Source organism: Pecten maximus, chromosome 17, assembly GCF_902652985.1.
Source record: "Pecten maximus chromosome 17, xPecMax1.1, whole genome shotgun sequence".
NCBI classification, from domain to species: Eukaryota; Metazoa; Mollusca; class Bivalvia; order Pectinida; family Pectinidae; genus Pecten; species Pecten maximus.
In genome coordinates this window covers 18,063,259-18,133,038 of record NC_047031.1, presented here as the reverse complement: position 1 = coordinate 18,133,038, position 69,780 = coordinate 18,063,259, and the positions used below count along the sequence as shown (strand labels likewise).

General features: G+C 36.0%; 1 protein-coding gene across 1 annotated transcript; it reads right to left on the bottom strand.

The window, feature by feature from the left end:
* Positions 1-9,250: 9,250 nt before the first annotated feature.
* LOC117315410 lies at positions 9,251-41,558 on the bottom strand. The gene is made up of 11 exons (XM_033869592.1): positions 41,133-41,558; positions 31,406-31,440; positions 29,696-29,741; positions 28,630-28,728; positions 28,026-28,210; positions 22,045-22,170; positions 15,465-15,572; positions 14,650-14,869; positions 13,811-13,906; positions 13,017-13,285; positions 9,251-12,462 (listed from the first exon to the last, which is right to left on the bottom strand). Exons 1-11 carry the CDS (start codon positions 41,233-41,235, stop codon positions 12,433-12,435), a joined length of 1,317 nt encoding a protein of 438 aa, XP_033725483.1. The 5' UTR covers positions 41,236-41,558; the 3' UTR covers positions 9,251-12,432.
* Between the last annotated feature and the right edge of the window lie 28,222 nt (positions 41,559-69,780).

The following is a 69,780-nucleotide window of genomic DNA, read 5'->3' as shown; positions in this document are numbered from 1 at the left end:
TATGTATAACTTGGAAAATGTTGACCTAGGACTTTGACTTCGGTTGGAAATCTGAGGTTAATAAAACAATATATCAACCTTATCAAAAGATTATAACTGTACTTACTTCTTTCTCGCGTACCAAAGTATAAATAGCAAATATTTTCAGTTTTCTAATAGTTTAAACTATTCAGGGGGATGGGACATGAAGCTAACACACCATTTCATCTAGAATGATAACCCTGTCATATCCTTATTATATGTGTAATGTCCATTACTCATTTTTAATGACCTATATCTGACAAGTTTAGTGATCTATAGGGTATTACAGTAACATTATACTGCGTACTAAATTGAAAAAAAAAAAAATACTTCTAGATGTTTTATATTAATATCTATAAGAAAGACTTCCCGTTATCACCATAATTTGATTTACAGCAATGTTATATGACCACTTTATTATACAGGCATGTTTGAGCTGATTTTGCGAACTAACACATTTAATTAGGTTTCAGGAACATTACTAAATTCAAGGATCATCAAATATTATATTTGCGAGGTGCAATATTTGCCAAAATCATAATAATGTGCCGTATGTAATTTCTGCAATTGGAATATTTCAAAAGATTACAAATACACGATACTTTCATATTAACGCAACACTTTTTCCCGAATACCTTTTACAGGTAGTCATAATAAGATATGTATGGTGAACAGCCCTGTTTGAAAATATAAACGCAGTCACGATTCGCAAGTTTTATGATTCTCGCTCGGATCAATTTATTTCAGTCTGATCATCGCACATTTGTAGAATAAAACGCTCCAATCGGTTTAAAAGTTGTCAAATATAGTACAGTAATATACATTTGTGTCATGTTTTATACAACATATATTTGGTATGACCTTGACATACAAAATGTGCATAGAGTGCAGGGGTCGCGGTGGCCGAGAGGTTAAGGTGTCCCGACACTTAAACACTAGCCCTCCACCTCTGGGTTGTGAGTTCGTAACCTACGTGGGGCAGTTGCCAGGTACTGATCGTAGGCCGGGTGGTTTTTCTCCGGGTACTCCGGCTTTCCTCCACCTCCTAAACCTGGCACGTCCTTAAATGACCCTGGCTGTTAATAGGACGTTAAACAAAAACAAACCAAAACTACATAGAGTGCGCTCGTGAATAGTGACATGCTTTCAAAGGTTTTATTTAATCACTTTCGTACGAAAGCTTATTCGTGCCATCTTGTAAGAAGAAAAATAAATGTATGTGCCATTCGTTATCCGAGTAGTGACACTGTACACCTTATTAGGCTTGCAGATATCAGGCGGTCTATCACAATAAGTATACGGTTTCGCTTTACAAAGACCATATAAAACATATAAGTTCAGATTTTCAAAGTCATCGAGATATGGGTACATGTGTATAGCTCTTCGTTTTCATCTAGGTTTAATGAACAAATTGAATTTTCATCTGGTTATACAAAATCATCTCTTACTTGAGTTTCTGCATTAAAATTGTTATCGTTCTGACACAGCATCTTTTATTTTAAACCTTAGTGTATTGTGTGTACGATATTTTCCCATGCTTTTTTCATAATTGTTTTTTTTTTCATTTATTTTTTTATTTTCTAGTGTTCTTAAATTTTATTTTATTTTAGTTGATTTAGTTTTTGATTTCACAACTCAAGACATCTGCATTAAATAAAACCTGGCACATTTCATTTTATCAACATATACTTATATACAGTTATCAGTTATGCTTTATATCATGTTGCCATAGCAACATTTTATTGGCTAAAGGCCAAGATACATATATATATATATATAATTTCAGTCGTCGTGACATTAGTTTAGTTATCATGAATTCCAATAACGCCTTACGTGTACACCTTCCCACACAGAGGCCATCTCTTACCGTCTTCTTGCAAGGTATATACAGAGCTTTGATTTATCGCCCGTCCTCTTCCAGGGCGGCGTTTTGATTATCGGTTTGTCTTTCTATATAAAGACTATGGAGGCGGCACGTGGTTTATAAATCAAGTAGCACGTTTCTTATGTATCACGTTGCATGAAAATTGTCGATATATTTCTAATCGTATTACGTCGGATTTTTTTCCCTTGTCTAGGTCCTGACTTTGTCGGTCAGTTCAATGAATAACATCCTTGTTTCAATAACGTACCGACCTTGCCTTGCTAGGCGACTGCGGCAGTATTCTTCAATGAGGTAGCGCTATAAAATTGGCGTCAGTTCAAGCTACAAGACTGATGAGCACGGACAAACTGCAACCTCTCAAACATTCTCGTTTCCATGACACCACTCGATCAATAGAAACCAACCAACATAACCCTGTCAGAATCAGAACTCTTCAGTTTAGGGTGAAATATTAAAAAGTACAAGTAACAATATGGCCATGCCCATGAAAGCGTGCAGATTCAGTGATAAACATTACAGGTGGCATGAAAACCGACATGTCTGTAGTGTCTTAAACAAGTATAGCCTAGTACAGCATTGCTTTTGACATGTAGAAATAGCCTATGAATATCATAAAAAGTATGCGTCCATAAGGTAAACAGATAGCCGAAATTGTACAATTAGACTTGATGGTGTTAACATAGGCTAAAATGGCGGTGTTAACATAGGCTAAAATGGCGGTGTTAACATAGGCTAAAATGGCGGTATTAACATAGGCTAAAATGGTGGTGTTAACATAGACTAAAATGGCGGTGTTAACATAGGCTAAAATGGCGGTGTTAACATAGGCTAAAATGGTGGTGTTAACATAGACTAAAATGGTGGTGTTAACATAGACTAAAATGGCGGTGTTTACATTGGCTAAAATGGCGGTGTTAACATAGGCTAAAATGATGGTGTTTACATTGGCTAAAATGACGGTGTTTACATTGGCTAAAATGGCGGTGTTAACATAGGCTAAAATGGCGGTGTTTACATTGGCTAAAATGGCGGTGTTTACATTGGCTAAAATGGCGGTGTTAACATAGGCTAAAATGGCGGTGTTAACATAGGCTAAAATGGTGGTGTTAACTTAGGCTAAAATGGTGGTGTTAACATAGGCTAAAATGGTGGTGTTAACATAGACTAAAATGGTGGTGTTAACATAGACTAAAATGGTGGTGTTAACATAGACTAAAATGGCGGTGTTAACATAGGCTAAAATGGTGGTATTAACATAGGCTAAAATGGCGGTGTTAACATAGGCTAAAATGGCGGTGTTTACATAGACTAAAATGGTGGTGTTAACATAGGCTAAAATGATGGTGTTAACATAGGCTAAAATGGTGGTGTTAACATAGACTGAAATGGTGGTGTTAACATAGACGAAAATGGTGGTGTTAACATAGACTAAAATGGCGGTGTTTACATAGGCTAAAATGGTGGTGTTAACATAGGCTAAAATGATGGTGTTAACATAGGCTAAAATGGTGGTGTTAACATAGACTGAAATGGTGGTGTTAACATAGACGAAAATGGTGGTGTTAACATAGACTAAAATGGCGGTGTTAACATAGGCTAAAATGATGGTGTTAACCTAGTCTAAAATGGCGGTATTAACTTAGGCTAAAATGGCGGTATTAACATAGGCTAAAATGGCGGTGTTAACATAGGATAAAATGGCGGTGTTAACATTGACTAAAATGGTGGTGTTAATATAGGCTAAAATGGCGGTGTTAACATAGGCTAAAATAGTGGTATTAACATAGGCTAAAATGGCGGTGTTAACATAGGCTAAAATGGCGGTGTTAACATAGGCTAAAATGGCGGTATTAACATAGACTAAAATGACGGTGTTAACATAGACTAAAATGGCGGTGTTAACATAGACTAAAATGGCAGTGTTAACATAGGCTAAAATGGCGGTGTTAACATAGGCTAAAATGGCGGTATTAACATAGACTAAAATGACGGTGTTAACATAGACTAAAATGGCGGTGTTAACATAGACTAAAATGGCGGTGTTAACATAGGCTAAAATAGTGGTATTAACATAGGCTAAAATGGCGGTGTTAACATAGGCTAAAATGGCGGTGTTAACATAGACTAAAATGGCAGTGTTAACATAGGCTAAAATGGTGGTATTAACATAGGCTAAAATGGCGGTATTAACATAGACTAAAATGGCGGTGTTAATATAGGCTAAAATGGTGGTATTAATATAGACTAAAATGGTGGTATTAACATGGGCTAAAATGGCGGTATTAACATAGACTAAAATGGCGGTGTTAACATAGGCTAAAATGGCGGTGTTAACATAGGCTAAAATGGCGGTGTTAATATAGGCTAAAATGGTGGTATTAACATAGGCTAAAATGGCGGTGTTAACATAGGCTAAAATGGCGGTGTTAATATAGACTAAAATGGTGGTATTAACATAGGCTAAAATGGCGGTGTTAACATAGACTAAAATGGCGGTGTTAATATAGGCTAAAATGGTGGTATTAACATAGGCTAAAATGGCGGTGTTAACATAGGCTAAAATGGTGGTGTTTACATAGGCTAAAATGACGGTGTTAACATAGGCTAAAATGGTGGTGTTTACATAGGCTAAAATGGCGGTGTTATCATAGGCTAAAATGGTGGTGTTAATATAGGCTAAAATGGTGGTGTTAACATAGACTAAAATGGTGGTGTTTACATAGGCTAAAATGGTGGTATTAACATAGGCTAAAATGGTGGTGTTAACATAGGCTAAAATGGTGGTGTTAATATAGGCTAAAATGGTGGTGTTAACATAGACTAAAATGGTGGTGTTTACATAGGCTAAAATGGTGGTATTAACATAGGCTAAAATGGTGGTGTTAACATAGACTAAAATGGTGGTGTTAACATAGGCTAAAATGGTGGTGTTAACATAGACTAAAATGGCGGTGTTAACATAGACTAAAATGGCGGTGTTAACATAGACTAAAATGGCGGTGTTAACATAGGCTAAAATGGTGGTGTTAACATAGACTAAAATGGCGGTGTTTACATAGGCTAAAATGGCGGTGTTAACCTAGGCTAAAATGGCTGTGTTAATATAGGCTAAAATGGTGGTGTTAATATAAGCTAAAATGATGGTGTTAACATAGGCTAAAATGGCGGTATTAACATAGGCTAAAATGGCGGTATTAACATAGGCTAAAATGGTGGTGTTAACATAGACTAAAATGGTGGTGTTAACATAGGCTAAAATGGTGGTGTTAACATAGACTAAAATGGCGGTGTTAACATAGACTAAAATGGCGGTGTTAACCTAGGCTAAAATGGCTGTGTTAATATAGGCTAAAATGGTGGTGTTAATATAAGCTAAAATGATGGTGTTAACATAGGCTAAAATGGCGGTATTAACATAGGCTAAAATGGCGGTGTTAACATAGGCTAAAATGGCGGTGTTTACATAGGCTAAAATGGTGGTGTTAACATAGGCTAAAATGGTGGTATTAACATAGACTAAAATGGCGGTGTTAACATAGGCTAAAATGGTGGTGTTAACATAGGCTAAAATGATGGTGTTAACATAGGCTAAAATGGTGGTATTAACATAGACTAAAATGGCGGTGTTAACATAGGCTAAAATGGCGGTGTTAATATAGGCTAAAATGGCGGTGTTAACATAGACTAAAATGGCGGTGTTAACATAGACTAAAATGACGGTGTTAACATAGGCTAAAATGGCGTGTTAATAGCTAAATGGGGTTAACTTAGGCTAAAATGGCGGTGTTAACATAGACTAAAATGGTGGTGTTATCATAGACTAAAATGGCGGTGTTAACATAGACTAAAATGGCGGTGTTAACATAGGCTAAAATGGTGTATTAACATAGGCTAAAATGATGGTGTTAACATAGGCTAAAATGGTGGTATTAACTTAGGCTAAAATGGCGGTGTTAACATAGGCTAAAATAGTGGTATTAACTTAGGCTAAAATGGCGGTGTTAACATAGGCTAAAATGGCGGTGTTAACATCGGCTAAAATGGTGGTATTAACTTAGGCTAAAATGGCGGTGTTAACATAGGCTAAAATGGTGGTGTTTACATAGACTAAAATGGTGGTGTTAACATAGACTAAAATGGTGGTGTTAACATAGGCTAAAATGGCGGTGTTAACATAGGCTAAAATGGCGGTGTTAACATAGACTAAAATGGCGGTGTTAACATAGACTAAAATGGCGGTGTTAACATAGGCTAAAATGGTGGTATTAACATAGGCTAAAATGGCTGATAACAGGCTTTCCAACCACCTAGGCCTGTTTTAATTGACATATATAACTATAAAGGACATCAATAATATTCTGCTGTAATAGTTTTAACCCTTTAATATCAAATTTCTGAAACACGTCTTCGCGATCACTCGCTGCCACCGCTGTTGATATGCAGCTTCAATAAAGCGTTTCTTACCTTCAGTTTGATTGGCTGAAATTATGAAAGGAGCCAATCAAATCTCGTCTATTGAAAGGAGGATGATTCACTAAGCTGACCCACCGATGATAGGTGTAGCTTAGTGTTGTGCAACCGACCTGGGCATCAGACAATAGAGTACAGTCCTAACCATATTTTTCCCCCCAAACGGTTAACATCACGTACGATATTTTAAACGAAGCCAAAGTAATATTTTGGTCAGAAGACGGAGGTAATCCAGTATATGCTACTTCTATATGACATTCTTATCCACATATACAGAGAAACTGATCAGGTTTACATTAAGAAAAGGCATGCACATTCTGGACAAAATATTTAACATTGATTCACTGTTCGCTCAGGTTTTTCATCATGAATGGAGGGAACTAGTTCTTCCAGTAGTTTCTTGTTTTCAATGGATTGGATTGCTATAACAATGTACTGTACACGTACAAATTTCGCCACAGTAACTGTTTTTACGTGCATTACCAAATTTTAACTGATTAATCAAATGATCAATTAGCTCACCAACATCATTGACCATAATAAGGTATAGAGTATATATATATCAATGTCATGAGATGAATTTATGTTTGTGTATTCATTGTCTTCAAGTAATAAGACTATACTGGAAGCCATTGAGAGAGCTTATATAGGAAACACCTGCTGCTCAATCCTTTTATATCAACACAATTTATTGGAAATCAAATGTACCGTCCCCATACTCAGACATCGTTTATTGATCGTTAGTTTTGGAGAATTACAAATTAATTTCATGTTCTGTTATGTTCTTATATCTATAAGAACAAAATCAACATTTGAATTTTTTTCTTTCAGTATTCTCACGTTGAAAAATTATACCATTTATATGTGGAATATTTCCTTGATTTTTTAAATAAAGTAAAATCTTCTGATTAATTTGGAAGATCATTCCAATGGTCCTTTCTCTTGTTCCTATTATGTCTTGATTTTTTGACTACCAGCACAAAGATCTTTTGCCGTTTTCTCGCAAAGAACACGATACAATACACACACCTCTGTCTAGTCTGTCTAACGTTCTCCTATTTTCTGACCGAATATTTGGTTATAAGACCTTGTCCTTCTATATGAAGACTGTGGGGGAAGATATGAAGTCAGCACGTGGTTTATAAATCACGTGTTACCTTGTTTATAAATCACGTGCCATGAAATTTGTCGATAGATTTCTAATCGTCTTACGTCGGATTTGTTTTCCTGTTTTAGGTCCCGACTTTGTCCTAGTTGACTGTGGCAGAACGCTTCTATGAGGAAGCACTGCAAAGTCGGCTTCAGTTGCGAGCGATTAGAAGGATCAGCACGAACATACTACAGCTCTCCAAAACAGATAGACTCTACGTCAGTATCTCACAAACAGGGGTAGCTGTCTTTAAATGACCCAAGCTGTTAGCTGTTGAAAGTACGTTTACCAATACAAAGAAAACCACTCACCACAGGCATGTATCGTGCACACGTCTTTTCCGTCCCTATTGTTCAATACATTTCAGTCCTTTTGCTACAAGGTGGAGCTAACCCTTTATCTAGTATACTCCATTTTTATCAGACGTTTTTAATTCATGTGTACACAGAAACTTGATTTGTCTTCAAAGCGCACCTATTACTGTCATAACGTATATTTATTTTGGACAAACATGTTTCCCTCTTCTCCTGATCTTAAACATTTTTCTTTGATTCTCTCTTCATGTTTGTCATTATCATGAATAGAGGAAACTCTTTATTCAACCAGTTTCTTTCTTGATGCAGAATGATTGGGTAGCTATGATTTGGTTTGGTTTGTTTTATTTTGTTTAACGTCCTATTAACATCTAAGGTCATTTAAGGACGGCCTCCCGTGCGTGCGACCTGCATGCGTGTGGTGAGTGCGTATGTGTGTTTTGGGAGGCTGCGGTATGTTCGTGTTAAGTCTCCTTGTGATAGGCCGGAACGTTTGCCGATTTATAGTGCTACCTCACTGAAGCATACTGCCGAAGACACCCAGCATCACACCCCACCCGGTCACATTATACTGACAACGGGCGAACCAGTCGTCCCACTCCTTGTATGCTGAGCGCTAAGCAGAAGCAGCAACTACCATTTTTAAAGACTCTGGTATGTCTCGGCTAGGGGACAGAACCCAAAACCTTCCCCACAGCGGCGAACGCTCAACTAAAGGCCAAAAGTGAGGCATTGTCAAGGGAGACATTAGGAAGAAGAAAGTTGTTAAGAAAGAAGAGAAAAGATAAGACCATGTAATGTACACGTACTTATTTTGAAAAACAAACTATGAAAAGTTTTATACAATGTAGTAACGCGTTAATAGAAGATAACCGCTATACCTATGTACGTATAGCTGAGTACGTATGTATAGTATATTATTATTTCATAAAGTTCATACCTTGTATGAACATATATCGAGCATTCCGTGTTTATTTTTATAGTAATTGTAGTTTTTTGTACATTGGATTCTATAGCGAGCGTTCTTGGTGCGCGAATCATCATTCCGTTAAACTTTTTAAATCTGGTTGTACGCTAATATATGAGTGCGCCTAGAAATACGTTTACATCATTGGTTTGGTTTGTTTTTGTTTAACGTCCTATTAACAGCCAGGGTTATTTAAGTACGTGCCAGGTTTTGGAGGAGGAGGAGGAAAGCCGGAGTACCCGGAGAAAAACCACTGGCCTACGGTCAGTACCTGGCAACTGCCCTAAGTAGGTTTCGAACTCGCAACCCAGAGGTGGAGGGCTAGTGATCAAAGTGTCGGTACACCTTACCCACTCGGCTACTGGGGCCCCTATTTACATCATTGTATAATATATTTTGTAATAAAATAAAAAAAGAAAAGAAAAAAGAAATGACACAGAGTAGTATTTTAGAACGTTTTATTTTGAAGAATGATAGATGAGACTGTATTGTCTGAATTTCTCTCTGACTTCAAATACAAGCGGATAATAACTTTGTCGTATTTACATATAAAAATAAGACCATATCTCAAGTTATCTTAATTATGTACATGATCACAGAATCGTCCTTGACAGTATTAGCGACTTTTCGAGCGCATCTGTGCGCCCGAATGCCCTTGAATGTTTGATGTCTTCATCAAACACACTATTTAACAATATAGGGAACATTTAAAATGCAGGATCAATGGTTGACAAAATATCTATTTTCACTGGACAAAATTTGTGGTTAAAAGCCTTGATCTCGAAATAGATTTATGTAACAGAATTTGTCTCTTAATAAAATGACAGATAAGAAGAAAATAGTTGTATTCAAAAGATGATATCCTATCAAATTTAGTCAATGAAAAGGATTCATTTCCCTGTAAAATAACCTTCGTATTCTAAGTACATGTAAATTAATTTGATATATAATGGTATGTCCTTTTTATATACTTAGACAGTCGGCGGTCTAGATCTACAGATACCTTATCATTAACCATATTTCGTTTTATGATAATGATCAGTTTCGCAATAAAATGACATTTTTATTTTGTTTTAATTAATGACAGTGAAAAAATGGACCCAGGACGTTTCTTGGAACTCCAAAAAAAGCCCTACACTGCAGCATACTGATATGCGGTATATACATGATTAATGTTTAAACACTGTTATCGATATCTATCTCGTAGCACCTACCAGGCGACTAAACCTTGGATTCTGTGCCAAAAGTGTGAACTTCAAGTTCATTACAGTCAATTTTAAAGAAATGAAGTGAAAATATACGTACCGTTGTCAATAGAATAGTTCAAAGTAAGATATGGACATTGTATTCAAATACCTGCCCTGATTATAAGTTATACAATACGGATAGGCTATCATAGTGATAGATTTAATAGGTTTTTATGAGTCCTTCATGCGTCCAATTTAATGGGATTTTATGAGTTCTGCATACACTTAAAACTAATTAAGAATATCTTGCAGAAAGGGATATAAGATTATACATTTACATATAACTTTTAAAAGTCGAAGGTTAATCACCTGTACGATCAGCAGCTGATGAAAAATCAAGACTTTTATTAAAAAAAACTATTTAAAACCAAAATAAATTGCGTATCTTATGTACGCTTTAACTCTTTGGTAATATTTGAAATAAATGTTGTGACGAAAAAATTCACTTTATATGAGAATACTCATAACAGCTCATTTCAACGCCACGCAATACTATAGGACGACCATCTTATCATCGGACGCGAGCCAAGTACCAAACATGTAATTCAAAACCGTTATTTTTTTAAAAGACCTTTTTTTTTTCTTTATGTATTTATTATATCATGTATTATTTCGTTTGTATATGTTTTTTTAAAATATATATTGAGCTTGTACTATTTGAGCATATGAATAATTCTGTATAGATAAGTAATACAGCATGGGAACAATAGCGATAAGAAATATACTCTATATTTTGAAATACCCATGTACATAAACTGGTATATATTTTCATTTAGTTGTGTATACTATACTGCCAAGCAAAGTGTCATTACAAAACACACATACATATATAATATATCTTATATTGGAGAATTATAGCTGGCAAAGACGTCGTATAAAAGAATTTAGTTTGCTGTACTGTAAGATAAATATAGTACAATTGACTAGTCGCGTGTGCTTCTTTAACCCCTACTGTGGAATATTTGATATTCTAAAATATTCTTTTCTGGAGTAAATGTTGTCAAGATGTGAAAACAGTATTAAAAAACCCCTGTGAAAATGTGTTACACGAAGTTGACGTCATCTGCAAATCACAGCACAAGTTATCTTTTAACGTTTGCAAATTATTGTGTCCCTAGTAAAATTGTAAGCGTTGAACTACATCACAAAATTGGAATGTCATCAACATTCCAATTTTAAGAATATGAATGCGAGAAATGGTTTGACCAGTACATACAATTTGTAAAATAAAACACCATTTATTTTGGCTATCTGCACAGCTGTGAAGTTGCTACATTATATTTTCAATGATAAACGTTTTGTAAATTAACAAGGCCGGAGCAAAATAGAAAAATCTTTCACTTCGAATGCCGTCATAAATGATGCAACTATGTTTTTGCCAATACAAACGTGGTATTTTGTCTTTAAATACTGCGGCATTGTCATACTAGTATTAGCTTCGGCATGTATGATTACTATTTACAAGTTCGATCTTGATAAAATTCGTAGTTGTGTTGTATTCTAAACCAAAACCCTCTTTATGGTAAAACTAATCTACAGTTATTTTGCGGGGCTTTCTACATTGACCCTACCTATGTATCACAGATTTTTACCGCCTCTTTTAAATAGACGTATTTACCAATAAAAGGTGTACTGATCGTACTACGTGGACTTTTTGGACTACAAATCCAGGCAATTTTGAATAATATCATTGATTTTGTCAATTTTATACATGATTATAACTCCATATTTCGCGACATCTGGTCAACTATATGCCCCGTTGGCTGGTTGTTATATATATTGTGTGAATGACAAAATGTTTACATTTTACATCTGTCTTAGAATATGACTTTTGGATTTAACACAAAGTTCTCAAGATCTTATTTCCGTAGTTGATACAATGATGTAATAACACATAATAAAGAATTGTCCAATCATTTTCCTTCATATATACACACACAATATATATATTGATTTGGTATATTTCATCTCCACATAAATCGGATGTACACAACACATCATACACAACGGTAGGACGTGAAATTCACCAAACAAGTTTTGACCAATCAATGAATTGTTATTAGCGAACATATTATTAGCATACAATGGTTTATTTGGATACATTATTGACTACCTGTATGCGTTACCAGATTTTTAGAAATATTAACTTGTAGATGTGGGATTTTAGCGAATTTGAAGTATATATTAAATGTTCTAAGCAGTAATATACCAGCGCTTAAAATTTAAATTTACAGACGAAAACGGTTGCCTGTCAGTTCTTACAATCAGTATGGTATTAAATGGACACTTTCTGCAGTATGTTTGTTTCTTCGTTCTTGAGTTGCGCTGGATTTTGATGTTGTAGATTTGAATGATCAAAAGAAGAACTATTTACATCTTCAGTTTTTCCATTTCTTCTTTTGGTGGTTCTGTAAACATAAACAAAAAAACCTTATTATGTATAATAGATATATGAAAATGCTATTTTCCCTAGAATACTTCTATAGATATTTCTGTCTTTTTGGAATAGTGAACTGGATAATTATCGACAAACTGCATACAATTTTGGTATCAAAATAGTATAAACGAGGACAAGAGTCCCAGAGGGCCTCACTCGCTCATCGGAGTATTTCAGTAATCATGATATATCCCTTTAAGTTATATTACAATTTCTTTCCTACTTTTTTGCTGCCTCCTCAATGGCCCAAAGGGAGCCATGCTCTCAGTTCATACAATATAAGACCATTATTTCACGATACATATTCATGCGTTCAGGACAAGTAGCAATTTCTATGAAAATGTTGATGGCCGAGGGACGACGCCAAGGCTAAGCTCACCGACCTATCAGGCCAGGTGAGCTTAAAACTTTGAAAATTATTTTGGTTTCGTTTCCGTTATTTAAACAGAAATTTCATATCACATGGGTATTTGAATTTCGTTATTCTTGGTCTGTTATACTAACACGAAGTCCGTCAATCCTTACCTGGCTGTTCTGCAGGCGTTTCTTTGTTTTCCTCGCTGTTTTCTTTTGACACCTGTGGCTCTGTTTCCTCTGTTTCACTGCTCTTCTTTTCTTTTGCTGTTGCATTGCTGTCTCAGGTTCCTCTACGTTCTCGATAATCTCTGGGATATCGTTGACGATTGGTTGAGGAATGGCTGGGAGAAACTGCGTTCCAAGCATCTCTTCATACTCCATGGGTATTTCAGGTCTGGGCTGAAGTCCTTGGAGTACCTCGTCAGCAACAAGATCAGCTGTGGAAATATCAATATTATCGTTACATTTATAATTTGAAATGCAACATACAAGCTTTTAAAGCCAATTATCAAAATACTAATTAAGATGTATTGATTAAGAATATCCAAGGCCTTAAGAGGAACTTGGAGTAGAAAAAAGTGAGAAAAAGGACACAAGTAAAACAAAGGGGAATTAAAGGCAATCATCGATGAAGGGATAAAATATAAGAGTATTGAGAGTAGTATATTGATTGGTAGAAGGTTTAACCGCGGATGACATGTCATTCAAAAGAAGAAATTTAAGCAACCACTTATTGTAAAAGGAGACAATAACTCTAAATAAGACTGAACTAAGGCAGAACATTATAGATTCCTTGAAAATAAAGGGCCAGGGAAGGGGCATGATCAGGAAGAATAATAGGGAGGGAACAAAAGGGAAATGATAAAACTTTTGTAAATTAAGGGACGAGTATCATACGGTTATTTTCGGATTATTTGGGGGTTGATTGTGTGACTGTGCCTGAGTAATACTTATAAACTTACTAAGAATTTGTCGGACTTGTCTGAAATCATCTGGATCCTGGTCTTTTGACACGACAGACATGATGTTATTAAGCATTGCCCCGGCCTTCTGGTCTCCTGAAAATAAAGCAATAATATATCATCAATAACCAAAAAACATAACCGTCAAGTAAATCAATACTGGAATAACTACACCAATATGAAAGAAGGGATCCATAGAATAGGCGATTTTTATTAGCCAGTATTGTCCAGAATATTAGTTTGATATAAGGTAATCGCAATCCTTCATGGTCGAGTTACGATAACCCATCGGCATAATTGCCCTATCATCGCAAAAAACAGTGACTGGTCATAAGGGAAACACGTTCAAAGTGAATCGCGGCAATCCCTCAAGATTCGCGGAATAGTCCCGCTCTGTAGTGCGCGAACTGCAGTATTAGATTATATCATCACAAAAGAAAATCCATATCTTTTTATTTGCTTAAACTGCTGTCAGGTTAATCAAAGTAAATACAACACGACACCTAGCATGTACACACATAAGTAAAAGTACTGACAACATAGGTCTGTACTTTGTTCCCTGACCGAGATATACTGATCACTCTAAAACGGTAACTTAATACGTCGTAGTGTTCAGCATTTCGGGAGTGGGACACTGTTTCGTCAGTTGTCAGTAAAATGTGACCAGGTGGGAGGTCGTGGGTGTCTTCGGCTGTACGCTTCAGTGTGTTAGCACTATAAAGTCGGCATCAGTTCCGCGCTATCACAGGAAGACTAACATGAACATACCACAGCCACCCAGATGTTAGATGACCACGGTTTTTGATAAGTTAAACAATACAAATAAATCAGGTCGTTACCTGTTAGAACTGCCCGAGATAGCCATTCGTCCATTAAATCCTCGATAAGTGTATTCAGAGTTTCTTTCTCGGAAATGACGTCAGGGATGGCAGCCTCGTTTTGAAGTTCAACCATATCAAGGGCTGGAATTCGGCTTTCGTCATTGTACATATTGTAGAAGCTGGCTGGCAGAGTGTCATATGATGAAGGTGTGTCTTCCAATGTTTCCGGAAAAAATGACTGGAACCAGGCAAAGAATATAATTTACTGATAAATTCACATAAAAACGATACCAAATAAAAGCGAAACACGTAATGGCGAACATGAACATCTATTCTGAAGATTGCTTTGTAATTGAAAATTGTAATTGACAATCAAAGACATTTTGGAATAAAAGGACTTGCACAAAAATAAGTAAATGAAATTAATTATTACAAAAAAATCCACAAAAAAGAAAAATAATGTCAATGCGGAAAGTTAAGATATTGTTCATAAGTGTTTTGCATTCAATGAATTAAATCGTAAACTGTATTACGGTTAAACATTTGTCAATATGGAGTGTTTTCGTTTCGTAAATGTGATACAAAGCGGGGACACGTTACACAAATTACCTACAAACGCGCATCGTTTGACAGCAGACGCCATTCATCATATCTAGGTGATGACATTGACATTAGTTAAGTCAGGCTTAATGTTTTTCTTGATTTAATCTACACTCAATGCGAATTGAAACGACTTGTGATAAATGTTTTAAACTCTATTGTGTGTAATGATGAGAAAATGTATTGCGAAAGGACATAAATGGAAATAGAAACGATCCAATCATGTGACTTACCTCTTCAAGGGCTGACTCTGTTTGTGCCTGCACCTCAGCCTCTTCATAAAGTTTGTTGTACGCCTCCCGGACACTGTTCTTGTATTGCTCAGCCTGTTCTTTGGTCATCTGAATCAGAAGAACGCTTAGGTAACAGACAGTATTCGACATCTTCATCAAATGTATGCTTAAAACAAATTTATTCAAAATTGATAAAAAGACAAAACAATAAAAATGTCCATTGCATCATGAACTTCATTTGAATAGAGTTACATTCATTAGTATTAAACGAATTAGTTTATGAAACATATTTGAATTTGTTAAATATAGCATTGTTCTAAATCAAGAAGTTTTATAACCGTAAAACATGCCTATTATTTAGATTGTCACATGGTAGCAGTTAAAAGTTAATGTCTGAATTAAACTTAATTTAATTTGCAAGTTATCGTTGATGTCCTCCCGAAATTTATGTGGTAAATAGAATCTTACACTCGTATCTATTTTGTTTAGACTTCATACACGTAAATTGCTATGCTACAGTTATAAGTCTTGTTATCAAGCAAATCGTTTCACTCGTTTGATAAATTTCATATGTTTGACAAAATGTTAAAATACATTGATGGGGGGCTAAAAATGTTACATGTGAAGTCATTTATTGAATCTTTGAAGCTAACATGGTTAAGGAGACTTTTTACAAGTTCAAGTAAATGGCAGTTAATTCTTAGATCTTTTGCTGATGATCACCTTATGGCTAACTGTGGGATGGAATATATCTCAATATGTCACAATAAATGTAAAAATCTATTCTGGAAAGATGTCTTTAAAGCATGGATAAAACTCTCTAACAAAAACAATTTATATGAATCCCCAGATATGTTGGCTAAAACACCAATTTGGTATAATAAATTAATTAAAGTAGATAATCAGAATATTTTTTATCAAGATTGGTACAATAAAGGAATTATTGTAATTAGTGACTTAATAAACAAAAACAATAATTCATTTTACTCCTTCGAAGAATTTCAACGAGTCTTTGATATTAATACAAACATCCTTAAATATCAAGGACTTATCTCAGCTATTAGAAAACATATTCAGAAACAGGAACTATCATCTTCTATATACCCATTTATACCAATTGATATGGAAATTCTTTTTCGCAGTAAAAAGGGAACAAAAGACTTTTACTATTTACTCAGTAAAAATAACATAATATCCACTGGAAGAAAAAAATGGGATATCTTCAACTTTGATAATGAAACATGGAGGAAAATATACAAATTGCCATTTTATATAACCAAAAATTCAAAACTACAGTGGCTACAATATAGAATTAATCAACACATCTTAACAACAAATTCATTTCTATTTAAGGCAGGAATAGCAGAAAATCCGTATTGCTACTGGTGCAAAACTGATATTGAAACAATAGAACATACACTTTGGGAATGTGATAAGGTGCAAGTTATGTTACAAAATTTTGAGTTTTTATTAGATTCTTTAATGATACCTTTCGCATATAATAAGGAAACTTTTATTTTTGGATTATATAATCAAGATGGAATAAGAACACCAATAGACAGTACAATCATTTTAATTATTAAACAGTATATTTATTCAACAAGGTGTCTACAAAATAATTTATCTTTGACTGGTCTCAAAAAAACTATTAAAGATCATTATGTTACACAAAAATATATTGCAATGGGTAAAGGGGACAAGTATAAGGAAAATTTTCTAAATGAATGGAAAAAGTGGCAAAAATTACTTAATATCTCTTAGAACTTCAATTTGCTGATTATTGTCCTTAGATTCTTATGTACTGCTATACTTTGTAATGTTATATTTAACCAAAGTTAATACATATTATTGTTTCTATAAGATTTCAAAATAAAATTTTATTGCTATAATCATATGTGATGACACTTGCTGACGACAATACATGTTTAAATCCTCTTGTCTTTCCCTTGCCAGTCTTCATTCATATACAGTAAGGCTGGTCTAATTATAAGTCAGACCTAAATTGTCTTACCAGCAATTCGGTCTGTCCTGGGTACATTTGGGTTAGACTACAGTCCATACTGTAAATATTAGATTTTCTGATACCTCTCTCTGTCTCTCTCTCCCTCTCTCTCTCTGTCTCTATGTCTGTCTTTGTTACTATATATATGTCTTTGTCCATGTTTCTTGTTTCGTTCCTATTGCGTTATTGTTATGATTTTTCTGTTTGCTCTACAACTTCTCTTCTGCTTTCTTCCTTTCTTTAAATACAGTGGGAAAGTAACATTAAGAAAGTTCATCAAAAGTGAATGATTTTATGAATCTGGATTAAGATGTATGTATTTGTGTTGGATCATCTACAGTTTTATGGTGCTGTAATAATGATTATTCTGAATACAATTGTATAATATGTACTTTACACTGTATGAAAATCTCTGAAAAAATAAAACAAATACAAAAAAAAAAAATGTTAAGGCCTTTTGCGTATATACATGTATTTTTCTGTAGAAATGTTTATTTCAGAAACAATATGGAAACATGAAGTTGATCCAGGCCGACCATGAATAACAAGGACCAGGCCCGTCTACCGGAAATAGACAGAAAAATCAATACATCAGAAAATGCTTGACGTCATTGCGTCTCAGGAAGTCATCATTATGATGATAAAGGACAGCTAATCTATTCCTCAAACCCAGGATCAGGAAACATCCATCCATATTTAGAATAACGCTTTGCTATCTCAAAGTCCATAGCCTTAAGGGAACGATATAATAGTGCATTTGAGGATACATAGACAAATCTACTGGTATATCCATGGTGACTAGGCTATTAGTAAAATACAAAGTACCTGAATGAAGACCTACACTTACTATCTGCAGCCTTCGCTTCCGATTCATCAATAAAGACTAGGAAGGGCATCAGATATCTTTGTACAAAGTCTTGTTAGATTTGGACGAGTTTACTGTGCATCATTAAATGTGTTGTAGATCCGTTTGGTGAAAACATTTGTCTATTGATTTAGCACTGTTACGTTTCCAGGCGTTTTATATAAAAATGGGGTTCAGTTTTTATAACTTGTTTCGATTGTTCAATCATTTTGGGATGTAGATTTGCACATTTTGAAATAGATGATCAGTTTCTGTTCAGTGTGCTTGTTTGTCAGTCTTATTTCTTCTCCATATGGTTATTGTATTGATCGCAATCTCTGGTTACTGTCTAACATGTTTTTTTTAAACTGTAGTGTTTTTTCAGTTGGTACTGACAAATATTTCCATAGTAACGAACACTGGTTCATTTATCTAAGATTAATGAGATCCATTTGATAAGATGGCTGTGCTTCTATTACTGACACTCCACAAATACAGGAAACACAATCTGTTTTTCTTCGTTTTCATGAAGAAATTCTACAAATCAGACAAATTTTGACTTAAATAATGTTCGATAACACAGCATGTTTTTTAATTACTTCTACTTCTAAAAGCAAAAGTACACAAGCCAACAATGTTGTGTTACCATATAACAGGGTTGATATGATTTTAAACTTAAAATCACATCTAAGTTTCTCGCTCTAGGACCCTGCACGGAAAGAAAAAGTAATCAATTTGTCTAACTGTACGGTTTTCTCATAGTGCTTAGAAATTAAAACACAAAGATAATTTAGTTTCCTGTTCAACATCTTAACACTTCCAATTCAATCATATCCAGTGAACCAACAAGTGTTTGGAGCCGATATGACGTATTTATAAAACAAGGTTTGAATGGTTGTCAACGCAACGGCTGCCTAGTAACGGAGGTAATTGTAAGCGGATACTGATGAAGACTAATTATCATCCACGATGAGATGACTTTGTCACGAACGGCCACGAACGAGAGCTAAGTTAAACATTATCCAGCAATCTAGTTAGTAACAAGCTCCATCAATTCGAAAAGAGAGAGAAATTGGAGTTGTAAATGAGATAGCAGTTGTCACATCTTGATATGAACTCTTCTTCGTGGAAAACTGAATTGCTACATGATAAGCCCAAAGCATTGATATGAAAAACTTTAATTTATAACATATGATGTTTAAACAGGCCATAGACCGAAGAGTTCCAATCAAGGGAAGTAATCCATCAATCATATCTAATGTGTTTGTTCCGCCGATGTTATCATGTATTAGCAGAATATGTATCGATCCGAAACACACCCTGTTCTAATCTAATGGCATTCATCAATGGATGAACGCTCAATGACTTCTGTGGTTAAGCTGTGTTTACATGAACAAAACTATCAAATTACCTCTGTAGCATTCAGACAAACATACACTTGTTACCCATTTGTAAAATCAATCAAATTTGTGAATAACAGAAATTGAAAGACCAGCGTGGGCGGTGGAATAACAAAGCAACAATCGATTTTTCTTCTGTTGACGTTTCTTTGACAGAATGTTTTAATGTTCAAATCATGCAAAACTTTATCCTGCTTCAGTGAACATGAATATCATAAATTAGGTGTATTCCAACACTCGATTAGCTGCATTCGCAACAGCAAAACAATTTATTAATTTAATTTTTCTAACAATGGAATTCGAGCATGCGTACAATTGGTTAATTTAATTTGCCATCTGAATACAGACGGCACCAATTTATTAAGTATTTATCATGTGTTTCGTAAGCGATGTGAGCATGTTGTATTTATTTATTTAAAAAAATTATGAAATTTATCACCCGGAAAACCAATATTGATTAATTTGTTAATTTTGCTATTGTATGATATTACTAAGACAGCCTGTGGACGACGATGTGTCATTACAAAATGTATGAAGGTAATAAAACCAGGCTTAAAGATTCGACTTAAAAACAGAGGATTGCCAAAATGCAAATCGGTGCAGACGAAACTATTATATTTTGAAAGATACAATTTAGCTATCATATACAAGGGCACTAGAGTTCAACAGTGTTAAGACGCAACACCGGCTGATCGACTGGTGCTTTATCAAAGGTCCCTCCAAATATAATACATGTAATCAAAACTTATTAATACTTTAGCTATTATAATACAGATTTAACGTTATTCAGCTTTTGAAACAAGTTCCTGGTCTGTAATTATTTTTTTCAATACCAATGTTTAACACTCTTGGTGTGTTATCAATACACTCTGATAACACAATGTACCGCGTCTGAAATATTCAATTTCTTTCGTCTCATTAAAGATAATTGGGCCACGTTTTTCTATTTCTAAACTATCGTATCTCAGGCATCAAACATCTGAAATAGAACATAAGGAGTACGTAATGGGTTTCCAATTAGTTTATTGGACTTTGACGAGAATTTGTCCTAATAGATTTCTGATAACTTTCAACATACCGCCTGTGCTATTTATAGGTACCGACACCGTCTTTATTCTGTTCGACTTGAGAAAGCGATCGATCGGTTCTATATCAGTTTTCATAGATGTAATAAATTGCTTGTAAATGTATCTCTGTTCAAGAGGAATAATTGCTTCCGAAGTAAGCTTGGGATCACTGGTTAACCAATCAGCAGATTTATTTGAGATAAAAGAAACACAATACAATTTAAATTAACAATAGTAAAACAAAAGAATACAACTTTAGGACAAAAGGTTCGAATAAAATGCAACCTAATAAATAGTGCTCCTAAGTAAATTTAGTATGAAATATTTGCATGTAGAAACATACAAGACAACAGAAATAAAACTGATGATTTTTACTTTGAGTAGAGATAGTTTAAGATGCCGATTGCTATTCAAGTTATAATTTTGCCACAATTGGCTATGTTAATTGCAAAGGTCAATGCCGCACGTATCCATCTGCGGATATGACAATTGTTTTTTTATGGATTATTTATCTTTATATTTATTCTTTTTTGGGAAATGGGGTATTTGCATCAGCCTTTGGTCACAGTAGGCTTGTTGTAAAGGAGACAAAAGCAACCCCCCCCCCCAAAAAAAAAACAACAAAACAAAATAAAACAAAAACAAAACAAACAAAGAAAGACAGAGTTGACCGGGATTTTTTTAAAATATAACACACAAGAATCAATTCCAACATCATGAAATTTGAACTAGATGTAACTATAAAACCACAAAGAATATAAAAAAACAGGAAAATATATTTGTGTCCTTGCTTATATCGTATATATATATTATGGGGAGCAAAAAAGAGACATTCATTTTATATAATAAGGAATTTGTCAACCTCATCCTTCTGGTAGGCATGTATAGAATAATATGTGAAGAACAGAAATAAAATGCTTCGACGCTTTAAGGCCTTCCTTAATCAACATTTTGATTTTACTTGTGTACAATGTCAATTTCATATTAAAAAGAGCGGTTTGCGAAAAGGGATTAGGTTGACTGCATCATGAAGACTATGGAATTGTAAAATAGCAGTGCAGAAGTTAGTTAACAGAAACCCTCAATTTTCAACGATGAAACATCCAAGGAAAAAACCCAAATCAACAAAAAACAAAAAAAAAAACCAAAAAAAAAAAACACAAACAAACCAACAAACATACCAACACCAACAATACATAAAAAAATGTTAAGCTGTATAATTTACCCAAACGCAAAAATATCTTAATAAGTTAACACTACAACTTACCCCTGAGGAATTTTCTAGTTCTTTTAAAGCTTGATCAAATTCTTCAAATTCTCCAGTCTCCAAGAGAAATTCGGCAACCGCCTCCGGTGTAAAATTGATGATATCACTAGCTTCTGGCGATAATTGCTGAAATAGAAGAAAAGATAATTTGGTTGGTTCTTAGATAATTTGAAGGTATTTTTATTTTTATGATATCGACTGCTTTTGATGAGTTTTGCAGAAATAGAATAATAACTTGGTCGGTTCTGAGAGAAATTCGGGGACCGAGAAAATTACTAAAACTTGCTACATTATTGTTTGTGCTTGCAGGTTATCTATGTCTTCGGAAGACATTAGTTTCTTTTCCATTCAAAGACAACTTCGTAGGCGTACATGTACAGCTGTTCAAGCAGAGACAATGCACAATGTCGTTTTATTTGTTAATTTGCAAAATAAGAGAACACTTAATTTTTTTTTAGTAAAATGACCTCTGATTCCACGTAATGTCCCGTTGTTATTCCCACTATACCTTTCCAAGGTTTTCAGTCACAATCTATATTTTTCATATTTTGCCCTCACTTTAACAATTCTGGATTGTAATTGTTGTAACTTAGGTTTCGCTTTTTGTCGACATTTTTTCTTCACATCAAGTTCAGATGGATATATTGATTTGTCTCCTGAAAGTGATATGTTACAAAATCTCAAGCTTTGTATAATTTATTTCTTCAGTTATGAGGCCGAAAACCGCGTTAAATGTTTTAACATATGTGGGTTTAGTTTGATTTTCATGAATTAAAACTGTAACACGTTTGTCTTTTGCATTTATGATGAATACCAGAAGGACGAAACAGTTGTATGATGTCTTTAGCATTTATAATGAGTCCCTGAGGGACGAATAAAAACAGGTGTATTGTCACAATTATTCATTTGTATTCAATGATTTTATTCACTCATGAAACAACTGTAGGTACCTATCCACTTGCGCGAGGAAAACACTATTTTTTGGGGAAATGAAACCAGGGCTCCACAACCCGAGCGACTCCTATCAATCAAAGATGATTATATGCAATTATTGCTACACCTTTATATGTTTTCAACATGGGAGAATAAAATATTTGTACCATAAAAATGTAAATAACATGACATGCTTTTCAAATAGGGTTTTATTTTGTTTGTTATAGTAGATACATGCGTTTGCAATTCAAGAAAAGCATTAGAACAGTTTTGTTTTATCTTTTATCCCATCGTGTTAAGACAGGGCAAGTGTTACTCAAAATTAATTTCTTAAATATTGTTTTGCCGATAATTTCGATTTCAATCACCGTTAAGGGCTTAAACGACTCTTGCAATTATTAATCTGTTAAAACCACTTTCCGATATTTTACATCATCACAACCGTAAGATTTTTTTTTCAATGAACGTAATAAAATTATTAATGTTATTTTTTTTTAGAAAAGATGATACAACACAGGATTTTTTCTGCCTGCAAAGAACTCCAGTACGAATAAATATAGATGAAAACAACAAGAAATCAACTTCTTCAATCAGAACCGATATTTAGTTTCCGGCCTTGTCCCCAGAGCAATTTATGAGTCGTGTGTTACAGTATATGAGTTAGTTGCATGTCTAGGAAACGCAACTCACAAAAGATAGAAAACAGATTTTAGAACTCCCTCCGGAAAACACGTTCGTGACCGTAGTCCTATATTAGATTACCAACGCTTGACCAATAGGTGATTTATGCAAATATTGCAATGAAGAAAGAGTACAGAGTACTCTTTGATGGAGAATATGGTTTGATCATATCGATTTTGGCTGCTTGTGATCGACACGGGCGTCGAATAATCCCATGTGGGAGGAAGCGCGCGCTTGTGACGTCATCAAGTGAGCCATTTTAGGAAAATATATTGCTGAAATATTCCTTTTGGCTTTTTATCGTTAATTGGGTTTTTGAAGCAGTTGTCGTTGTCACGGAATATTGAGATATTTTAAGAAATAAGCAAGGCAGATTAGAAATAAATATTTGCTGTTGTCTGACAAAAATTGAACAAGTTAATTTAGACAAATGCATTTAAGACCTCTCCAGAATAGAATAATTTCCGCACTGACCGAATTTTAGTAGATTTATTTTAGCATGCCATTAATTCAAATTGTTGGAATGCAATTGTTTATAGAACAGTGCATACTAAGAAATAATCTCTATTCATAATGCAAATCAATATTTCGTTTTACTTGTATTGCTATATTAGCCTGGCTTTTCCCCCTGAAAACATCAAGCTAAATATTTTGATTGGGCCGCCATTTTGTCACGACTTGATAATGTACCAAAAATATGTTTCCGATGTAGATCTCTACACATTAGATGAATCGCTATGTTATATTTTACGACATGAAAGTCCTCCTTTTTATCATTATGGCACGCAAGGCAATTTCTTTCGGTATTTCATTTTCTGATATCGCTGTGGCTATTTAAACAACAATTGGACTTAACTTAACCACGCCGGGGCATTTCGAATGCTTGAAACATATCATACGAAATGACCGGTATTATTTTTCAGAACAAAAAGGTTGCTAAAACTTACATATGTACAGTTTTAAACAATAAAATTATATTCCATTCAATTCATGATATTACAGGGCTCGCTCGTGTTATTTTAGTCCGTTAGAGGCGCTATTGTCGTTTCACCCACGCGCATAGTTTCCATGCGTCATTGAATAGAACATTTCTATAACGGAAAATGGCTAAAATATGCATCGTCGTTCAATAGTACATTTCCTATCCCACTAGTTAACACTTTGATCGATATTAGCGGCTGTTACGGCCTGTATACGTGATAGATGGTCATCAACGCCAACACGACCTAACCATAATCAGATGTATTATCTCAGCCGCGTTCATTGTGTGTATTATTGGACCAATATATTCAATTTAAGTTGTATGTGTATTTAAACGCCAGCGAACCTGTTATGACAGGAAACTCTATTTAGTACTTTTTGTGTTTCAATTATCTCGCTTATTTCTAATTTAAGGTTAAAACATAAATGAACAATGAAATGAATGTGTAAACTAATGTGAATTCCTTTGCGGATAAATCTTTTGAAGATACCATGATTGGTATAAAGGTACCATGGGAACCGAGATAGCTCAGACGATTAGAGCGCCGGCCACGTACGCGTAACCTCACATGAAGATCCGAGGTGCATGGTTCGAGGTTTGTGTTTCTCGGTAAGCTAAATAACGACCAGGTCTGTGCTGCTGTGGTTGTGTCCCTGAACAAAACATTTTACCCATATTGCTCGGGATAGCATGCGATGCGCCAGTGTGTTGTTCAGTGAGAAAGTCATCAACTGTTACAATGCTATCAGTCTCAAGATGACCCTATCTGTTCACAGGGCGATAAACCCAGCAAACAAACAGACAAACAAACAAACAAGCATTAGATAATCAATGAGCAATAGGACCCAGGAATTGTTTCAAATATGTTGCAGAAGTACTAGAATTTTTACATCAAGACTTGAAGGATCTGACTGAGATAAACTATTAAAGAATAACGTGGCGTTAGGATGACGTCGTGAACGTTGAAAATTTACCATAATTATGTCATAGGCGTACTGAATTAACATTATGCCATGGAGGTATTTTTCACCTTATTTCAACATCCCCCCCCAGCTTATTTCAACAGTCATTTTTGCCAACTTATTTCTAAAGTCATTTTTTGTTTTATACCATTTGTGATGCTCTGGTAACTGTTTATAACACTTACGAGTCTTTGAAGGACACCGTATATGGTGAAGTTTCACATACATGAATGGTGACTATTGTATACCTCTGTTCCTAGAGCATAATAGGGCTGCTTAGACAATAGGATAACAGAAGCTATAGTGAATACCGCCATCATGTCGAAACCATGATGATCACCCAAAATCAATAAAAGGCCAAAATACCCATGAAAAAGTACCAACAGAATAAGACCACGTGGTCTGGAAGGGTAAGCGTCTTCCACTTTATCGTCAGCACCCGTTATACCAACCTAGGTCAAATAAGAGTTGAGTCAAGTCTCAAAAAGAGAACTTTGTTAAGCTTAATTTCCATTTAAAGGTAAATCTGATATCTAAAGGTGAATCTAGTTATCAGTTAATGGTAAGGCTAATTATCATGTAAAGGTAAAGCTAATTACCATTCAAAGGTAAAGCTTATTTTCCATTTTGAGGTAAAGCTAAATTTCCATTTTGAAATAAAGCTGATTATAACTTAAAGGTAAAGCTGATTGTTGATTTAAAGGTAAAGCTCAAATTCCATTTAAAGGTAAAGTTAAGTTTTCATTTTAAACACAATTGCTATATGCAATATCACTGTAATATATACCTATTGGCATATGATATGATTTGATATTACATACAAGGTATAACGGATATCAATCTACAAAGGGAGGCCTAAGGATTGTTTGTCTCTTTGAATGATATAATTGTATGATTAGTAGTTCAGAAGCCTATGTAATCACCCACCAGGCGTCCGAATACAAGACCCATTACCGTTACCATTAAGCTATTTCGAGTTTGTGTTATTTCGTTATGTAGATTCTCTTGCCTCTAGGCAATTAAACAGCCTCGTGACGACAGTAAACGCGTGAATCTGTTGTGTTATTATGGCAATTAACATGTATAATCTTATCGCAAATCTATCAAGCACAGTAAGGCACAAACAGCTTTATGTAAGCCCAGTCGCAGATTATCGATTATTTGACACTTTTTACTCGGATTCTTTTCTTTGCGCGTAGGCGTCAAGTGGGTGATTAGAACGCTCATAGAGCTAGCCGTTTATTTTCGCATGAATGGTAAATTGATGAAAAGCGTGTCTCGTGAGACAGAGCCGTGTTCAAAGAGGAGACAGTAAAGAGAGATAGTGAGGGGGAGGCAATGCTGTGTGTGCAAAATTAACTGATTGACAAGGAATCTCCTCGAAGATTCATGAATGTATATAGCTTTCACACGCAAATGTGTGTATGAAATCTCCCACTCACTCAACACGGACTCTAATTTGATAACATTTATATTAGATCTGCTGAGGAATTTTATTTTGCCAATCATATATGAAACAATGCATATGGGATTCGCGATTAATCCAATAAAGTTATTTAATCATTGCACTGCCCTTATCCAGTGTGTTTCAATGTTCTATACAATGTACAAGCTTCGTTTATTACCATAACGAACTAGAGGGGGATGCATATCCTAATAAATACGGCAGATTTAACTTGATAAAACATCTGAAGAGTCATGGAAAATGATTGACCAATACCATTCAATTAATTGAAAATTATATAAAATGTACTTTAATAATTATCTAATATATTTTTTGCAATTTATTATTGATATGCATTTTTCTATAATCGCGAAAACTTTAAATCTTTCACCGATTAGTGACTGGTTTAATGAATTTTCAAAATGACCACCCAAATCCTCATTTTGTATTCGTTTACTTACTTGAGGTACATGTTGTAATTATTATTATATACATTCTTTATCTATAGTATTGCTCATGTTTGAGTATTGGTATTTGATTATAATTATTGTTTGTTTGTTTTGTTTATCGGCTCGTGAACAGCCAGTGTCATTGTTAGGTGGGGTCGCCATTTATCCGTTGATGACTACCTCACTGAACAACATACGGGAGGCCTGTCGCATGCTACCTGGAGCAATTAGGTAAAGTGTCTTGCACAAGGACACAACCACAACAGCACATACCGGCCGGTTTCTCGACTTTCCGAGAAACGTATACCGACACAGTTAGGGAGAATCGAACGACGCACTTCAGATCTTCACCTAGATGAACGTGACAGGCGTTCTTAAAAACTGGGCTATCATGACCTCTTTGTTTAAGATATTTTACAAACTTATAAAACATATACAAACACAATATACATTGCACTGTATCTCACAGCAATGGATATTGCCTGCGAGCTTTGTCAACGAATATCATTATCAAATAAAGTAATACCTACCTCGCTATCGTCTGTGACGTCATTGATTTCTGTGTCGTCTCCATTGGAAACTATGCTTTTGTGTAATCCTGCTGCTGGCATGTCTATCTTGTCGACTGTTACTTTATGTGGACCACCTTCCGTGTCATCACTTTTTGTGGTTTGTTTTAAATCTAAAACCAATTCCTGTTTTACGGGATCTAAAACTAAACGAAAACAATAAGAGTGTAAATAAGATAATTTATATCATATATTTCATATTTAGTAATATGGAATTGAGTAGACGAACCAGTACCAGGCTTAATCCCACTATTACCATTATTCATTAATATTCGAAATTTACCATTGTGATCTATAAAGTTCCACGTCACATATGTATGTGTTTATTATGAAAAAGAAGCAAGTACAACCCAAAGACATTATGTTAGATGTAGGTACACGACTTAATGAACTAAACGAACTAATTAATCACTAATTTGAAACATCCTAATTCGCCTTTTGATACTTGATTTTTCTGACATATTAGAAGCAAAATCATCACTTATGAACTGTGATAGGATATGTCCATATTGTAATGTTTTTCCGATGAAGATTAGTTTTGTTCCTCACCATTACACAGACTTACTTTTTTCCTCTGCAGTAGAATCTGTATTTACTTTGCCGTTAACATTTGTATAGTGGTATGTTTTATCTTTCTGGACTGCGACATTTTTATGGCTCTTTGCTGAAATGTAAGAATAGATGATATATTTATTCAAAGGGAAGACGAATATTGACTTGCAGTTCTAACGCTATCGAAGCATTCATCTTTATTTCCACACACAATAGAAATTTCATTCCATAAATGATTTGTTATTATATATAATTGTATAACATTATTTAAACATGAAGTATAATTCATTACCTAGACGTGAGGACAATGTGATATGGGCAGTTATCGCTAGAAATATATGCCTAGGATCGTTTTAAGAAAGATATTTGATTTAAAAAAAAATACGATTGAATCTCTCTCATGCGAAGTTATTCCCATTACGATCAAATTGCTCATAATTTCAGTAGAAATGAGTGTGCAACGATATTTATGTTTATGCCTCCGCCCCTTATGAATATATTTCTGAATTTATTATTTTAATAGGCACTGCCTGTTACGAGACGTTCAACTAGCTTCGTCTAAACGCCTTTCCGCCCTTCAACGAAATAATCTAGAGAGATTCAGAGAGACAAAAATGTTGGGTAGGAGAGGAAGGGAGAAAGAGTGGCAAGCAGTATTATTACGGACGGACGGACGGACGGACAAACAGGTAAGAGTAGGCAACAAAAACGTTATAGTACCAGAATATATAGCTAAAATGTTTGATTAGCGTAAACAATGTAGCATCGAAACTATGAGGAAAGAAATGTTAGATATAATACTAAATATTAGAATACATGATAATTCGATAACATAAAACTATCGGCAAACGATACAAATAAGATATCTGCATTTCAAGCAGATTAGTCTTAAAAGTTTTTGAAGCATTTCATCTAAGTTATTCCTACTGGTATACTCCATTCGTAAGACACAACAAAGGAATCAGGCTAATGGACTCGATAGAGTGACATTGACACCATTATCTGTTAATAAACTCAGTCATTCCATTACGACTGTTACTATAAAAAGGCGATAAATAATGACACACATCATCACCCACCTGCGAGTTGTGCTAATTCTTCCAAGGCTAATTCTTGATCATTCACCTGTCAACAAGTAATCAGTCGTTGTTTGAATATTACATAACTTGATAATAAGCCGCGCGAGTTTGATGATCGAATGGCTCTGTAGATAACGACTTTGTTGTTGACAAACAACCGGGATTTGACGTCCGGAAAATAAACAGTTGAACTTATATAAATTATCTACATAACATTGTTTACAATGTTTTCTCTCACTTGTGTAACAAACCAACAAAAGTGATGAATATATCATTATCAAGCTTGGCTCATATCTAATAATGATTATTCTTTCACACTAGTTAATTAACGTTTTAAATAATTGACACGAATCATTCACAGAAAAACATTTCAATTTACCATATCAAATAAATATTACATGAGGTTTCAACACTACAAATTATTTTTCATTCTAAACATACTAACAACTGAAATGAATCTGTATGAAAACTTGTAGTGAATTATGACGAAATATGAAATTAATGTTAAAGTATTTGTTACGTTATTATCCGCAAAATTTGGCACAAATTTGAACTGCGAATTTGGCGCAATTTTACACCCGAATTCTCTGTTTTATAAAATATAGAAACATTAATCCAGATGATATTTCATGTCATTTTATAATAAAGTCAAATCACGTTGCACTGACAGCTGTTATTAATGTTTAACACGTGTTTCCTGTGTTACCTAATAGGTGCTTTAGGACTTTTACTCCAGAAGCGATAAACAGATACTGAAATAACAACATGATACGGCAATGAATTATCATATATCAAAACTTAAAATACTCAAACTTGTTAAGTTATGTTACATGGAAACGTAGCAAAATATTGTATGATATAACACGGCATGACATTTAGTAGAAATTTCCAGAAGTTGAATCATGATTAAAAATGAATAATCGCCAGCCAGCAAAATGAAGGAAAATATAAGTTGAAAATGCCACAAGAAATTATAAGGCAATTTCACGCAAAAGTTATACGGGTGAATTTGAATTTGAAGAAGACGGAAAAAACATGATTCCGCAGATAGCCCACATTAGTGGGTTGTGCAAATGCAGTTAAACTTGTTATTTTTTTTTAACCTTTTCGGAAAATACCCTCATGACCATAAAAAGCACTTGTCTGTTCCAGCAATAGCAAAGATATTAAATTTTAAACATATGGGCTTGCCAAGAAGTCGGGTCGATTGGAACACTAGGTAGTTCAAGAGCGCGAAGTGCCACCGTTCGAAACAAATTTCATAGCTTTACACAGTTTTAAGAGAAGTGTTAAAACACATTATTCTTTCAAATTTCAATGTTTCATCAATATCTGACAAGAAATACATTTAGTTTCAACGATTATAATTTCTGAATTCGAGTAGCAAATGTATTGCATCTAACAATCATCAAAGGACACCACACGATATAATATTTTAGCGAATCTCTTATCAATAGATTTTAGGTTATTTTTACGACAAGGAAAGAGATGTATGGAAGTCATTGATTTTGTGTGCAGGCTTGAAACTAAAGAGCATATATAGAACATTACTGACTAAATTGCCATGATCATTATATATATAAATACAAAAAAAAAAAAAAATCATCAGTACTAAGCCAAGATCATCCAATCCAATTCACGCGTGATATATGACGTGATATAATATTGTAATTAGACCTAGAACTAGATACAGGTCTCGGAGATACGTACCCGTGCTGCTGGCGCTTCCGACGATTTCTTGTCTTCTGTAAAATATTAAAAAAACATAAAATGAATAAACATATCAAATGTGTTCAACTAATTCACCAATACTCAAGATATTTATTATTTTGTTCTTCAATAATCAGGATATTTATTTAACAGCTTAGATTATACAACACAAAAAGGAAAAAATCAACAAAGAAATTGTCATCATACTTGTATAAAACAAACAATATTCAAAACCTGGTACTAATGGTTTCATTTTATCATGAATGTATGTCCTGATAACGTCATATGTCATCACTATTGATCTTTGGAATAAAGAATAAAAACGTGTGAAGTGTTAATGCTGATGTGTGTAAGCGTTATACATGGAATACTGTACTCCGTTCACAGTACTCATCAGGCTAGAATGGTTTATCCAAAAATATGGTAAATTGAGCGCAAGTTCTGGTCATTTCGCTGCTGATATATCAGGAATCAGTGTTTAAATTCAATTGTTAAATGTTTCTGGAAAATTGCACAGAGTTGAAATAGAGCTACCCTTTTTGTGCGATATATGTTTATATGTCTATTATAGAATCAGATACAATTAAAAATGGCGTTTACAATATGTTAAAATGATAAGGCATCCGTGTTCTTTTAAATAAGTAAATGATAAAAAAAAAACGTTTTGTCTCATATTTATGTTTTATATCAAAACAGAAGTTCCTAGTTCCTGTGTAAGTATTAAATGATTAAACGCTTATTGTACCACCAGGGAGACACAAAAAAAGAATTTGATGGAAAATAATTAGAATGTACAGGCCTCCTATGTGTCTCCAATATATAAATGTTATATAATTAGCACATATTGTTTTCCATTTATAGAACCTCATTTCATGCCGTTTTTTCGTACAAAAAAAAATATCTCGGTTTCGTCCCAGAGAGCCAATAGTCATTCGCCACTGACCAGATTAACGGTTACTTCCAGTACGGTATACTCATGGGTATATTTGAGCGATTTTCCACTTTGTATGCCTTTGAACGTTGGAACTCCCTTGCGGTGTGTTTCTCGGTCTAACTTTGTAAACCTTGTGTTTTGTGACTCCCCAGTTGTATACTGATAGGAAATCGATCACCATATGAATCTAAATTTACAATTACCGGTCAAAGAAGCGAACTAATCGAAAACCGAGAAATTCCGGTCACGAAGAAGTACGATAAACGCAAAGGCTGATGTTCGTGTTTTTCTTCTACTTTGTTTTCGGGTTCTTTCAACTTCATCTGTTATTCAATTTTCATTTAAACCAGCCGAATCTAGTGCATCACTTGAAGTTTAATTTCGTCTTTAACGTGGATGTACAATAATTAAAAATGAAACAGCATCATGAATGTTTCAAAATAAAACAAACCTGAATAACCTAATTTTTTATATAAAAAATCCGATAGATAGATGATTGGAACGTATTTGGAGGACATTCTCACACTTTGCCTATCCGTCTGTCTGTCTGTTTAGATTTTTCGATGATTCTTATTTACAGAATTTTGCTTTTTTTGCAACAGGTTTAATAATTTTCTTTTGATGTTTAATCGAATCTGTGTTATCGATCTGGCTGATAAGCCGTTCCTTTGATATGCCTACACATTTCCATTTGTACTTGTCCAGCATAAACATTTAATCCCACTAACAGCGTAAGTAATAAAGGGCATTGATGTCCATTGATATAAAGATAAGGAATTGGCTGCCCGAGGATGTCTCCGTTACCATGGAAGCATATAATTAAGAGTCTCTCAAGATTAGAGAGACTCTCTCAGTCACGGACGACATTGAGGCTTCATAACGCCGCAAGACTTATGCGGGGAAATTATGTATACCTGATTATCACAATTAATGCCGTCACAAAAAAGGTAAAATGAGGTCGAATTATAAACAAAAGGCCTGGATTCGCATGGTGAACATAGAATGTTCCTGAAGTTTGGTTTGGTTTGGTTTATTTTGTTTAACGTCCTATTAACAGCTAAGGTCATTTAAGGACGGCCTCCCGTGCGTGCGACATGCATGCGTGTGGTGAGTGCGTATGTGTGTTTTGGGAGGCTGCGGTATGTTCGTGTTATGTCTCCTTGTGATAGGTCGGAACTTTTGTTCCTGAAGACTAAGCGTCCTCTGTTTCGTCGTTGACATCCGCCATGATATCCGGGTAAAGGCATATTCTCGAAACGGGAACTACTATGGTGACAACGAAACCACCAGGCATTTCAGTAGGTTACGAACATGTCTGGCGTGATATCGAACAAGGAAATAGATTATATTCATAGGAGTGCACTCTCTCGTGGACTTACTCCAACTGCATTTTTCAAGACCCTTTGTTGTTTTTGTTTTCGGTAGTACTCAGTATCTTTCACGGAAATCATGATAATGAGAACAAGTGCTTGAATATCTAATCAACTGCGACAACACTCGAAAAGTTATCAAGCCGAGACAGACATGAGTTGCAAAAACATACCGCTTTATTCCTCTGATTTTTAATTTGAAGAAGAAAGAGAATATATGTCCAGTATTCAGGGAAAACGACATTCAAAGCAAATGCATAAATTTAACACAAAACATTGCTCTCACTGTCATAACTAAAATTAAGGATATATTGACTGATGTTTTCAAGTATCTTAATATTGCTCGTGTTACCTACCTATTATCAACACACGAAAATCACATATCGAGTATAATATTCGAGGTTAGAAAAAACTCATGCTGAAATATCACAGATCATATGCGTTTAAAAACACTAACTACCCAGGAGTCATTATATAAGCTTTTAGTAGCGTTGTTGAAGTGGTCTCTTTAAAAATGTCCCCATATTATTTAAGTGGACCGTTAGGAAATTCTTGACAATGACTACAAGCTAATGCGGTGACCGTTGTAATAACATCACGTGACCAGTGTGGCTCTTCAATCTGATGGATAACCAAGTGTTTACGTGAAACCATTTCAATTAACTCAAGCTGTTCTTAACGAAGATACCTTATTTAGAAACCAATTACCAAGAGGCTGGCAGGATACATGAAGTTTGGCTTTATTTGTCTAAGCGACCTCACTGGAAAGGGTAATTTCCAACTACATAAGCGACAAGAATGAATGACGTCTCCCGCGTTATTGCCAATTGATAATTGAATCTTGTTTACGTGTGTGTCCTATTTCCATTCGATAGAGATACATGACAGAAACCGGTGGATCGTATACATATACAAAGAAGTTAATCCTCCTCTTCACCGCCTCAGGTAAATTACAGGATAAGAAAATCAATGCTAGAGATTGGATTGTCATCCTGGTGTCGCGGAACGGTAACAAACCCAGCACTCATTGCCGTTATAGCACTATATCAATACTGCTCATAAAACTTGTCATTTTCAAGACAAATGCTTGCCTTTTTAAATGTTATCAATACAAATATGACTCATCAATATGATTTATTCCTCAATGGGAAACAAAATCATTGCAATATATTTACATATATTTGTTTACTAATTTCTTCATAATGCAGCCCGGGAATATTTTTTAGGGAAACAAGAAACATCTAATAGTTAATTAAATTCTTCATACAATGCCTCCGGGGAAACTGTGATTGATTAACTTCCAATAAAGATTATAGATCAATTTTGCCCAAATAAGTACATATGTGGTAGACCCACTTCCTGTAAAAATCATGAAAAAAAAAATTTATTTAATAACACTGAAAAGAAAGGGCTGATTACTGTGTAATAATTTAAATGAAGGCACATAATGTACACATAGAAACCTCTGAGGATGTAGCCTGTATATAAAGTGTATAGTTTTCTTTTGTCTCAGACATTGTACAAAATCATTATAAACATACAATGATAACAACCAATCGTCTCTTCAAACACTTTATTCAGTGAAGCAAGCAGAGTTGTAACTCCAGATTTTCATATATAATTTTCCCCTTCATACAGATGTATAATGAAATATTTTGAACCTAACAAAGCTTTTGTCAACTAAGTCCAGACATCCCCGCACCCAGCGGCCAAGCGTTGTGCTAAAACACAGATTGCCGGTGGAGAATTGACGTTCTTACATTAAAAATTGAAATAAAAGTAGAATGTTTCCATTACATATCGGTAAAAAGTAAGGCAGTATCTGACGTAAATTTCTTTTTGTTGTAAGAGTATAAAGTTAAACGCGACAAACCAAATTATCCATTAACTCCCTCGCCAATGAAAACGACAACATAAAAAACAATAGCTGAGCTGTCTAGCACCCGTCTGCCCTTGTCTCGTAAAGCCAAAATGGACATCAATATTGAATATGAAATACGGATTGTCTGTTTTAAGATTAATCTATTTCTATCCCTTTTGGCAAGAAACGATGCCAAGCCTTTTTCCTTTCGTCAATAAAAAGGCATTTGAATATGAATGAATATATTTGATGTCTTATCATCACGTCAGTGCTTCTTGGAAATGTAGAGAATGAGGGCACATTATTATCAAAAATTAATTTTCATATACCGCTATACTATGGCAACATAGTCGATTGAAAGCGCTTCACAAGTAATTTCCCTTTATTATTTCGCATTTAGGTACCAGCCAATATCTTATTCAACTCTCTGGGGAGAAAACAGCCGGAACCACATTTTCGGCGCTAATAGTTTGTACACGACATTCCCGTCACTGCCTAGTCAACTTGAGTACAACGGAGTAAAGCATATTGTTGAAGAACACATCACCCTGGCAAGGACTCGAAATAGCGGGCAAGTAGCCATATATCCTTCCATCGGACACCCCGAAAACGAATAAAAACGACGATTTTATTGATTTTTAGCCGAATAAGGAACTAGTATTTCACAGTCAATTTGACGTTATTTGGTATATACCCGATCACAAGTATTCGTGGGGAATACCCTTAAAAATTACTTGATTTGCTTTTTGAGAACCTTACATTTCTTGGCTTGCACACAATAAACGCCCCCCCCCCCCCCCCCCCCCCCCCCCCCCCCCCGGTAGGATGAAGTGTAACTAATACCAATAGTCACTCACCTGCCTGTGTCAGAATTGACATTTGCGGAGAACCGGTTTTCTACGTGTATCGAATTGGACATAAATTGAGACTTATCTACAGGTAAGATAATCAATATCAATCAGACAATAAGGAGGGAAGAATCAGCATGCATGGAGATTTATTTCCATGTAAGCAACTATTAATCCTGTTATATCGATTGTTATTAAGGGGACGCAAGTACTGACATACAGATAATCAAACCTTTCATCTTCAAAGATAATACAACCGCAATGAAAACAGGAAACTGTCAGCATACAGAGCTCTTAATTCAAAACTGCAACATTAAATTGTTTCTTCAAATGTTATGAAATCGTTAGCGACTAATTAAATATTATATTTCAATAATGGTTTTACCTTACCATATTCATCATTTTGTAAGAAAGAAGTATTGATCATAAGAAAACACAGATCAATACGTTTCAACTTAATTGACCTGAAGATGATCGGGCATTTGATCAGTGGAACAGAAATCGAGATTCGATATTGCGGATCTGTCCCTATAGATACCTGAAGTGGCGATGCTTCCTGTAGCATGTCCCCTACATAAACAAGTTTTTCATGTAAATAGATACATCAATAAGGATTTCTGATAATCAAAACAACAATAAATGCCTGTTTATAACGCATTTCTACACCAGTTTTTCCCCAAACGCTCGTTTTCATATTTGTTATATCCCCTTTCTTCCCTATTGTGTCGCATTTTTGTTTACTATGTAAATTCACGGATTACAGGATGGCACTAGATCTGTCACCTAAGTTGTTGCAGTTGCCTAAACAAACAAACAAACAAACAAAACAAACAAAACAAAAACAAAAAAAACAAAAAACAAAAACAAACAAACAAACAAGTCCTAGTCCATTTATAAAATTATTTCATATCTAATCCAACGTAATTAGATAATTAATCTAATTCGTTTATAATTTCCTCATCGTTACCTTCATACTGATTGAATGCATTGTCATTAATATATTTCCAAAAATAAAGTAGCCAAATAGTTTTTACTATTACTCTGTGATTTCCCAAACTGCTCCAAAATACACTTGATAAGAAAATAGCGCTTCATCCATTCATACAAAACAGCGACATTTATACTCAATTACAGGGAAGCACTTCGTCTCAGACATCCCATAATTTCCGAGAAAGCAGCCCAGACGGTGACGTAACCATTTTCTGCGGACTAGTCGAATCCAGTAATTGAAACAGTTGGCGCGTGGGAGACGTTATAAAAGAATGGAGTAATTCTCTTCAAATTCGATATTCTTATCCCACGCCTTTGTCGGCAACAAATGGGCTGGGGCGGCGTCTTGCTTGCATCGCCAGAAATCATTTAACTTATGGATTTAATAGATATCTATAAATAATAGATGACTGATATAGATTTTTGACTGTAAGAAAACTGAGATCCCAGCACAACGCTTGATTTAAACGTAAATATATTTACATGATTTATATGAAAAAAATATTTACAGGAATGTTGAAGACATCATTCCGATATAATTTTGTAGATTTTGATAAAGTTATACAAATGTTCAATTTATCGATAACCTTTTTTTTCTTGATTCAGGCGCTGGGTAAAATTCCTTTAATAATGGTTGCATTAATTACAGTTTTTGTTAATTGTTTTCTTTGATTAGGATTGCTTGTATGAAAATGCACTTATTATTCATTCCACTAATCTTTTTTTTGAAACTCGGCCATGGGCTAAATTTAGGTAGGCCAAATTAAGTACCTTTACAGTATTTGACAACATTCCAATACCTCATTTCATAATTTGCATGTCTACAAAAATATCTCCGGGACTCACTTATTTATAAACAAGTATCTTCGTCATAATGTGTTTCTTTAAACTGACTCGCGGTTGGCCATTTATTGAGGGATCGCCCCTGTGAGTAAACCTTTCGGGTCTGTCCCCTAGTTTTCAATTGAGGATTCGCTCCTGTGAGGCGGACTTCGGGCTTTGGGATGCGTTCGGGGATCCTTTCGCGAAACATGCGGGGAAATTTGAAAAATATTATTCAGCTTACAAGCAATTGTTCGTCATACTAAACAGTTTGCCATCTGTCGCCGTATCCTTAGTTACAAAACCTTCAGTAACGTTTGACATCTTCATATTCTTTCTTTGATCAAAACAACTTTGTGGTAATTTAGCTCGAGTAAATATTTATCAGGTTAAATGAATATCATTTGTTATTTAAAAGTATCCCGCTATGTGCTAAAAACAAACCCATGATCTGTGAAGAGCGAATACATTTGTTTATAGCACATCTTGTTATGTAAAATGAAAACAAACAATATCAAGGAACGTTCAATGAATTTTATTCATTTTATCTTTTAGCCTGCTGTTCGTTTGCGTTTTTGTTATACTTTTAGGAGTTTCATGTCTTTTCAACGGTCATATAAGGTCGGATGTAGAGGGGACACACACAGCCAAGTCATATGATGTCGGGAGTGGAGTGGACACAAACAGCCAAGTCATATGATGTCGGGAGTGGAGGGGACACACACAGCCAAGTCATATAATGTCGGGAGTGGAGGGGACACAAACAGCCAAGTCATATAATGTCGGGAGTGGAGGGGACACAAACAGCCAAGTCATATAATGTCGGGAGTGGAGGGGACACAAACAGCCAAGTCATATAATGTCGGGAGTGGAGGGGACACAAACAGCCAATGTCATATGATGTCGGGAGTGGAGGGGACACAAACAGCCAAGTCATATGATGTCGGGAGTGGAGGGGACACAAACAGCCAAGTCATATAATGTCGGGAGTGGAGGGAACACAAACAGCCAAGTCATATGATGTCGGGAGTGGAGGGAACACAAACAGCCAAGTCATATAATGTCGGGAGTGGAGGGAACACAAACAGCCAAGTCATATAAAGTCGGGAGTGGAGGGAACACAAACAGCCAAGTCATATAATGTCGGGGGTAGAGGGGACACAAACAGCCAAGTCATCTATGCGGATTGGTTGGGAGAGGACAACAACAGCCTATGTCATATGAGGACGGATGTGGAGGGAACACCAGCAAAATATAACAATGAGTTACCCTAAATTTCCTTAAAAGAAGTCAGGCCCATCAACGCTTAAAAGATTCCCCAAGGTCCATCCCTTTAAGTCGCCTTTTACGACTTCCATGCAGTGGAATACATCAAGGATTACTGAAGAGTTCTTGGAGATTCGTATTTGTTACTGCATAGTTGTTTTGTTTCACGGTCTCACATTTCGCGGTTGCCCATGGCAGAACTAAATCATGTATATTAAACTTCGCACTACCAAGCCTTGTAACCCGCAGTAACCACTTCTATATAGATGTATTTGAGTGCATATATAAACATTCACTATAGGTATTTATTTTCGCGCTTTATTTAATGACCGTGAATATCGCGAAATATAACTCCGCGAATATGATCAACTATTCAGTATGTTGTCAAATATATAACGTTGATTACAATATCCTATGTGCGACATTAAGATGTATTCAAGCTCCTCAAGCAAGTAAACCTGAACAGGTTTTTGAGTTTTCGTTATCATTCAAGTTTTAGGTGATTAGTTTTAAAATATAAAGTTTTCATATAAATATTTCTTATAAAGAATTGTGAATGAACGATTATTTATGAAAATGTTCGGATTTTTTTTTCGCACATTATTTTATACTTTTTGCTGACATGACAGTCTAAATAAAACTTTCGCCGTATTTAACATAGCATCCGTAGTATTCTTTACATTGACAACTAACAGAAACTATCGTAAGAAGGCTCTGTGATTGGCAAATAATATTGAAGGTATTTTTACGGCATATTCGTTATATATATAATTAAAATACATGCAAATAAGATGACTTGCGAAAATAGCCTTTTGAAATTTTCATTGAAAACAATATGTTCATCTCTCGAGTTTTTGATTTGGCAAACAACATAACAACGACAATAAGTGTTGTCGGGACAGTTCTATATACCCTCATCAATAAAATTGATCTCGTTTGAACATTCCCAATTCATACTTTATGTTTCTAGAACTGATATTCCGTGTAGATGACATTTGATATGGGTATCATGTTACCACACAATGTCAAAAAAATAAAAGGTCAATTGGAAATTCAGTAAAAAAAATATGCTAGGAGAACGAAAATGTGTAAAGCAATATTAAATTTGACATTTTTTTTTAAAATTCGGTATTCAACATCTAAACCAATTGAAAACATTCAGATCAGCTAAACATTTGCCGTTGTCATAAGGTAAGATATTGTAAGTTGATGGATACGTGTTACATATGTTAATACGTCTTACCAATCTTGGACGCATCGATGTCGTATCTTTCACATCGCTAGGGATGTTTCAAATATGATACTAATTTCTACTACCGACTGCACATGAAATTTGATTCTTTTAGGTACAAAAATTAACATCATATGGTAGAAATATCTCTACGATATGTTAAGGTTTTGAAAGCATTGCAGTAAAATACTGGAGATATAAGCAATTTTCAATATAAATTAAGTGATAAATATATGGCGAATAATGAATATATAACTTCATCATCATTCACCTGTTTCGGCCTTCTAACGATGTTCTTTCATACACGGGACAGAAAGGTTAACATCCTGAAAATTTAGGATATTTAGAAAACGAAAAAGAGACATAAACAAGAATCTAAGACAAGTAATTGTATCGTTTACTTACCTTTAGGCGACGATACCGATTTAATTGGTCCCGCAATCGCTGCTAATACACACATCAGCAATACGGTGCACACCACCTCTGAATGGTAACACATGCTGTACATGTGTTCAACACAAACTTGTTCGAAAAACTGTCAAGAAATCAAGCAACCGAAACCAAAATGCTTGAAGAGCCAACAGCTGTGACTTTAAAGCGCTGAAGTATTGTATCTTGCTAATTTTTAGCGTGGCGTGAATTATTAAAATGTAAATAAACAATTGTTCCGAAATGTCAGTAATTTTGTCTTGTTCTTGAGTGTCGGCTTTATCTATATGTATGGTCTAGCCTTTGTGTTGTCCAGTTAATTGTTCGCAGTTCTCTTGACCAGCTGACCAGTGCCGAGCACGTCCTTTCTGTTCCTAGTGCTTAGTGTTTCTGCCGATGCGAAGCTTAAACTCGTGCTTGCCAGCTTCAAATTGCGTGGGAAGTGGAAGGAGAAAAAATCGATTCTCCGGCTATACCGTATAACTTCGCTATCTCAGCGATCTGCCAGTAGGGCAAGTTACCATCCTATCCCACACATTTATATCTTATGACGTCAGAGCTAATTTTGCATCGCGTTACCATAGCAACGTGCCGATATTTTATATTGATTTGTTGACACTTGACTGAGTGATAAAGTCGTTGTCATCTTACATTGTTCTGGCTCCTAACAACAATAACCTCATATAATTGTGGCTTGTATTGTTTGAGAGGCGTGAACTGTTTTGCTGCCAGATTGTCGTTAAGGCTCTGAGTGGTCATTATCAGAATCAGGGTTACTCGATCTCTTGAAAGTGTCGTGTTGAAGCGTTTCCGGCTAAAGATATTGACATTGATGAGGATTAACAAGCGGTCAGTTCAGCAACAGGCTCTGTATTCAGCAATCTTTACTTTGTATGAGATCTGGGAACATTATTGGACCTGGTCACATTATACAAAAAAAAAATCCTTAAAGCTGGACGCATGTTAGAAAGATGACCGGTTTGTAGGTTACATTTCCGGTTGATGAATGATTAATTAACAATTGACGTCACCACGATATCAATACCAAGTACAACGTCATTAGTCAATTTGTCCAAAAGGTTAATTAGCTCAAATAATTAAACTGGACATGTACGTAATAGCACTACCAAACACAGTTCCTTTATATGAGTATTGATTTCAAATATTTTTAATGTTGAATCATTTTTAAAATTTGATAGTAATTGTTTTGATAAAAGTAGATATAAAGGAAATCCCTGTCTTAAGCTGACAGAACATTTAATTCTACACATTAACCAATTCTCCATTTTAATGTTTCGCGAATCCCGCATACACCTACAAGTCAATCCGTGCAAGAATGGGGAACATTATGCTTGTCGAATCCAACTGCTTGTCTGATGGGACAACAAATGAGTGTTCCAGACCTGAGGAATTGAGAACTGTTTCTGCGTTGTTGATTTCATCCTCGCTTTGTTAAGGGGGTATATAGTCTGTGTATGTTTTTGTGCATGCGAGCGTCAAAGTGCGTCCGTCCGTTGTAATCTTATGTACAGATATTTCATTAATCCCTAGATCAATTTATTTCTTATTCCCACCACTGTATTGCACAATGGTATACTGTACCTAAACGTATTTGTATTGATGTAAAAGTATAGCATGCCTCAGTGTGGAATTTTATCAATTGCAGTTGAAATTGATTTTTGAAAAGTTTACGAATTGTATGTCAAAATTAAATTGAAATTGGCACCAAATTTATCGACGAGCAAACCAGTTCTAGAGTGGAAGATTAATATTTAGGAATGTGACACAGCTTTTACCTCTTCTTATGAAGTTATCAATTTTGTTACACTACAAGTAATTTTAAACAAGCAAAGAAAATTCCTCTGAAACTCATGACCTACTCGTTTGAAACGGCGTATCAAATGAATAAGGTAAGTAAATACCTTCTTATAGAAGGATATTTATTCATGTATTGTATGTAACACTCGGTTTTCAAGATGGTAATTAGTCCCTTTCATGGGAAACCATAAGGGCGTCATGTTTCCTTCCCGTCTGTTTGTCCGTCCGTCCGTCCGTCCGTTCGTCCGTCTACTCACTTTTCTAAGCCGTTCTTCAAGGTATGTTGGTCGCAATTGGAATGTAGTTTCAATATGGGTAGCCACAGATCAAGTTTGAGGTTCAGGGGTTTTTGGTCAAGGTCATGGTCATTGTACTATTTTAAGCAGTTTTAGCAGTACCGAGAATGCTTTTCAAAGTATTTTCTAAATACATTTCTAAATGTCAGAAATTACAATCTGGAGATTACATAAACTCACTATTGAAAGCACTATCTTTATACAACCTGCTGTTTAGAAAATGTAGTGAAAACAATATTTTCAAGATGACGGCCATCATTTTTTTTGCACATGTCAAAGTTTGAGTTATGACAATTTGTAGATAACTGTTTCATAATAAATCGTCCTGTCTCATCACAACAATAAGTTCTGGAGACGAAGCGATGTAATTTTAAGATGATGGCTGTCTTCAATGTCACTTGGCTCAGAATTCTAATAGTGCATTTTTATTGCACTCGCCGTTGCATTTATTGAAGTGATGTCTCTATCCATTCTGGAGGAGTGACGAAAATGTTAGAATTATTTCCAGACAAATACACGTACAAAACATTACGACATTAACTCCTCTCTTTGAACAGTAAACAAAACATGCTGTATTGTCAAAACCCTATGCAGATGTTTCCTTTAAAGGTGAAAAATGCACCCGATTAAATCCTTCCTAATGGTTACGTTTCCGCCACTCTTACTCTCATTTTGAGAATAAATATGACTTAACCAGTATTTGTACCGGATTTTCACGGCGGTTGTAGCCACCAAAGCACAAGCTACTTCCCCTTCCGGAATACCTGGTCGTATTCTTCTTTCCAAATTCCACAAGGGTCTGCATACACATCTCTTTTTTTTCGTATTTTGCCCTTGATGTATTCTGTATGTAATCTGCCTGTCGTATGTAGTAGGAGGCGACTAAAAATTCGCCCTGTAAAGAATCGTGGATTTTCTTCCATGTCTTTTTAGGGAACATTGAAGACGCCAAAATATATCATCTGTCCCCATTGCAATACTTGCGATCTTAAATATTGCCTGTTTTTTTCTTCGCTTCTCTATCTTCCTTTACTTTCCTTTCTTCTATAGATGTAAAAAAAACAGACAGCAAGAGTAAGAAAGCAAAGTACAGATATACTGATTGGTGAGGGAAGAAAGGAAAGATTAAATATCCAAAGTGTTGCAATTTCGGTCTCTTCAATGTCCCCTAATCGTAAGATAGTCAGGTAACGGCCGCATAACTCCGTGTAAACATAGTGCAAGATGTGCTGTCCCGCACATGAAAACTCAGTAGGTCGACTTGCCGTAAATTTTCTAAAAAAAAAAGAATATCCTCGCTCAAACCTGAAATTGAATTATCGGCAAATAAGGTAATTTTAACGGGATAAATGTAAATTGAGCATGTGAGGTTATCAGACAACGAATTTCAGATTATAACACCGATATAACCTAGATAACAGCATGCTTTCAGACCATATATCTGTTTATTTCAACAATCTGCTACTACCAATGCTGGTATCACGTGGCGCGTGACAATAAAGGGCGGATACACCTTATGCTATATATCATCACATCAGGTGTAGCCTCCTCGGGTACAGGTAACACGTGATTTTTCTTAATTAAGTCCACCGTTGTTATAATAGTATATAAAGATTTGTAATATCGCGTTGTCTGATCTGATATGAGATTTGTAATAGGAGAGAATGAATTTAGAGATTTGAGTCCTAACCACGGCGCTAACAACAGTATAAACTTAATTTCGAAAAGAATACATTCTCTGGAGCACGTCAATATATTGTTTCTGGATTTATTTACAGCATTATTTGTCTTTTGACGTTCACTAATAATACCACACCTTTAAGCTTCATTATATGTCCGTTATATAAAAACTGCTATCACGATTTCGTGATCGGCGACTGTAAATGTGTTTGATGTAAGTCCACAAAGAGGCCGGCTGTTGATAAACAAGATATTTCATGTGTAGACCAGGAAATGTCCTTTGGTCTCTTTCACTATTTCCACGAACGAAAGATGGATGGGAGCACAAACACGATACCATAGATTTAATTCAACAGTAAATCCAACGAGTCTAACCTTAATATGACCACATGTATCGCCTATATGAAAATAAGTTTGTTAGACGATCTTGCAAATTGTTTTTTATTTTTAGTCAGATCAAATCACGATTTGTTTTGTATTGTTAAACGCCCTATCAATAGATATTGGTATTTAAGGACAGCTACCCATGTGTGCGAGATGGATGCTTGTAGTGTATGTGTGTGCTTTGGGAGGCTGTGGTATGTTGATGTTACCTATTGTGATAGCGCGGAACAGATGTCGACTAAACAGCGCTACATCACTGAAGCTCACTGCTGGAGACATCCAGCAGGATAATCCACCCATCCAGTCACATACTGAAAACACGCCAACTAATCTTCCCATTCCTTTAAATGCTGTGCGGAGACACATTTTGACTTGTGTCCTATGCGAACCCTGGATACATGATATGCGACATAAATGCCTGTAACCGATAAATATATAGCCAACTATCCAATTACGCAACTGTTTTGAAACAAGTTTTTCAATGTCCCAGTGATAAAGCCTCATGCACGGACATAAAAAAATACTGAAAGCATCTGTTACATGATATCAACACCTTGATCGCAATGCGAACTGACTTGAATTCAAGTCAAACCATTGAAATGGCGGCCCATTAGTATCTTACTTTTGATTAGCGAAAGATAACATTGTGTTGTCAATAATGGTTTAGCTTTCTATTGTTTAATGCCCCATCGACAGCAATGGTATTTGAAGGACGGCTTCCTCTGTGTGTGGGATGCATGCTTGTTGTGGATTAGTATGTATGTTTTAAGAAGCGGCCGTGTCTTGTTTGTCTCCTTGTAAAAGCAGAACGGATGCTTCACTGTGCCTTAAACCGAAGACACCCAGAAGGCATTATACTGACAATGGACGAATTCGAACCAGTCGTCCAACTCTCAAAATGCTGAGCATTAAGCATGATTTACAGCTACCATGGTGTGTCAGGGGACAGAACTAAAAGCCTTCCTGACAGGGATGAAAGTTCAACTAACGGTCACAAATGAGGAAGGTGTTGATGTGAAGTACCGACATATTTGAATTTATACCCCTCCCCTGCTTCATTTTAATAATTCGTCATTTTCGGCATAGCCGTATATTATTTTGACCCATATATGATACGACAGGTGGCGTTTCTGGTCAAGATGTAGTATGTGATTGGTAAATGAAGTGGAAAATGCAAAATACAAATATGCTGTTAAAAACGAAACAAAGTTAAGATTGAATGCAACTAAATAAGTGAATGTAAAAAATGACACTAACAAAATTATATTCCTGATTCAAATGCAGTCTTATTATCACCAAAAATTATTCAAACTGATGTAAATTTATCAATTTATTTCACCTGCAGTTTTTTCATTATCACCGCCAGCATTAAAACTATGCCGTTTATCTTTTTAAAGATATATCTTGTTTCACTTCCATATCTTCCTAGACTGATTAAAACCAGAAATTTTACTCCACTACGACACCCTTCGACCGGGTCAAAGTTGATTGCAACGAAAAGAATCAAGGTAAAATTAAAGGCCAATCAGATTGCTGACTCCCCATCTGAATTCCAAAATGACCCTGGCGTTACAGACAAGTCATTAAAGGACAAAGCAGCTGATATCGGGCAGTTTTTTTATCCATTCTCCAGCATATACTGTAAATCACTTATATTTTTGCGTGATATATATTTCCGCGTTAACATACAAGGTGAGTCAACCGCGAATTCAAATCCTTCGCGATTATTTGTACGAAAATACCAGTTTTAGATAACGGCCAAGCTATCGCTCACCAATAGCCTTTCGGTGTCTATCACTCTAATTGGTCATCATACACGGGTTTAGAGTGATTTCTTAATCAGCGTTTGGGAAGTCATGTATTGCCGAATATGGCTGAAGATGTAAGTTTGCGAAATAAAGTATCCTTGAAATCTGAGTGATCTAAAGGAGTGTATCGAGTACTTATATAATAATCATACGTATCTTGTAACTTCTGTCCTCTCATAGAATTATGCCACGATATTCCACATCCCCATCTACTGTCATTACTATAACCCATTTCATACGACAATATAATTTCCGTTGTTCAGATTAATTACGTAATCGTTTGTCCGTGTGATACGATTTCCTGGAACACCGGGCAAGCATTCACGGAGAGCCGTGGGATACATATTGATAGTTGAACAGTGTATTTGCTATTTTCTACGTCGATAACTGCCGAATACGGGAAGACGATTGAAGTTTGAGGATATTAATTAGTTTACTTTGGTGTTAATCAAATATTTTAACGAGTACCACGGAATTTCGTTGGTTTTCTGGACAATCAAACTCGCGTGAATCACTTTGGAAATTTTCTGCCGTGCAAGAGAACTAAGTTAAATATGTAAGAGTTCAATAGTTAATTGTTCTATCTATGGTTAGGTAAATGGTACTATAATGACAAAAATGTAAATGAAAAAATTAGTATTTCTTTCACTTTGGGGGCACCCCTCTCGAAATTAAATTCTTACTATGGCCATGTACTTTAATTTTCAAAACTTTTTTATAATTTAATACAAAGTAGTTAGTGTATTGCCTTATTTACCACGTAGCACAGGAATCATCTCCAGAATTATTCGGAATATTCACCAAGTGTAAAATCTCGGGAAGGAAAACATTTTCAAAAGACAAATATATTTAGTACTTCATCAATATTCGGTTTATTATCATTTGACGTCCTATCAACAGCTATAGTCATGTAACGGTCACCTCTCCTGTGTGAGATGTATGCGAGTGATGTGTGTGTGTGTGTTTTGGGAGGCTGCGGTATGTTTGTATGCGTCTCCTTGTGATAGCGCAGAACTAATGTCGACGCTCTTAAAGAAATTAGTCTCATTTCAATATAATTGGAACGACATATTTCATCTTGCAAAACCAGGGGAGAAGTCACCAAGCTGTTTCATCTTATGCTTTCGTATGGCATTATAACAAGTATCCTTCACCTTAATATGGCAAGATTAAACATTGTCTTTATCTGACCTCGCCATACTCCATGCTTCCTCACAGTTTTTCCAATCTCATTATCCATGACACTGCCGGTGCAAAAGGTCCCGGAGGTGTTTAATACATTAACATTGCGGCCATGTTATTAAGTAAACACGTCAAGTGAGCCTGCCGCCCGTAATTAGTAGCGGGATTCATCCCTCTAAAGGTCGACTATCTCTGGTACCATAGCCATGCAGTCTTGCAGCAGCTGCGTGGAGTAATCAAAGGGACAAAGGGTCAATATTTGCCAATAATGATAATATAATCACTTTATCGTAAACCTAGTCATTAAACAGTATGCTTGTTTGTGGATTTTTTGGGGGTATTGCTTCAAGATTTGTTTTTACATTTTCTATTTGTGATGTTTTATGACCTTCGGGCAGGTTATTTATTGTTTTACTGCTGGTGATCCCTATCTGTGGACGACAAAAATACTTTACTACCCTGACGAGTGTTGATTGTATTGCATATACTGACGCAATACTGACGCAATCAGAAAGCCGCATTCCGCTCGTGTTACTGCCACAGTGGATGCCTGTACTTGAAGTAGGCTGATTTCCAATTAAATGTTGACAACACCAGAATATGAAAAATAAATTTGGCACATGGTTGTGTATTCACATATATCACTATTGATCAAATTAGCGACAGAAGTAGGAATTTGGAATATCAAGTGGAAGAGCATGCCTCGTTTGTCGTTCAGCCGAGTTCATATTGCAGATAAACTGTCGGTACCGCCACGTGCTTGTATATTGCCGTTATCGGGACCACTGATAGTACTGTTAAACTGAAGTTTGATTGCAGATTTAGGTTTTTCTCGCGACCAGGACTGTTCAAATGTGTTTATTTGTAAGCTCAGTTGTTAATCATATATACCATTGTAGCGGCCTGTGAGGCGTTGTTTACAAAAAGAAAGAAAACTGTCAAGCATGCTTATTATCATATAATAGTTCATTTTTCGTCAACAATCGATTCATTCTGCATTTAATCATATCGATATCGTAATTTGTTCTGATACCACCAGTTCGATGGGTACCGATGGGCTTGTTTTATCAAATATAGATACACAGGAAGTCGTGGAGGGATATTGGTTTTGCTAAGATCATTTAAGGACGACCACGCCTCTGTGCGAGATGTATGCGCGTGGTGAGGGTGTGTGTGTGTTTTGGGAGGCCGAGGTATATCCATGTGTGTCTCCTTGTCATATCGTGGAAGTGCTGTCGAGATTATAGTGTTATCTCACCCAGACACCCAGCAGTACACCCCACCCGGTCACATTATACTGACGACCCGCTCCTTCGAGGGATAGCGTGGGTGTATTTCAATTCAGACAAAATGTTTGTTTCTGGTTATCAATCATATTCTGAAAGAGGGTTTATGATATGACTATTGTAAGACATCAAGCGAAGTTTCCTACTACATACATCATTATAAGTACTAATGATGTAGAGCTTATATCAGTGTGTGTCAGTGATATGTTCACATATTCTTCAGTTTCCAGCAGTCCATTGGTACCTACAGGTGATCAGATAATAATCAATAATGTTCAATCGAAATCATTACATTTTGTAACGACATCAAAATCAACACCAGGCGATGTAAATTTTGTGCAAATTGAGCGAGCCCTTGTACTTTAGCCTGCTCAGCATAAACTTTAGAGACACTTGGTATCACCTCCCACTCAACAACCCATTAATCAGATAATCAGATTAAGCCAAGCACACCACTATCAGTACTAGTCAAGTATCGACTGATCCTTTCTTTGCTGAGCCACAATTATCCTGTGTTAGAGTTATAAGAAAAAAACAAACACACCAAGATCCTACAGCAAGAACATGGATGTTAAAAGCTTAATTCAAATGCATCTTAAAACCAATACGCCTCCTCGCAACATCAATCACAACCATAAATGCCACAGAAAGTTCAAAAAAGATAAAAACAAGGAAAGAGTTGGTGGGGGCGATTGCGGCAGCTGTGATACATCACATTATAACTAAATATAACATCACATTATAACTTAATATAACATCACATTATAACTAAATATAACATCACATTATAACTAAATATAACATCATAAAATAACTAAATATAACATCACATTATAACTAAATATAACATCAAATTATAACTTAATATAACATCACAAAATAACTTAATATAGCATCACATTATAACTAAATATAACATAATAAAATAACTAAATATAACATCACATTATGACTTAATATAACATCACATTATAACTTAATATAACATCACATTATAAATAAATATAACATCACATTGTAACTAAATACTGAAAAAGTGGAAATATTCGCGGTGTGGAAATTTTCCTTTATTTCGCTATCAGTCAATCTCCGCGGAAATTTCCACACGCGAATATATTAACACATAAAAATACTAAATATAAAAGATACAAGTTAGCGCAAAAATATCCACACCGCGAACACTTTGGAAGCTGGCTTAGCGAAAATTTCAACACGCGACAATATCCACTTTTACAGTATAAAAATCACACTTTGAACAATTTAATAGCAATACCTATTTATGCTTATTACCAAGTAACAAGTAAACATTAACCCTGTCTGTTATATTTAAAGTAATCTAAATATCAGAACAAATTGTTAATATGATACATTATATGCGTTCTTGCCTTTGTTATTAAATATTCTGTTCCACAGACCCAGTCTTTGAAATGTGTTCTTCCAAACACTGTTCGTTACATTTTATCACTCTTCATTTTGATTTAAAAAAAACAATTCTTGTAATTCGATTTTATTTTCATTATTGTCTGTTTTTATGACCTCGTATTAACTCTTTTTCTCCTGGCTATATCCATAAAGCGGTGTTTTTTTTGGCTTGACGCATTCCTCCTGAACCATTGCCCGTTGTCAGTATAATGTGACCGGGTTGGGTGTCCTGTTGGGTGTCTTCGGCAGTATGCTTCAGTGAGGTACGTAGCACTATAAATCAGCAAAACTTCCGGCCTATCACAAGGAGACTTAACACGAATATTACCGCAGCCTCCCAAAACACACATACGCACTCACCACACGCATGTAGATCGCACGCACGGGAGGCCGTCCTTAAATGACCTTAGATGTTGATAGGAAGTTAAACAAAAATAAAACCAGACCAAACCAAATATGCTGCAATGCTGTGTTTGGTATCCCTGAATATCTACAAAAACCCGATAAACTGTGATACGAAGATGTCCCACTTAACGAATCACGATAAAAGATGACCTTACCGAATATTAACGCTAAGAAGAGACCAAAATGCAATTTCCTCATTTTCCAGGAATCCTGAACCCTTATTTTCATTGTGGTTAGATTAAGGAACTTTGTCGCTGTGTCTTCAAAAACTGTTTCTGTAATTTTATCAAAATTCTGTCTTTCAGGTAGAATTGTACAAGATGTTCCTAGTGTTTGATCGTAAGATCATTATGTCTTCCTTGACATGCTTCACTTTATGCCTTTAGTTGAGTGTTCGCCCCTGTGAGGAAGACTTTGGGATCTGTCCCCTGGCCGTGTCCTTCCGGTCTATACAATTGGTAGTTACTACTCCTAGTAAACGCTCAGCATCTTAGAAGTGGGGCGCCTGGTTCGCCCGTTGTCACATGCAATACGAATAAAATAAAGGTCCATCTATTCTTTCCAGATCGCATACCATGTAATTTCAACCGTCATATACATCATATATACATATATATAGTTCAACTTGATGGTAACGTTAGCGATATTCAACCGGAATTGTCTTGTTGTGTCATTTATGTTTACATACATATATATATATATATATATATATATATATATTACCACGGATAAAGTATATTTATGTTTTTTTTTACTTACTGTGAAACATTGTATCCAATTTACCTGTTGATAGATTTCTTAAATAGAAAAATATGTATAACGACACTGGCTGATTTGTAATGTTAAACACCGTGCTCAACTTGAAATGCCAAATGCGATAATAACCCAATTTGTTATATTTTTACTCAGTAGATAATACACTGCAGTTTTTCAACTTTATTGTCAAGCATTTTTTTTGGGTGCTCAGATTTCTCATTACTCTTTTTTTTGGTAACATTGCGTCTATGAAATGATTATTCAATACAATTTCTGCATCATATATATTTAACTATCTACGTATACGTTCAACTGAACTACGTAATATAATATGGGAACCTGAAGTTGGTTCCGAGTTCCGAGTTCCGTTTAAGAAAACCTGAAATACTATGTATTAGCTTTATTGATTAAGGTCCCAGTTCCTTGTTCCGTTTAAGTAAACCTGAAATACTATGTATTAGCTTTATTGATTAAGGTCCCAGTTCCGAGTTCCGTTTAAGAAAAACTGAAATACTATGAATTAGCTTTATTGATTAAGGTCCCAGTTCCGAGTTCCGTTTAAGAAAAACTGAAATACTATGTGTTAGCTTTATTGATTAAGGTCCCAGTTCCGAGTACCGTTTAAGAAAAACTGAAATACTATGTATTAGCTTTATTGATAAAGGTCCCAGTTCCGAGTTCCGTTTAAGTAAAACGGAACTGGGAACCAGTTCCGAGTACCGTTTAAGAAAAACTGAAATACTATGTATTAGCTTTATTGATTAAGGCCCCAGTTCCGAGTTCCGTTTAAGAAAAACTGAAATACTATGTATTAGCTTTACTGATTAAGTCCCAGTTCCGAGTTCCGTTTAACCAGTTCGAGTTCCGTTTAACCAGTTCTGAGTTCCGTTTAAGAAAAACGGAACTCGGAACCAGTTCCGTTTAAGTTTAACATTATAACTTAATATAATATCACATTATAACTTAATATAACATCACATTATAACTTAATATAACACCACAAAATAACTAAATATAACATCATAAAATAACTACATATAACATCACATTATAACTAAATATAACATCAAATTATAACTTAATACAATATCACATTATAACTTAATATAACATCACATTATAACTTAATATAACACCACAAAATAACTAAATATAACATCATAAAATAACTAAATATAACATCACATTATAACTAAATATAACATCAAATTATAACTTAATATAACATCACAAAATAACTAAATATAACATCACATTATAACTTAATATAACATCACAAAATAACTAAATATAACATCATAAAATAACTAAATATAACATCACATTATAACTAAATAGAAAATCACATTATAACTAAATATAACATCACATTATAACTAAATATAACATCACATTATAACTAAATATAACATCACATTATAACTTAATATAGCATTACATTATAACTAAATATAACATCACATTGTAACTAAACATAAAAATCACACTTTGAACAATTTAATAGCAATACCTATTTATGCTTATTACTAAGTAACAACGGAACTCGTAACCAGTTCCGGGTTTTGTTTAAGGTAATGTTAGTATTTATAAGCTTTACGGGTTTTGGTCCCAGTTCCGAGTTCCGTTTAAGAAAAACTGAAATACTATGTATTAGCTTTATTGATTAAGGTCCCAGTTCCGACTTCCGTTAAAGAAAAACTGAAATATTATGTATTAGCTTTTTTGATTTTGGTCCCGGTTCCGAGTTCCGTTTAAGAAAAACAGAAATACTATAAATTAGCTTTATTGATTAAGGTCCCAGTTCCGAGTTCCTCTTAAGAAAAACTGAAATACTATGAATTGGCTTTATTGATTAAGCTCCCAGTTCCGAGTTCCGTTTAAGAAAAACTGAAATATTATGTATTAGCTTTATTGGTTTTGGTCCCAGTTCCGAGTTCCGTTTGAGATAAACGGAACCCAAGTTCCGAGTTCCATTTAAGGAAATATTCTATGTACTTTATCTCAATATGAGACCCGAATTTGAAGAAGAAAAACTATGTGTGCCAATGGGTTCACTTGCAGTTATCAGTAACGTATAAAATTTACGGGACTTTGTCCTAGTTTCCAGTTCCGTTTAAAATAAATGTTGTCAATGGCAACTTACTAATAATAGGCAAAAATTATGCTTCAAGACGAAAATATATATGACGGATTTTGAAACAAAGCCGGGTTCCACATTGAATCTGATAAAATGTCTCTAACTTAATGTTTATCAATTATCTTTATAACTGATTCATTTCAATTATTAAAAGCAAATGTTTTAAAAGTTAGGTATTAATTTAAATTCAATTAACATTCTTTTCAAGTATTATGTCGCCATTCGCCTCCTTAAAACTAAAACAATAATCTTTAACGGTATATAGGACTGTTAATTCTACCACTGCAACAGAACCTTAATTGGACTGAATTGACAAGTTTAATGCTAATTTCTGTAAAGACAAAACATTGCAAACATTCAACGTCAGTAAAGTGTGTTTAGCATGTAGGAATTTCGGTAGTTTGTATGTACATCATTCAGTGTATTTCTAAGATAGTTGTAAATGTCTATGAATATATAGCTGGACGTTGATTTAACATTATGTTTGTCTTTTGGGAAAACAGAGAGAATACTGATGAAAGATTATAATATGTATATGTTTACAGAATGAAAGGCTCGTCACCGTAGCGATGTAATTGTAACTGTTAGTCTCAATGTCCATTCCCGCTTCAGTTGTAATTCAAACCACATTCATAAACAAGAGTGTTTTCTAATATGAATATGCCATACCTTTAATCTTGATAAGTTTTGATGTAATACAAATTGAATGTTGTACATTTTCAATCTGCTGTCTGCTATATCGTTGCACGCCATTTTTGTTTGATTTTGAGAACTATCTGTTATTGTATAAGTTAGGAATTGGCATATAGCAGGTAAAATTTAGAGATTATTACATCTTGGAAACTCAATATGCATCTTTTGATTGGTCGAATAATCGTATAAATAGTTGGCGACCGCGAATATTCAAGGAGAGCGATTTCAATCCTCTCCAGAGAGGTTGATCTCCAGAACCTCTGCAAACAACTGCTACAGGCTTACTCAAGTATTATAGTTGGTATAAGTTGGTGTCGAGGAACAAACTACTTAGGAACCAGACATAATTATTTTTAAACTAGTAAAAACTAGTATATATGTTCCCGTCTCCAATAATCTCCACTATTCGCCAATATCCTTCATATTAAATAGTGATGTTTGTGAATTAGGCGAGGAACTTAGGGTATTTTCATTCAACAGTAATTTTTGATAGCATTGTAATTGCTATTAGTGCCAATATCCTCCAATAGCCTTCTCTTTGAATCTGTTGCTGTTGAGAGGTACATTCATTGAAGATAATTATAAACCTGTCTATATGTCTATGTAATAAAATGAATGTGTTGTACTATTAAATGAAATGGAATTGATATATGAATCGGAGTTATTGCATTGTTAATGAAAACAAAGTTTAACAAAAGTCAACAACTAGACGGATTCATTAGACGTTCAATTCTGATAGACAGCGACGTTACATATCAAATCCAAACTTTTCTATACTAAACACATAAATACTGTATTATTATTATTCGAGACATTGCAAGAATTAGAAACTAGTACTGATTAGTCTAAGAAGCTGGTGCTTCGATTACATAAACAACATGTTATAATCTTCCATCGGCACTTTTTGTGCGCAATTCAACAATCTCGGGATTTTTTTGACCATCATATCTGTGCCAGGTGTTGGATTTTTTTTAAGTAGCCTTTAAAATGGTCCCCAGTGTTGACTGTGTACCCAAAACTGTTGTATCTGAGAAATAAAACAATAGAATGTTAGAAAAAGTTGTAACGTGAGAAAATATATCAATTTAGATGAACATTCATGAAATGATTCTTGTTACCTGCATAACAGAAAGTGACCCCCCCATACGACCTAAGTTGCTGGCATTGCAGACATTGTTTCAAGGTGCAGTAATGTGAATTAGATTACCTACTTAAAGGTATCATGACATTGAAACGTTACCAAACAATTTTTGCATTATATCCTGTTTTTTTTTTCTTTCGATAGTGTTGATGACCTTAACACTTTGCCAAAATTATCTGTTGATACAATTACTGTAAAAACGGTTTCTGCGAATAAAGGATTAACTTAATGTGAGTCCTTTTTCACACCGACTTCCTGACCAGAAAGTTTCTTAAGAAAGCAAAACCACTTAATCATTTCCATTAATTTTCTAAGTATATAATGCCCTTTCAAGAATTTATTGGTTTTAGAAAAAAAGCATTTTAGATCTTCCAAATATATGGTGATCAGTTAACTTGTCATTACCGAAAAATCGACATAAGTGAACATGCGAACTTTTAATGTTGACGCTAATTGCAAGACATATTTGTATTATGAGACACGTTTAAAAATATCATATGATTATATATATTGCAAAATATCAAATTACTTCATTCCCATGATGTCAATGGCTTCTGGTATCATCTCTGCTGTAAAACCCCTAGCCAGGCTTAGGTGCGATACAGATGCGACAAGGACATTATTATATTTTTTAAGCATGGTTATTAGGGATATTGTTATTTTTTATTCTCCGCAACTAGGTCAAGTCCAGGGGAATCATGAATTAGCTATATCCTGGAAAGAACATACTTAAACCGTTTTATCATAACAATACAAACTTCATGTCAAACGAAAAACGAAGGAGTAAGTCATCTGTCAACAAATAGGTGCAGTTTGCACATGTTTGTTTTGGCTGTACGCCGAGTTTCCGAGCCATGAAGAAGGATTAATTTGGAATTGGTGTTGAAAATCCTTATCGTGTTGTGAGGTGAGAGGACTGAAGATTTCCAGATGGGTTGAAGGGACTTGAAAACGTATCTCGCTTTGTTTATGCGGCTCTTAATGCCCTCGTCTGCTCCGTTGTCCTTGGTCACTATGCTTCCCAGATAGGTGAACTTCTCTTCTTCTTTAATATCCTTCTGCTGAAGTTGGACTGGGTCTCACTGCTGGTTGTTAATGCGTAGGATCTCTTGTCTTTGCAGTGTTGATTCTGAGGCCGGTCTTCTTGGCTTCCTTTGGGACTCGCTCTAGCTTTCGATGCGCATGTTGTTGTTTGTGGGAGAAGAGGCTGATGTCGCCTGCAAAGTCGAGGTCTTCTAGCTGTTTGTTGAATGGCCACTGGATTCCACTCTGCTGTCGGCTGCCGCATGATCCAGTCTTCAACCATCAGAAAAAAATTGTCGGTGACAAATAGTCATTCTTGGCGTACGCCCGTCTGTACCTGGAAGCGGTCGGACAACTTCCTCTCGTGTATAACTTGGCAGGTGGTGTCCACATGCAATAGCTAGCTGATATCGCTGTATTTTGAGGAAAAACCGTAGTGCTGCTTCAGTTTTTAAGATTACCTCCCTGTCCACGCGTTTTTGTCCCTGACAGGAAAAGTGGGGTTAGATGTCTTCCCTGATAGTACTCTACTGATTTCGTTGAACCTCATCCCTGCAGCTGTTTTAGCTTCAACTGTGAACTCCTGGATGAAGGCTCGCTTTTCTCGTCTTGCACTCTTCTTCACTTGTCTGTTGGTCTCCCAGTATAGTGTCTGTATTTCCTGTTTCTCCTCTTGGTTCAGTGCAAAGTTTATCTTCTCCTTCAGGTCTTTCCTGCTTGTGATGAGGTTCTACGTGTCTGGTGATAGCCACTCCTTTTTTTCATTTTCTTCTTCTCTAGTATATCCAGGGACGTTGATGTAAATGCGTTGCTGCAGTCCGTTCCAATGCTCCTCCAGTGTCTCTTCATTCAGGTTGTCCAGTGCGCTGAATCTATTTCCCACTCACTTTCGTTCTGTCTTTTATGTTATCAACGACATGTTAGAAAGGTGGTCTGCCTGCCTGGTGTTTGTGGCTTGAGCTTTGTCTGAGGCAATGGTCCTACAAGATGATGGTCCGGGCGTGCGTCCGCTCCACGTCTTGCCCTACCATCATGTAGACTTCGTCACCACTTTCTGTCCATGGTGATGTCGTCAATCTGATTTGCAGGTTTTCCATCTGGGGAAATCAATGTTGCTTTGTGGATCTTCTTTTGCGGGAAGACGGTGCCTCCAATGACCAGGTCCTTGTGGGCACGTAAATCGGTGAAAAACTCCCCTTTCTCGTTCTGTCCTCACACGGCGTGTTTGCCCATAATCTGTTGCGATGTAGTCCGTGCAGAATCTGTTTTGTCTGTTCAAACTTTTGCATTCATGTCCCCCGTTACGATTCTTCAAGTCTTTCCTCGGTGTATTGTCGATTGCTGTCTGGAGCTGGTCCTGCCCTTGGAGTTGAATTTCGCCAATAGGATCCTTGGTGACACATGTTCCCAGGACAACAATGCGTTAGTTACCTTAGGTTTCTCCGTGCCGCGTTGGCCGAGTGGTTAAAGTGTCCCGACACCTTAACGCTAGCCTTCCACCTTTGGGCTGCGAGCTCGAAACCTACGTGGGGCAGTTGCCAGGTACTGACCCTGGGGGGGCTTGACTTTTTCATTCAAACCCATTCAAACCCCGTCATTAAAACTTGATTTAAGCATTTGCCAAAGCGAAAAAATTTTTTTCTGTAGATAAACTCAGTTTCAACTTATGTAGTTTTTTGGGCATTTTTTTTTGGTACATTCGTTAATGTTATTCATCATTCATTTGTTTTCTAAAAGGACTAGTTGAGTATAAATGTCACCGAATATTAGAGACGTTTCACTCTTAAAGTTGATTCGAACTCTGCAAAAACTGACGGGATCTATAAGATATATTGGGTAATTGGTTCGAGGAAACTCTTAACCAGCTATATTTTAAACTGTCTATTATTATGTTCCCGCTTATTCTAATCAAACCTTCATAAAATAGTGATGTTTGTGAATTAGGCGAGGAACTTAGGGTATTTTCATTCAACAGTAATTTTTGATAGCATTGTAATTGCTATTAGTGCCAATATCCTCCAATAGCCTTCTCTTTGAATCTGTTGCTGTTGAGAGGTGCATTCATTGAAGATAATTGTTAACCTGTTTATATGTCTATGTAATAAAATGAATGTGTTGTATTATTAAATGAAATGGAATTGATATATGAATCGGAGTTATTGCATTGTTAATGAAAACCAAGTTTAACAAAAGTCAACAACTAGACGGATTCATTAGACGTTCAATTCTGATAGACAGCGACGTTACATATCGAATCCAAACTTTTCTATACTAAACACATAAATAATGTATTATTATTATTCGAGACATTGCAAGAATTAGAAACTAGTACTGATTAGTCTAAGAAGCTGGTGCTTAGATTACATAAACAACATGTTCTAATCTTCCATCAGCACTTTTTGTGCGCATTTCAACAATCTCAGGATTTTTTTAGACCTTCATATCTGTGCCAGGTGTTGGATTTTTTAAAGTAGCCTTTAAAATGGTCCCCAGTGTTGACTGTCTACCCAAAAATGTTATGTCTGAGAAATAAAACAATAGAATGTTCGAAAAAGTCGTAACGTGAGAAAATATATCAATTTAGATGAACATTCATGAAATGATTCTTGTTACCTGCATAATAGAAAGTGCCCCCCCCCCCCCCCCCCCCTACGACCTAAGTTGCTGGTATTGCAGACATTGTTTCAAGGTGCAGTAATGTGAATTAGATTACCTACTTAAAGGTATCATGACATTGAAACGTTACCAAACAATTTTTGCATTATATCCTGGTCTTTTTTTTTCTTTCGAGAGTGTTGATGACCGTAACACTTTGCCAACATTATCTGTTGATACAATTACTGTAAAAACGGTTTCTGCGAATAAAGGATTAACTTAATGTGAATCCTTTTTCACACCGACTTCCTGACCAGAAAGTTTCTGAAGAAAGCAAAACCACTTAATCATTTCCATTAATTTTTTAAGTATATAATGCCCTTTCAAGAATTTATTGGTTTTAGAAAAAAATCATTTTAGATCTTCCAAATATATGGTGACCAGTTAACTTGTCATTACCGAAAAATCGACATAAGTGAACATGCGAACTTTTAATGTTGACGCTAATTGCAGGGCATATTTGTATTATGAGACACGTTTAAAAATATCATATGATTATATATATTGCAAAATATCATTGACTTCATTCCCATGATGTCAATGGCTTCTGATATCATCTCTGCTGTAAAGCCCCTAGCCAGGCTTAGGTGCGATACAGATGCGACAAGGACAGGTGGTGCTCCATATGTGAATTCCCTTTGTGTAGATGACTGCATCCCTCTGCATTTACCATGTGAACCTATTTAATATAATGATAACGATTCGTTTCGTTCATCCTCTCATAATATACATAATTATTCAACTGTTCAATTTCATGTGGAGACATTTCCGAGTCTTATTCGTTGAAAAGCCATTTGGAAAAAAAAGGGGGGGGGGGGGGGGGGGGGCATTATTATACAGTTTAAGCATGGTTATTAGGGATATTGTTATTTTTTATTCTCCGCAACTAGGTCAAGTCCAGGGGAATCATAAATTAGCTATATCCTGAAAAGAACATACTTAAACCGTTTTATCATAACAATACAAACTTCATGTCAAACGAAAAACGAGGGAGTAAGTCATCTGTCAACGAATAGGTGCAGTTTGCACATGTTTGTTTTGCTGTACGCCGAGTTTCCGAGCCATGAAGAAGGACTAATTTGGAATTGGTGTTGAAAATCCTAATCGTGTTGTGAGGTGAGAGGGCTGAAGATTTCCAGATGGGTTGAAGGGACTTGAAGACGTATCTCGCTTTGTTTATGCGGCTCTTAATGGCCTCGTCTGCTCCGTTGTCCTTGGTCACTATGCTTCCCAGATAGGTGAACTTCTCTTCTTCTTTAATATCCTTCTGCTGAAGTTGGACTGGGTCTCACTGCTGGTTGTTAATGCGTAGGATCTCTTGTCTTTGCAGTGTTGATTCTGAGGCCGGCCTTCTTGGCTTCCTTTGGGACTCGCTCTAGCTTTTGATGCGCATGTCGTTGTCTGTGGGAGAAGAGGCTGAGGTCGCCTGCAAAGTCGAGGTCTTCTAGCTGTTTGTTGAATGTCCACTGGATTGCACTCTGCTGTCGACTGCCGCATGATCCAGTCTACAACCATCAGAAAAAAATTGTCGGTGACAATAGTCATTCTTGGCGTACGCCCGTCTGTACCTGGAAGCGGTCGGACAACTTCCTCTCGTGTATAACTTGGCAGGTGGTGTCCACATGCAATAGCTAGCTGATATCGATGTATTTTGAGGAAAAACCGTAGTGCTGCTTCAGTTTTTAAGATTACCTCCCTGTCCACGCTGTAAAATGCCTCATGGAAGACCTCAAAATCGTTGTAACGGGGGTCTGCCACTCGGGGGACTGCTCAATGATGATTCTCATCGGGGCGATGTGGTCCGTGCAGGATCTGTTTTGACGGAAGCCTGCATGTTCGCCTCGCTGGGTCTTGTCAAGGGCGGTTTTAAGCATACTTCCTCTCCTGTTTGTGCACAGTGATATGCCGCCCTTCTGAAGTTTCACATGAAAGCATTTCTTCCCGTCTTCCGGCACTGTTTCTGTCTCCTAGATCTGCACAAAACTTCGTCACCACTTTCTGTCCATGGTGATGTCGCCAATCTGATTTGCAGGTTTTCCATCTGGGGAAATCAATGTTACTTTGTGGATCTTCTTTTGCGGGAAGACGGTGCCTCCAATGACCAGGTCCTTGTGGGCACGTAAATCGGTGACAAACTCCCCTTTTCATGTTCTCGTTCGAATCTGTTTTGTCTGTTCAAACATTTGCATTCATGTCCCCCGTTACGATTCTTCAAGTCTTTCCTCGGTGTATTGTCGATTGCTGTCTGGAGCTGGTCCTGCCCTTGGAGTTGGATTTCGCCAATATGATCCTTCGTGACACAGGTTCCCAGGACAGCAATGCGTTAGTTACCTTAGGTTTCTCCGTGCCGCGGTGGCCGAGTTGTTAAAGTGTCCCGACACCTTAACGCTAGCCTTCCACCTCTGGGCTGCGAGTTCGAAACCTACGTGGGGCAGTTGCCAGGTACTGACCGTAGGCCGGTGGGTTTTTTTGCGGGTACCTCGGCTTTCCTCAACCTGCAAACCTGGCACGTCCTTAAATTACCCTGGCTGTTAATAGGACGTTAAACAAAATCAAACAAACTTCTCCGTGATACTCCGTGTGTGTGGCTGGCCTGCTTCCTGTCCAGAGTAGATAATGGCGTCTCCACCCGACAGTCTTGTTCATCCTGTTCCGTTCCACCTTTCGCTTTTTACCTGTGCTGTTTTACCGGTCTTGTACAAGGTTCTGATTTTCCAGGTCCCTATCCTGGTCTTGGGTTTGGTTGACAGAAGAGCTGTCGGCGCACTGACTTCCTGAAGGCTTACGCCAGCTCGCGTCATGGACTCTACTTAAGCCCAAATCCCCAGCCCCCAACCTGGAGGGGCATTCAAGTGAGTACTCTTTGTCTGGTCTTTACCCTTTGACCTGTCCGACTTGTGGAACCCTACCGAGAGACTGAGCTCCCGCCAACATATCTCTCAAGGTCATGTATACACATGTAACAGGAGAGGATAAAATGTAGCGGCCAGACCGGGGTTCGAACCCGGGACCTCCGAACACTAGCCGGATGCTCTACCAATTGAGCTACCTGGTCACCGATGATCGACCCAGTCCAGTCCCGCTACACACCTCCCTCCTTTTTTCCAAGTCTTCGCCCTCGAAGACACACGAGACCCTTATACCACCACCGTGGGTATTTAAGTTGGGCGCCAATTTTGTAACAGGAGAGGAGAAAATGTAGCGGCCAGACCGGGGTTCGAACCCGAGACCTCCGAACACTAGCCAGATGCTCTACCATTTGAGCTACCTGGTCACCGATGATCGACCCAGTCCAGTCCCGCTACACACACATGCCCCCATTCCAGGAATGTAGTCGATTAATTTGTCTGTTTAATCAAGTTATATACAGTTCTAACAAATCACCGTGTTAAAACGATAGTCTTGTGAGAAAGTCAGTACACAAATTTGTTATTTTGGTATACAAAAGTTTACAAAAACAAAGAAAGGAGTCACCATCACAGAAATCTTACATAAGAAAGGCGATTATCTACTCAATAGACAAAATATAAAATCGTTTACCGGAGGCAGAGCAGGGGAATTCTGTAGCTGCTTCCCACTGTGACAAACTCTCTTGAAGTGAGATACACCCAGCTTGACTGCCGCTTAAATCCCTGTGGAACAAGAAATACAGATTCTTACTCATGGTTATCTTGATAAGTTACTTAGAATTTTGAATTATTTTTCTGAAGTTTGTTGAGCTAAGGCGAAATTTGAATTAAATCTAAATAAATGTGATTTACCTAGTATTGAACAATAACAACTGAGTACGAGTTAATGAATTAGTCTTGACATTTGATCAACACACTAAGGTCATTTACGGACAGTATTGCATGTGAACATACCTATTGTGCTATAAAAAACCAATGATTTTTGGCGCTTGGCATTGCCAACGCCGCACCATTCCAATATATATCATATAAAGACTTGAAAAATAAAACGACTTAGCATCATTAGAAATGACTTAATATCAATTTGAGAAAAAAAACCCGCTAAGCGCAATAAAAATGCAATCTAATTTAAACCTTATTTTAATACAATTAATGTTTCAGGAACTTCAATAATATATGGACTTGAAAGGTATATATGAAAAGGCAATTTTTGACACATCTTATAGATGTCTACCATAGCAGATGTAGTAGCAATTGTAAAACTGTTTTACTTTATATTTTTTTAAATAAAGTCGAATAGATATTGCTTACTCAAGCAGAATTTCTGTACTGTGCAACACTCTACGTTTCGTTGGACACTTACGCTTGGAACACTCTGACCGAACGACACTTTCTTGAAGTTGTAGGTGGGCGACAAAACGTTCGGATTCGCTGCCATATAAATCCCATGACGGTTCGTCAACTGGAGGTGAACAGAACTCAATCAGCCATAGTGCGCGACCTTCATTCCAGTTTCCTGACTGGAAGAGTGATTTTATCTCCAGAAGGGTGTCGCATACGTTTATCATCTCTTGATGCTGTGTAACCCAAGTGCGAACGTGATTTATATCTAGCAGGAGGTTGAAGAACACCAACATATTGTCAACTGTACACGTGTTCTGAATATTTATGTTACCATAGGGTAAGGTAAGACCTCCACCCCAATGCAGCGCTTTTTCTGAGTTCAATGTCTCTCTGAGTTTTGGCTTTGGCACCGCCTTTGGGGATCCAAGATATAGGCATTTCTTCTTCCTCTTACCGCCCCATGACTCTTGTGCCTCGTTAAATGTGGCTTTGTTCTTTTTGCCTCGTTTTTTTCTTCCCGGTTTCTACTGACAACTTCTGGTCGTACTCCTTCAGTCTACCATTTATGTTTCCTCGCAGTCTTCTTATAAAGAGTCCGGGTCTCAGACGTTGCTTGTCATTAAGAATGTCCTTCTTGACTATCTTCATCCAATTTTCCGCGGGAGAGTTGGTATCATGGGCTTTATCCTCCAAAAGCGAACCAGTCCACAGCGGTGCTATGCTCATGTATGTTTTGGTTATATACGTAAGCAGATTTGGACAATACTGAAAATTGTTTGTTTCCGTTTTAGTTGCAATGTCCCCTTCAACGGTACCCCTTATATTCTCAAAATGCTCAAAAATACGGTCTTTCCGGGCATAGAGGATTCGCCATCTGTATCATCTGTGATTTGAGTTTCAACTGTATCATTCCCAATTTCACGACTCATGATGCTGCTGTCGAGTACATTCTTCGCTTTGGCATATTCAGGGTGCGCATTTTCAGTTGGACAAAGTAGCAAAATTGCAAGATTCCTGTATAGAAGTTCAAGATCCTGCATGTTTCAGGTGTCAATCATCAAGTCAAATACGTATTTTACGTATGTTCTGGCCGATTTGTCATTCATTTGTTCTGCAACATGATGAGAGATATTGTGCAGCAAATGCGCAGCACATATGTGCAGTACTTCTTTAGCACCCCATTCCGCATTTCTTTGAAGAACCGCCCATGCTCGTTTTAAGTAGACGTCCATGTTTTCACGATTCACTGCCAGAATAATGCCATGTAAAAAGGCCCAGCTAAAATCTATCTCGATCCTTCTTGGAAGGCCACATTTCGGTTTGAAAATGTTCAGGTCCCGCAAATACTTGATGAAAAAGTTGCATATATCCGTAGTGTTGTGGCTATTAGATAACATTTCCGCTACTGGAATAGGCGGATCACCCTTTTCGCTCTCTTTCATCAGCAATGGATAGTAGAATACTCTTTTGTTTTGATCTGGAATTTTTGAGACAACTTTCCCCGTGGCATCAAAGTATAGGGTACAATTTCCTTCCTTGATTACATCCGCTAATACTTTGCAGCTGTTTGGATGTGTAGATATGTGCGCAAAAAGGATATATACTAAGAAATTGAATGCAACCCTTAACTGTGTTACTAGGTAGAGCATCGCCTATGCTGTCATATATTTCCTTTTGTAATGAAAGTTCTGTAATGACGTCCTTGTGCAGACGTTGTGCTAATGTTGCTTCCGATGAAATCTTTTGCAAAACGGTTTTGGATCCAATACCACTTAAATTACCGGCATCGTATTCTTGAGGAAACATTTCCAAGTCGTCTGTAGTATACCTGAGATGGTTTTTCATGCTGTAGCTCAGCACCGGTTTGATGTCTTTCCTTGCCACTAATTGGTCTACTCTTTTTTACATTAGCCTCGTGTTTAATGTCTGTATGTGGTGGGATGGTGCGTACTTTAACTTTAACATTCTCTTCTGCTCCGGGTGTTATTTTGATTATCATTTTATATTGAACACAACCTGAAAACATGCAGACTGCTTTACCACGGAAGAACGGCGCTTAAGTTGTACGGGTTTTACCTCTCTTAACTTTGTTGGCCTTCATTACTAATGAACAAGTTTCATTTGTAGCTTTTAACTTGTTGAGAAATAAATTGCACCAGTTTCCACCAAGATATCTATCTCCTCTTATCTTCCTTTATTATGATTTCACTTTTCCATTCATCTGCAGATATGATAAACGTGAACTTCTGCTTGATTTGGCAACAAACTGATCTTTAATACCATTGTCATTGTCATTGTTGACATAAAAAATGTCACTGCCGAAGTTGTCATTTGAGGGACGGTGGTCTTGATTTTCGAAATCGCTATCCATGGTCTACTTTCTACAAATACAATATGAAATTTCAATTGAAATGTATTGATAACCACAAATATTAATACAAAATGTTTTATGTATTCGTGGATAAAGTTTGAAAAATAGACGTAACGGATTTTGCCTTACATTACCCGAGGGACATAGCCTGTCAATCCTTAGCGTTGGATTTAGCCTGACATATATGTTAGCGGGCTGAAGCTAGTATCTGATTCGTTATTTGTTATTGGGGATTCGAATAACGAATCCGCCGCCGGCAGCGGATTGAGGATTTAGTTCCTTATGTTTAATTTGTATATTTTTTAAAAGTTATGAGTGGGGACACGCGTTTCGAATCTGGTTGATATGTGTTTCCTCAAATTGCACTTACATGTAGTTTCCTTCTTCTCCTATATATTTACATGCACAGATTTCATATTTGGCACATTAATACAAGAATTACTAGCAACAAAGGTATTCACATTTTTGACCGTGACTTCGGAAGCTCAAGGTCACGGTCAAGGTTCAATGTCAAATGACAGGTTAGAGAAGGGAAGCGAAGAAAAAACGTAGGAAAACGTAGGAAGAAGTAGGTAAACCGTATTATAGCGACCGTCAGAATGATAACATGTCTACGATCATTTTCTTGATGGAAATCACGTGTTTTGATCTTGATCAAATTTAGTTAATAACGAATCGCTCCTAACTTCTGCCCGCTATATATGTTATGGATATAGCCTGACATACGCGTGACGGATATAACCTGGTATATATTTGATGGATATAGACGCGAAATAAACCCACAATTATATTGCTTCATGAGTAATGAAGTTGTTAGAAATGTATTGACTGAATTGGGCAAAAACCCAGATTTAAAAAAGGGGTTGGCGAGGATTTAAGTCGTTCTGTGTTAAAGAATTAGCAGGTTAAGTTACACACTGCACTTTGATAAAGATCATGTCACTTTCCGTCACGCAAAAAAAATGTTGCCGATAATATCATGGCGATTGTCAAGAGCAGCATGTACCTGTATGCGGTGTGCGGTTTTAAGAACAATGTTGCGTGAATGAAAATATTTAAAAAAAAAAAATACATAGATGCAGCAAATAATATATGCCAAGAAGAGAAGGGTAAAGAACACAGGGATCCTCCCTATATTGAGTTAGATGGGAAATTTTATTGCATGCATAATTTGGTTGCGTCTTTTTACCTATATAAACTTCACTTCTAGAACGTCTTTGACGGCGATTTCCTTTACTGCATCTCTAGGCTTAAGGAATTCGAAAGGTCCTCGACGCATATATTCTGATATATATTTTTTCTTCTCATAAAGATTGCAAAACGAGAAAGTTGTGTTTGCCTTTATTTATTTGTTTTGATTGATGATATAACACATATAACTTATAGCAACGATGGATACGAGGTACTATCGACAAAACACATGTAAATTTCCTCGGACAAGTGTCCGCGGCGTTATACATAAATTATGTATGGTTGATATAGTATGGTTGATTTAATCTCGTATCAATCTCCACACTGACATGGTTTTGGAATAAGAATCGACAATCTGGAATAGCAATATATGATCTAGTTTTATTAGACATATGGTTTTCTTCTTTTCCCTCTTTTTGGACTGAAATATTATTGACCTCTTTTGAGGGCACTATGGTCTGAGATGTTGAAGGACAACATAGTGCCCGAGCCGCAGGCGATTAACGTTTTCGTTTAGAGACACCATTTTAGACCGTAGTGCCATCATAGGAAGGCAATAAAAAATATATACGTACAGTAACAGGTGCATATCGCGCTGACTGACTGACTAATGCAGCCTTTGGAAACACAGACGATCATGTGACCAGGCCTCAGCCAATGAGAGCATGAAAAATTAACTTTGATAATATTACCTAGTTTCAACCTCCTTCAAAAGCTATATTTGTTTATTATTACATGACTGTACTATTTTCTTGTCGTTGATTGGCTCGTTCTTTACTATCTGTTTTGTTAAATCGTTACATCAACCTAGGAAGTACGTCGTACGTCGATATATCAATCCAAAAAAATCGAGGTCGTACACAATGATAGCCCGATGGAAATTCCCATTACGTCACTGTCACTGTAGCCAATCATAAACCCGTTTTATTTATATATGACGCTAGGAAAAAGTCAAGTTGACTCACGGTGACAGACGAGAATGTAAAAAAAAGTTTCGCTACGATAGACGTGTTTCCAGCAACTTTAAATAGAGTAAGACTAAGAAAATACCCGCCGCGCTACACAACAATTAGCTGTAGCAACCCTAAGAAACAATCGTACAGAAAAAGAGCTTTATCCGGATTTTGAACTTCTGAAATAAGATGTTGTTCTGTTGGCGAAGTTGTTTTCCTAAAACTAAAACTATTATTATATGGAAACAATGAATTTATCCATCGAAGATAATACTATGATAAGCCAAATCACTCAGAAATACATTCTTGACTCAAGATGATTTAAATTCCCCGTTTTCTCTTTTCTTAATCAGTATTGTGAAATGATATACATATATATATATTGACAGTTTAAAAAATTGTCTTTCATAAAGTCTTCTGATTCCGATAGCGCTAGAGAAACGAATATTGTTTCCATGAGGCAATGGATCGAACGGAGAAAGCTTACAATGGAACAGGATATTACGAACATTAGAAATAGCAGTGTGTTTTTGAGCAGCGAACAGTTTAGTCTTCTGCTATCGGCATCGGAATTGTTTGTTTGTTTAGTAAATAATTAAACTAAATTAATGAAAACAATATTTTGAATAATACTCTCTCTCTCTCTCTCTCTCTCTCTCTCTCTCTCTCTCTCTCTCTCTCTCTCTCTAAGTTTGAAAACTTGTGGTGCCCAATCCTCTTGTATATATTGATACAAATAAAATAATGAATTTTATTGTTATAGTTGCAATAAACATTATGTAGAGTTATTTGTTCTATTTACTCGGTTTTTTTTCGTCGTATCACTGACACTCATTGATGTTTAAACTTAGACGCCCCCTCCCCCCGCCCCGCCCCCCACTGAAACAGTTTTAAATTCCAAATTTGGAGCACCCACCCACCCACCCACCGAAACAGTTCTAAATTCCAAATTTGGACCCCCCATCCCCAACCCCGAAAAAAATCTTGGATCCGCTATTGGGAAATACAGCATTTTCTTGTTTTTCAGAGCGTTAATACATCAATTCATAACATTCAAGCAATATTAGATATACAAACTTCATTACTGTATGTATACTTACAGCTTCTTCAACGCCATGAATCATGTCTTTAAACTTGGCTTGGGTCAACATGAATTTCGCGGGCTTTGGT

Bases quoted from the DNA above. Each gene is read 5' to 3' on its own strand.
- LOC117315410 (XM_033869592.1), bottom strand. From the start codon at position 41,235: ATGTACAGCATGTGTTACCATTCAGAGGTGGTGTGCACCGTATTGCTG. The intron at 28,211-28,629 runs GTAAGTCTGTGT...GTTTTCGTTTAG, and splicing joins TTCTACTGCAGAGGAAAAAA to TTTTAGATCCCGTAAAACAG. The intron at 13,286-13,810 runs GTAAGTTTATAA...ATATTTCCACAG, and splicing joins ACAAGTCCGACAAATTCTTA to CTGATCTTGTTGCTGACGAG.